Here is a 72089-nt window from a genome sequence, read left to right as displayed (position 1 = left end):
GTTCTTACACCAGGGCTGCTTACGGCCCAATCCTCAAAGAAATCAATGGCAGATTAGTGCAACCATAGAATTGGGCCCTAAGCCTTTTTTCCAGTGTATGCTACTCGAAGGACTTCCATTGTGAATGACAGAATTCTGATGAACCATTCCTCCCTGAGTATGTTTTCCAGTTAGATAAATATGTAGCCATCCACACAGTTGGCTGCTTCCTGTTTATTAAAAAACTCTGAAAAGACTTTCTATCCATATTGTTGTACAAGCGAGAATAAAATGGGACAACTGCCAATGATTCTGACACATTCAGATTCCAGCTCTAACCTATTGTGCAGCAGATTATCACTAACTACATTCCCTTTAAGCATGGGTGACAGACTACTCTTTTTCATGAATATGTTGATTTTTAATATAAACAACAAAAATAAGAATAAGATGAAATAAGTAGGTTGGTATGGAATTGGAGTTACATTTGTGACTAGATAATCCCTCCTTCAGAACCACTCCATCTCTATTTGTCTTTTGATTTTCAGTTTAGAAGGTGGATTTATTATATTATAGTGATATTTATATTGTCTTTGGAATGTTTGACTGCATATATTCTTGTATACTGTCCTATATAACATACCTGGGGCAGTAAGGGAGTCCTTCACAAATACAATCACTATTTTTATTTATTTATTTGAAACTTTGTATTAAGGCAAAATTACAATAAAATTATAACTTACTACATCATACATTACTTATTATTTATTCAGGATCAGTTTAATACTCAAAGAACATGGCTAAAGATTCTGGTTTGTTGGCTGGGGAGCTCTGACCCTGAGTATGGTAGAAAGGGTGACCACATTTCTAAATACCTATCCTCTTTTGGGCACTCGCTTGTGTATGTGCTTGATGTGAAAGCTTTTGCATCACAAGGACAGTCCAAGTTTTACTATACCACAGTTCCATAGGAGAAGTCACATTTTTCCAGTAATGTGCAATACAAAGTCTTGCTGCTAACAATACAAAATAAATTAATTTGTCCTTCTATTTAAATGTAGCTCCTTTACTGGAGCATTAAGGAAGCAGGTATGGGGTTCTCTGGGAAGCTGACATTTTGTTGCAAGGTGACTCTTTTTAATAGTTTCCTCCCCAGACTGCCTAATTTCTGGATACAATCACATGTGCAAGTATGTTTCCCTTTCCCCACAACCCCTCCAACAGAGTGCCTCCCTAGTAACAAAATATGGTGGTATTGTTATAATGAAATGATTATAGACAATTGGAAGAAAACTCTTTTGAGCTGTAAGATGAAATAAAGGGACTGTAAAGAGAAGGGAATGTGATCTAATTGTTAGAGCAGAGGAGTGGGAATCAGACTCTCAGATTCTAGCCCTGGCTTTACCACTGTTTGCCTTCAGGCAAGTCATGAGACCTCTCTGCCTCAATTTGCCAATCTATAAAATAGTTATAAAAACCCTTACCTACCTCACAGGGCTAGGGAGGGTATTCATTAAAGGTTAATCAATGTTTTTTATAAGTGATTGCAGTGTTGTTTTGCCAAGTTGGTCCCAGGATACTAGAGATACAAGGTGGGTAAGGTAATGTCTTTTATTTGATCAACTGCTGTTGGTGAGAGAGACAAACTTTTAAGCTACACAGGTTCTTCTTCTTCAGAACTCTGTGTAGCTCGAAAACTTATCTTTTTCACCAGTAGAAGTTGATCCAATAAAAAGATATTACCTCACCCACATTATCTCTTTTATAAGTGAGTCATATCCATAGTATTAAGCCCCCCACTCAAAGATTGTGACAGTCATTACATCTTTACAAAGGGAAATGTATCATCATTTTTAACTCAAGCATCACTACACATATTTAATTAATTCTGCATCAACAACATTAATATTTATGTAAGTGTAACCCTTCTGCCAGACAGAGTCAGCAGCAGCAAGGGCCAGGTTCTATATCTAGGGGTCCCTGTCAATGATACCACACCAAACTGTCTCAAGCCCCCACCCAGTTACCTGGGGAATCACACACTATCCCCTGGGAGCCCCAAAGGGCAATATTTCCCCTCTTGCAAGCACAGAGTCTGAATGTAGAAAATAAACCTTTTAATAACAGAAGGGAAGTAACACAGCCTGGTTTGGGAAACAGTGCAAACAGAATTCATGAACTCAATGAGCCAAACCCATCCCAGAGTACTGGGGCATGTCCTTCACCTCTCCCTTCTTGCTTTCCCCTGTACTGACCATCATAGTTGCAATGTCCACCTCTCAGTTGAGGCTCAGCCAGTCCACCTCTGCAGGCTCCTGCCGTACAGAAGCTTGACCAGGCCTCCTCCGCTGCTGCCTTCTGCCACCTCTGGGCCTCATTGAGTCCCCGCTGCCGGCTCTCACCATCTGCCGGGGCCAACCGCTCCTGGTTCCCACCATCTGCTAGCCCCCCTCTGTCTACAGATGCTAACCGATCCTGACATCTGCAGGCACTGACCAATCCTGGCTCCCGCCGTCTGCTGGCACTGACCAATCCCACCATCTGCTGGCACTGACCAATCCCACCATCTGCTGACATTGACCGCTGTTGCTCCTGCCATCTACTGGCGCTTACCCATCCCGCCGCTAGCAGGTGCTGCTTACAGCTGGCACCTCTCTGGTGGTTGTCAGTCAAGGTTTCCCACCCTCTCTAGTGATTCAGCTCTTAGTGAATTTCATCTCATAGGAAAACCTTCTGCTGACACAGAAGCAATGTCCCTGCTTTTAATAAACAAAAGACTCTATGAGGAACCATTAATTCTACCATTTAACAGTGGGAAAAGATTATCAAACCATACCTGAGGGTAGCCCTTTGCTACAACTAGTGCAATCTCAACAAGAGACTTCTCACTCCTCCCTCTTCCCCTTGCAATGCTGAAACATCCGTCCACCACCCTTTTTTGGCTCTGTTTGGGTGAGAGTGAATTTTTTATCAGAACAGGCTAAACACAGATCTGATGCCATTTGTTCATACAATCGAAGGACAACATTTCATTACCCCTGCAGTTAACACAAAAGTGACTTGTAACACAATACCAGACACATTGACCATTTCCCATCATGCTCAACACCCAGTGTGCTTATGCAATATGCTGAATACTTAATTGTACTCATGCAAATACATGCCCCCCTTTCAGCTGCTGAGCAGGGAGAGTGCCACTCAGACCTTGCTTACATAAGCAGGATCTGAATGAGCTCTCCCCTGCTGAACTAGTTGGGGGGGGGTAGAGGAGGCTTCAGGACCCGACTGTATTTGCATGAGTGCACCCACCCTGCCCAGGTGTTCACCATGATGGGTCTGCTTTATCCAAATGATCATTTGGCTGGTGTTGGGTTACAAATCACTTCAGTGTTAATTGCAGGGGTAATTAAATGTTGTCTTCCTTATTGTATGAGCAAAGGGCTGCAGAACTGTGCTTAGCCTGTCCTGATGGAGGGACCCTCAACTGATTGGCTAAGCAAGGGGCTTGGATGCCAGAGCCCTGTGAAGGTTGATGGGGGAGGGAGCATGAATTCCTGTCTGGATGTGTGGGTGCTGTCTAAGAGCTCTGGGTGGTTTAACTTCTTTCTTCCACTGTTCCAAGATAGAGCTAATTAAGATTCTCTTGGGAGTCTTCTGTTTGTTAAGTGCTCGCCAGAGCTGACATCATCTACTGTGAGACAGCATGTCTGCCTGCTTCGACATTGAGGTTTCCCTACTAAGAACTGAGAATCACTGAGAGCTGGATGGAACCGTGAGAGACCGACCCACAGAGGTCCTAGTAGAAGCAGATGGTAGCAGAAGATGGCAGTGTGCAACAAAGCGGCCGGTGGAACATGAGCAGCCAGTAAAGCGGCAGATGGTGTGGCTGCCGGAGTGACGAAGGGTGCCACAGTGATGGCTGGTGAGGCAAGCAAGGTGCTCTTTTCTCCCCCTTTTCCTCCCGCCCAGCACGGAGGTGAACTCATTCAGATTGTGCCTCTGAACTCTAGGTCATTCATTGACCAAGGACAACTACTGTGAGGGGGGGTGTGGGGAAGCAAGAAGAAGAGGCAAAGGACAACATGCTCTGAGGTGGGGTTTTGCTCATGGTTTTTGTTTTTATGAATCCTGCTTGCGCTGTTTTCCCAAATTAATGCTGAGTTACTTCCTTCCTTTTATTAACACGTCTTCTTTCTACACTCAGACTCTGGTTGCGAAAGGGGATGTATCGCTTTTGGAGGTGCCCAGGGGGTGGCATGTAATTTCCCAGGTGACTGGGTGGGGGCTCGAGCCACGTCTGTTGCACTGTTGAACAGGAACCCCTAGGTATTGGACCCGGCCCTGATTTCTGCCAACTTCACCTGGCAGAAGGGTTACATTTACATTGACATGTTCAAAAATTCAGAAACACCAGATATTTTTGTAATTCCATTTCTTACTGGACATTTCAGAGCTGACCCTGATTTTTATCTATCTTTGTACACGGCACTGCCAGCAGCGTCCCACAGTATTTTAATAACTTTTAGTGTAGTCGTTCATTTTTCTTACAATCCATATGATCTGAACCTTCCCTAGCAATCCTTGTAGTATTAGGAACCTTCTTTCCTCCTTTAGCATCAATGTAAGAGGGTCAGGTGAATATTTCCTGTTCCTCTTGTAACTGGGCAGGGTAATTACATCTGTCCACTTTACCTGTTGCACAATTTAGGATCCACGACTGGACACTGGAGGCTCTGTTCTCTTCTCAGACAATGAGCCCTTTCCCTCTTTATGTGCCATGGCTTAGATTTGGGGCAGTGGGGATGAGTCATGAGTGTGCTTAAGTTGGAGACATTTGTGCAGGACATGGACTAACTGGTCCAAATTTGCTGTGATACACAGTATCCCTCCATTTCTTCTTCTGCATGACACAGTGGCTATGGCAAGACAATGTAAAAGCAACCTATAATTATTTAACATAACTAAAGAACATGACTAGGAGCCTGCTCCTGCTCCCATTAAAATCAATGGGAGTTTTGCCATTGACTTCAGAGAGAGAAGGATTGGACCATTGACACTAGATAGTATTAATCATCCTTATGTGCCAATCTATTGCTGAAATCTTCCAAAATCTGTGTACTTAAAATGTTTAGGCCTGATCCTGCAAGGTGCCGAGCACTTTATCCAAGGTAGTGAATGCCCTCAACTTCCACTGAAACCAGTGGGAGTTGATAGTGCTCGACACCTCATAGGGAATGCTCAGTAATCGCAAGTTCAGGCTCTGCATTATATGCAGTCAACGCAGTCCTGCTCCAACTGAAGTCCAGTGGGAATTAAGCTGGGTCAGCCGGAACTCATATATACATAAACAAACACTGTTATGGCAAATGTCACCAGGTGTCGCTGTAGCCTTCTAAGTTCTTTTTTTTGGAGTGAAAACACACATTCCATCTCAGGAAGAGATGCTGTGTATTGCTGTCAGCTTTGTTTATGCAAGGCTCCCTGTAAAGGCAGAGAGGGAACTGTGTGAGCAGTGGGAAAATTTGTTTTCTGCCCTGGTCACAGATTCGCATCAGTTCTTGAGGCAGAGTTGCTCCCTGAAAACCAGGCATTGCATTCGGCTGAGATTCCTGAAAGAAGGGCTTTCCTGGCATGCTCTTTGTGACCATTTCATTCCAGGACTGGTGTGTATATGTAAATAAAGGCAAATTAGTCTTAGAATACATCCAGAGATCACATCGCTGATTTTTCCTTCTGAGGAAAGGCAGCTTGCAAAGCCCTGGATGTTTGCTTCTCCTCGGCAGAGGGGCAATGATACAAAATACATTGACTGCAGAATGAATTCCCTTAGCTAAATGCCTTTTTAAAAAAAAACATGATGTGGGGGAATCATGGACCTCCAACCCAGGCCCGCAGGAGGTACTCAGCCCACACCCACCACCCAGCAGTTTGCCTGAGCCACTAGCGAAGGGAACCAGTGAAATGCTAACTTGGAAAGGGCCCCACTCCTGATTGGGGGAAACATCCAACACTCCCAATTGGCTGGGAAGCTCTTTTTAAACCAGAAAAAAAGCACAGGAAGTTGTTTGAGCAACTACCAGAATCCGTGGCTGGCTGCTACTATGGACCCCTTCTGCTTTCCTGGCTCCTGCTTCCCTGCGGGCTCTTGGTCCCTGTTCTCATCCCAGACCCCTGCTTTCCTGCCTCACTCTAGGGCCCTGCTCCTGTGCCTGATGCTACCCCTGGCTCTGGCCTTCATCTTGGCAACTGATACTGGCTCCGGCTCTGACCTTTGGCTTGGCACCTGACTCCATCCATCAGGCCTGACTGCCCACACCCTGGTCATTACATCTAGGCATCTTAAAACAAATATGCACTGTACATCTTGTACACAACCAAGGAGGCAATTTTTTTAAGGGATACAAAACATTTTTAAACACGTGGAGCCCGTTTCTCATTTACGCTATGGCCTACACTTTAAGGCCCTTTACAGTGCCAGAGTTGTGTGAAGTGGCCTTAGCACAAATGAGAATCAGGCCCTTAATTTTTGGAGCAGAATGAGCACTCAGTTGCATTAACAGTTCCATTCCATGGTATTAATTAGCAGATTCCAAATCCAGTAACTGAACTTACTTTGAGTATTAAATAGTGGTGGTAACAATTCCATAATGGAGTTAAAGCTGTAAATTCTAATGAGAGCCAAGTGGTCTCTCTCTTGCTTAGCTTTGCCTTAATTGTCTCATTACTTTTTGTAGTTGAGCACAGCAGTTAACAACCTCGGCAATAAATCCAGCAAAGTGAGGTTTTAAATCACTGAGGTAGATCTAGTCTACTGGTTTGTCTTGCTTTTTCCATGTTGGTCTCTGCTACTATTATTTAGGTCATGCTCCTACAATTTTCCCACTCCAGTCCCAGGATCTAAGAAGTAATAGTGAAATAACATTAACCCTTTCACTACGTATGTATCAGACAATGTAACCGCTTCAGGGCAGAGAATGTCTCTGTGCTCTGTGTATGTGGAGTGTTGCCAACAGGTTCAAAAATCATGAGTGAGTCCCCTCCTGCCATCTACCTCCTCCCAAATCATGAGACTGGCTTAAAAAAGCCTAAGGAGATTTTTGAAAAAATACATTGTTTTTTTATTGGCCATCTGGATTATTTTTATTGGCCATCTGAGGTTTGAGCCTTTATGGTTCAAGTTTTTAAGCTTTTCTCACCAGGTATACGGGCTAGAGATCAACTGGTTTTTTAAAAGAATGCCAATATTCTCATGTAATCATATGACTCCAAGAGCGGGGGCTTTAATAAAAATAACAAATATCACAGGACTTGTGATAAAAATCGCAAAAGCTGGCAACAACTAACACAATTGGGTCCTGATCCATGAGCACACCTAGACACTACAATAATAATAATAAAGGACTTTGGTGTTCAAGACCACTGCAAGTTATATTCCCTTTCTTCCTCACTTTACAGATTTTGAGCCTGATTCACTATTTTACCCATAGATTGCAATAGGGTCAAACTGGTGTAAAACTGAAGTAACCCAGTGCATCAGGTCCTGAATGTGCTACTTATTAGAACCACTAAAGCTTTATAATGCCGGCTAAAAATCCAAAAGGATTCAAAGTGTTCACAGCGTGGACACTTTATTTCATTTTTATTAATTCTGGCTGTAAGCCCAAACCTTTAGCATTTTAAACAGTGGATTTCAACTGCAATATATTCCCTTATTCTGAATATTTGTAATCTCTATTGATCTGCTCAGGTAGAAGCACAGAACAAAAAGTCTTTCTGATTGATTTGGAAAAGACCACTTCTCCATGGTGTTCAGTCCACAAATGTCCATCACTTTTCCTGATGGCATGCCATAAATCTTCCCTTTTTCTATGCCTGGAAAAACCCATGTATATTCAGTTGGTACAATACTGGGGTTTTCCATATAGTTTAATTACAGCTGAGACTTCCAGCACTGTCAGCATTTCCAGCAGCCGACTATAACAGTGTTGCTTTAATGGGGCTCACTGTGTTCACCTACCCTCTTGGAACCCCACTATGTTTTCATACAAACTCTTGGGGTCACATCAACCCGTCCACATCCAGACACAGAGGGGATGGGACTAGCACAAATATATTTGGCCAGTAAGCACAGAAAAGCACAGAGTCTATGGGGCATCTTTCCTCCTTCCTGTGGGCTTGATTTTGCCACCATTACTCCCATTGAAGAGTGCCCCATTATACAAGCCATTCCATTGATTTCAGGGGGACTATTTGTGGAGCGTTGTACTACTCAGTGTGAGTAAGGATGGTAGACTATGGCTCCCCAAGATGATGGAAGCTCCACCGTGTGACCATCCAGACACAGAAGAACCAAGTGGGGGAGCTGCTCTATTATCCCATCCCATACAGGCACATTTTCCATTGGAAAAATCTATTGGACGCAAGTGTTGCTCAGAGCAGCACTAATTCCCATTTTTATCATAGAACCATAGAAGATAGGGTTGGAAGGGACCTCAGGAGCTCATCTAGTCCAACCCCCTGCTCAAAGCAGGACCAACCCTACCCCAACTAAATCATCCCAGGCAGGGCTTTGTCAAGCTGCACCTTAAAAATCTCTAAGGATGGAGATTCCACCATCTCCCTAGGTAACCCATTCCGGTGCTTCGCCATCCTCCTAGTAAAAAAGTGTTTCCTAATATCCAACCTAGACCTCCCCCACTGCAACTTGAGACCATTGCTCCCTATTCTGTCATCTGCCACCACTGAGAACAGCCTAGCTCCATCCTCCCTGGAGCCCCCTTTCAGGTAGTTAAAGGCTGTTATCAAATCCCCCCTCATTCTTCTCTTCTGCAGACTAAACAAACCTAGTTCCCTCAGCCTCTCCTCATAAGTCATGTGCTCTAAGCCCCTAATCATTTTTGTTGCCCTCTGATGGACTCTCTCTAATTTGTCCACATCCTTTTTGTAGTGGCGGGCTCAAAACTGGACACAATACTCCAAATGTGGCCTCACCAGTGCCAAATAGAGGGGGATAATCATTTCCTTCGATCCGCTGTCAATGTTCCTACTAATGCAGCCCAATATGCCTATGCCTCTCTTAGAGTGGGGGATACATGCTCAGCTGCAGCTGGGCTTCCACTGGACACAGAGTCAGTCATGCTGCCTGGGGATAGGGTCTTTGGGGAGCAGCATGGAGGAGATGGATCTCTGCACACATGGCCCAAGATCTGTGAGTTTAACAATACGGTTATAAGGTTTCCCATTATATCTTCCATCTGATACTTGAGCCCTTTGCTCTGCGTGTCTGACAGTGTAGTAAGTAACAGTTTTCAAACAACGCAAACACCGTGACCTAGCAATGGCCCAGAAAAGTTTGCACATTGCCTTCACTTATCCAAAAGCTATAATTCGAGTGGCCTTTGTACTCTTCTGACTTATGAGGCAGAACAAGCTTTCCAAGTTTTTCGGTCAGTGCATGGCTGTCATGTTTCATTTCAGCTTCTACACATCAAGGTGACATCTTCTGCAATTGCACTTTACTATGCCATTTGTTTACTTCTGCTTTCTAATTCCACCTGCTGGGACCCAGCTATATTAGTCACTGAGCTACAGAGAATTTAACGGGCTGTTCTCTATGTCCCAGTTAGGACAACTGTTTTTTTTGAAAGTCATCATTTTATATCTTATTATTTTTTGTCTTTGTATTTTCTCTGTGTGAGTGTGAGATTGCAGGTTAATATTATTTATTCTTGTATGTACAGTGTGTCTGTGTGTCCATATGAATGTTAATATTTCTGATCAACCTGCCATTTGAATCACAGACACTTAAGGGGCAATAATGTTTCCTAACATAGAAAATATATTTTAGATGTCCAGTTTCCGAAATTAATTTAAGACAACGTCTCAGCAAGGAGAGAGAGACAATTGTTTTGTCAAGCTCTGTGTTTAGTCAAGTTTAGAAGAATGTCATGTTTAGCGCTCTAGAATCTTCAGCAGCTTCTGGGCACTGAGTATACAGGGACCATACAGAATAACAGCTCGAGGGTCCGAGATGTTTGCACCTCAGAAAGAGGTGGGGGTTGCTGAAGTTAACTTCCTCCTTCTTCCTTGGCTGATAAAATGAGGACTCACAAGGCAGGGCATGTGAAGTCAGAAAAGCAAGCGATACTGAGCTGTTGCCAGCATTCTGCTCCATGCCATGCCGCAGAATCACACGATTTCCCCTGCAATCAGGGCTCGCCAAGACAGGGTTTGTCCTCCCTGCCCCTGTCAAGCTGTCTGAAGTGGCTCACGAACATGAGGGCAGACTGTTAAAAACCAGGGCACAAACCCCAAACGGGCTGTGAGTTCTACTATTAGATTTTACCACCCAAGTATCACGGGTGAACTCCTCAAGCATTATAACAGCCTTAATATGGAGTCACAGACAGTTCCCTATGGATCTCGGTCTATCTTGCTACCCAGGCGAACTTGCCTTTGTGATAGATGGTCCCTTCCACCAATAATCACATCAATATTCAGGTTACTCCCAGTCCCAAAGGACCAGTCACTTACCCCAGGTCAATTCGTACCTTAGATCTCTCACTAAAGACAACACTTGTAGCCAATCTTATAATTAACCAAAGGTTAAGAAAAATAAATGAGTTATTTACAAGGCTAACGCAGCTAAACATACACACACAAATGAGTTACAGACTTAAGTTCCAAAAGATGACCGTTGCTGCTATATATGCAAGCTCTAGATGTCCATTAGGGCTAACGCAAGCTAAACAGCGGCGGACTTCTTGCTTATGCTCAGAAATATTTGCCCCCCAGAGTTCAAGCAGCACAGGGATATCCATTTCTCCTTGACAGGGATTTTTATTCCCTTCCTCCAACATTCAAGCAGTGAGGTGATAAGAGCTTGTGGACACACCCTCTTCAGCGTTGCAGGGAAACAATCAACAAAGTTTTTTGTCCACTGACGTTCCACAATGGCTTGTCTGGTGACTATAAGCCTTCTTTTGTTGGGCAGGAGATAACACTAAATATTTCACACTTGGTAATGCTTCTCCCAAACTGTAGGGGTGTAGAGTCTGAGGTCAGGACTACAATACAGACCTATATTAGTGTAACTACTTTGTCCAGGGGTGTGAAAAATCTAACTAACTGTGTAGATAGTGCTGTGTTGACAGGAGAGCTCCTCCCACCATCTTTCAGGGAGGTGGTTTAATTATGCCGATGGCAAAAGCTCTCCTATCAGCATAGGAGCGTCTTCACTAAAGCGCCAGTGCAGCATTTTAAGTGTAGCCCTGCACTTAGTAAATATTTTGATAGTTACAGAGCAAACACTTAAACATTACCTTGTAACGCAGGATGTTAGAAGTAGGATGAATACATGCAGCATCCAACAAACATGTCAAAGTCTAAACACAGGCTTGTAACTCAATTATCTATTTTAACAATGCTAACACACAAGCAAGCCAGACTGATTCCAGCCATGCATGCCAGTGTTCAGTGAGGCCCAGTGGCCTTGGCATGAGCTGGCACCTGGTCTGCCTGTGTCACAGCCCCTTGAAGGGAGTGATTTAGAAAGAAGTGAAGTCCAAATAGCACTTGCATTTGTCAGTATAGGCCTTAATTGGCAGTTTGAACAGAGAAGCTGAGGGCATAGCGCTTGATCCAAAGTCAGTGGAAAGATTCCTGTTTACTCAGTGAGCTCTGACACAGCTCCTGCATGAGAATGAAAAGATATTTTGTGAGCTAAAATGGAGCTCTTTCCCTCACAAGTTTTGGGCCAATACATGGTGGGGGGAGAGCTGAAGATGCTATTTATTTAGGCTTGGCAGGATTTGATTTAAATCGGTCGTGGTCTGTAAATATCCATTTCATCTGACACAGAAATTGTGGATAAAAAATATCCATCAATAGCATTCGGGAACCTCAGCCTTCCCCACACCTAGTGCCTGCAGGGATGTGGTGTTACCAGCCCTGCAGCAGCACAGCATACGCCCTGCAGCCCAGCTCTGAAACTGTGCAAATGTATTCATATTGATCAAAATCGGGGAAAAAGTTTAAAAATAAACATTGATATTAATCCTGAATTTACAAAAAAAAAAAAAAAAAAAAACCCACAAAAACCTACCAGGTTTCTGCCACTCCTGTTTATATTGCAGTTAATGTATAATACTTTCTAAAAAGGGGCATCTCTAAATGAAAACACACACTCTATATATCAGATTAGTTTGGACACGTGATCAACAAAGATAAGGATTATTTTGCGACATTGTGTTGAAAAGCAGTGAAAATGGAAATTAAATGAAAACCAGAGACTATAATTGGCTGGATAAGAGATGCAAAGCAACCATAGACTGTATAACTGGCCGGATAAACTGTTTATAGCTGCTTTGCAAAACTAGAGAAGCACAAAACAGCCAGAAGCTACCGACCAGAGAATCTGGATCAAAGTCTCCCCCCTCCTACTACCCCAACCACTCTAGCTCTTCAGCAAAGATTGAGCTGCCTAGGGATTTTTGTCCTCAGAATTATTCCTTAAGGTTCTTGCTCAAAAGACACGGCTTCCCAAACAAAGCTATTCTTGCAGAGTATCAGCAATTAATTTTTAAAACAATTATCACAAGAAAAAACAATCTTTTCTTTTAGGATCGTTCATTACAACTCCCTTAATGCCACTTCAGTCAGAGAACTGCAGGTATACAAAGCAGTTCAGTTATGGGTTAGCTGTTCAGTTATGATTGCTTTACAGCTGCTATGCATGGCCAGAGCTCTTCAGTCATCCTGATCCAAAATATGATTTTAAAAGAAAACCTGCAGGAAGAATCTCCTATCCAGGGGAATATAGCCTTCCCTTGATTCTCTACCCAATCAGTGTGCAGATAGGAGCTCTGCTTTCCTATGTGTATTTCATGCTTTCTTTATTTTCTTGCTGGCTGCCCCTTTCCAAGGGTGCAAGCTCTGAGTATGGGTACATTCCTCTCACAGTAATAGAGGACTTTCTAAAATCCTTTTATTAGAATGAAAGCAGAGGGCACACTTCCATTGGTAGTGTGGCTCACAAATATTTGGTTCACTAAATGAAATGCAAACTCTCTTGTGAAGCTGGCTGTTTTCCGACAGTCAACATGTCACTGTATGTTCATAAGCAGCCTTAATTCAGGAAATCTCTTATGCGTGTGCACATCTTAAAGTGATTGCTTAATCCCACTGAAGTCTAGGGGAGTTAGCACATAGGAAGATCCTAAGTAATTTCCTGTATTGGTACCTATATGACTATGTTCTAACTCTTTGTATTATCTGTACTATAAATGTTGCAATACAATTTATAAATACACATTTATTTTTTAGCTCTTACTCTAAAGTGTTGCTGTTCTCTGCCTCTAACCAGTTGATCAGCTGGGCTGTTATTGTTATTTGGATTATGAGCAGCCAGTAGATGGCAGCGTCAGCATTAAAATTCAATAGGAGTCTTTAAAAGAAAAAAAACACACCCAAAAAGAGCTTGAGTTTTGTTTTGTTTTGTTTTGTCAGCTCCTGGAACATCACAGCTACAGTTCATTTAACAGAGTTATAGATGCATTGGAAGCTCCCTTTCAATTGCAATTTTGCTAAGAGACCTTTATTTTTACACTACAGAACATTAAAATAAAAGCTATCATGATTCTTCCACTGTAGTATATTTACTATGATGATTTTAAGGAACAAAATAATAATTGAAAGTGCTCTATTATATAAGGTGATCTATCATTCTGTCACCACTAGCTGTGAGCCTTATAATCCCAGAGAGTGATTTCCTCAAACCTCATTTCAGACCACAAGGAAAAAACAGACCTATTGCTTGAAACCAGTTAAGCTGCATGAGCCTGATTCTGTTCACACTTACGTTGCTGTAAATCAGGAGTTACTCCATTTTAACCAATGGAATCATGCTGAAATAAAAATTATGTAACAGGTCTTATTTATTGCCTCGAGTTTGGACACTAAGGGCTACAACTTTGGCTGGTGTAACTCCTGAATCTTAGAACAGGGCCAATTGTGCAAATCAGGGGAGACATGATGTGGCAAATCCTGATTGCCTTACTCACAACAGTAACATCTTTAAATGATTCTACTGAGGTCAGTAAAGTGTGCAAGATTTGGTCCAATTACTAGTTTTGGGGTCTGATTTTCCACAGTCAATAGTAAAACTCCTTTGACTTCAGTGGGAGCAGAATCAAGCCAACCTTTGCATTTTTGAAACACGCACTGTGACCCGTCTGTGCCTAGGGTAGACCACCTGAAAATGCCAAGGTCAGGCTGCAAAAGGAGAGCAGATTCTCCCAGCACTGGTGGGTGACACTGAAGTCAGACTTCCCAACCAGCCACAAACAATGCTTCTGATTCCCCACACTGGTTATCAAGAAGCTAAAACAAAATATACATAGCGCCCTTTACTGCATTTCAGTCTCTGGTTCCCAGTAAGCCACTAGGTCCAGTAAAGAGATAGTTATTTAACTCTATGCTCTTTACCAAAAAGGTTCTCCTGACCTCAAAGGGTCAGCCACATTATCAGATCAGTATAAGTTTGGATCTTACCCAAAATAACACGCTGCCAGCCAATCCTTTAGTAACTAAAACTAAAGATTTATTATAAAAGGAAAGAAACAAACTATAGAGAAATGTTAAATGATTAAAGCAATCACATACATACAAATGATTGGAAAGTCCATCTATATCAGGTTTCTAGTAGAATTGTGGCGTTTACAGGCCTGTATAGTCCCTCTGGTGTACATCCAGTACCTGGTCTCAGTTCTTTGTTTCACAGCTTCAGTTGTAGATGAGTAGTTGATCCAGAGATAGGTGAAGGCTGACGACCGACTGAAGGCTGAAGACAAAATGGATGTGGTGCAACTGCCTTTTATGTCCCTTGGCCTTTGCCATGCTGCTTGTGGAAATTTACAGGAATAAGATGGAGTCCACGGTCACATGAGTAAGTCCTGGTGCAGCCAGGTGTAGTAAGTCATAAGGTGTAGTCCCTGGGTTCTTTTTATGGGTTTATGGTACCTTTGAGTTCCTTTAACGGGCCATCAAGCAGCTAGTGCTGCAGCCATCCTGTCTGGAGTGTCACCCAGAAACACAGCACAAGTTAAAATAGAGAGACATCAAACATGTTAGTCCTGCTTTGAGCAGGGGGTTGGACTAGATGACCTCCTGAGGTCCCTTCCAACTCTAATATTCTATGATTCTATGATTCTATATCCATAACTTCCAATACAAATATGATGCATACACAAAAACATAATCATACTTAGCCAATTATAACCTTTCTAACGGTACCTGACATGGCCTATCTCATATGAATTATTGTAATGTTGACATATTGATTTTAAATCAAATTATAAATGGTCCTCCTAATCCAGCTAGTGCCAGACCCACCATCGATGTACAAGGTACAGATACCTCTGAAATGTTTCTCACTTTGCAGGACATCAATCATTTGAGTCCCAAAGTTCTCTTTGTTTCACAAAAATTTGGTGTCCCATCACTTTTGCTACTGAAAGTACAGAAGGCACAAGTTCATGGTTTTATGTTTATGAATCCTACTTGTGCTGTTTTCCCAAATTAATGCTGAGTTACTTCCCTCCTTTTATTAAACAGTCTTCTTTCTACACTCAGACTCTGTGCTTGCGAGAGGGCAAATATCACCTTTGGGGTGGTGTATAATTTTCCAGGTGACAGGGTGGGGGCTTAAGCCAGTTATGTGTTGTATTGTTGAAAGGAACCCCTAGATGTTGAACCCAGCCCTTGCTGTGGCTGACTCCAACTGGCAGAAGGGTTACATTTTTTAAAACAGCACAAGCAGGATTCATAAACATAAAACCATGAGCAAAACCCCCACCCCAGAGTACATTGGGCAGTGTCCTTTGCCTCTCCTTTCTTTCTCCCTCACTCAGTTACAGTAGTTGTCCTTGGTCAATGATGACCCAGAGTTCAGGGGTGCATCTGAGTGAATTTACCTCTTACCATGGCTGGGAAGGGAAGAAGGCACCTTCCTTGACCCCACCTGCCACCACCGCCTCACAGTGGTGGCCCCACCAGCCTCACCACGCCACTGGCTGCTTTTTGCTCTGCCGGCTGCCTCGCTAGCCACTCTGCTGCATACCATCACATTCTGCTACCACCTGCTTCTCCACTCTGACCTCGGCAGGTCAGTATCTTAAGGTTCCACCTAATTCTCAGTGATTGTCAGCTCTGATGAACCTCAGTGCTGATGATTTATCTGTTGCAGCAACGTGGTTCACAGGATGCCGTCTTACAGCATTTGTTGAAGAGTCTCTGTCTGCCACCTCTCTATTCTCCGCTTCATCAAACGAAAGATCATCTTCATCTGCTTCTTGCTCTTTATCCATTTTTTTTCAAGAGATGGGCTGATTCTGATGTTAATTCTTTTTGATAGGGGTAATGCTGTGGTCTGCGCCTTTTGGATGGACAGAGACAGTCTGCTAAAAATTCTATGATAAATCCAAGTATCAGTCTTGAAATTTACAGAGTTGCCAATGCAAAAATAGCATATGACCCCCCAAACTGGTATATGTTTTCTGCAAAATAATTGTGGCAATGCCTGATCCACATTGACAACTGAAATGGAGCAGACACACTGCTCATCAGGAAAGAGCAAGGACCAAACCAAGAAGAAACTGGTTCAATAGATTTCCTTTCTTGATCACTGATGAAATTTATGAAGTCATTTTTTGTCCTTGGGCCCTGTTAACTCCTAAACACTTCATCTTTACAATGATAGATAGTGGGAAGTGCTGTTATGACAAATCGCCCTCTCAGTCCTGGCTGTTCTGTGACATCCACTTTTGCAATGTTAACTTCGAGATCTTCCCCTCCATTCAGAAAACTTTTTCCCATTCAGGCTGCAGGTTCTGACAGGCTGGACACCATGGAGCAGAACCTGCAGCAGCTTCCGCCACGTCCCGTCTGTCAGTGCCTTCACCTCGCTCCACCTCCCCGGTGCCCCGCGGGCAGCTGCAGCGCCTCACGGAATCTGGGCAGGAGCACTGTCCCACAGTGGATGATTTCAGCTCTGGCAAGCATTTAACAGAACAACAGACTCCTAATGGAATTTTAATTGGCTCTCTCTTTGACCAGTGGCAGGGGGAGGTTAAAATATGCCTGGGTCTCTTAAGCAGCATCTACATTTCCAAGTAAGCATGCATGTCTCTCTCTCTCCCCACCCCGCCAGCCGCTGGCATCTGAGCCCCACGTTTAACCAGTTCTGTTCAGAACTGCTCAGAGTGACCCTTCCATCAGGACAGGCTAAGCACAGTTCTGCTGCCCTTTGCTCATACAATAAGGGGAACCACATTTCATTACCCCTGCATTTAACACTAGAGTGATTTGTAACCCAGCAGCAGCCAAAGGGATCATTTGGGCAAAGCATCCCATTACGCTGCACACCTAGGCAGGGTGGGTGTGCTCATGCAAATACAGTCTGGCCCTGCTGCCCTTTCCCTTTGATACCCCATCCCCCGCCCGCCAGCTCCGCAGGGGAAAGTCCATTCAGACCCTGCTTACGTAAATATGGTTATAGGTTTACACTCCAATTTTTTGCCCATTACTCAGATTAAGGCATGGTGTGTTTCATCTACCTCCTCCCTTTCTACTGTTGTACATCTCTTTCCAGACAGAATTTACTCATGTTTAAGGCTAAAGCGTTTTTAATTAAATCTCACAGATCACCATTTATACTAAAAAGATTATAATTCAGTGTCTACCTTCTTTCCAAAGAGTGGAGTTGAGAAGTGTATCAAAAACAACCAGCATTAAAAATGAGAGGGACATTTAGGTTTATTTATAAGGCTCCATGTTACAGCTTCTGATATTGCCATTGCATTGACTTCTAGTTGTATGGATCACCACCGTTTTCATATCAGAACCTCCCAAATATTGGATAACAACATAGTGGAACATGTTCTTGTTATTTTAAAATAAATCAGGCTGTATATTTTCAGCAACAAGAAGCCTCAGAAGGAAAATGTTATAATTATATAAAAGTACAGAAGGCACAGGTTCTCATGGGAGCAAGAAACATACATCATATAATGATCCCACATTTTACAAGGAGACTTGGCTAGAAGACTGAATTGACCATAGGAAGCAGTAGGAGCCTGATTTGATACTTTGGACTAGGCCCGAATTGTCTTAATAACATTTTGTTCAGTATTTTTTAAAATGTATTTAACATGCCCTGTAGTAGCGCTGTTCATAAGACATTCATCTGTGTAGATGTAAGATTTACTTTAATGGGAATTCTACTTTCATTCAGAATTATTTATGGTACCATTAAAATACAGTGACCAATGGTTGATAGGACTTGAGCCCATTTTCATCAAGGTACTTATGCATGTGCCTAAATTCAAGCATGTGAGTAATCCTAGTGAACTCAAAGAGACTACTCATGCATTTAAAGTAGGACATATTCTTAAGTACCTTGCTGAATCAGCACATTTGTAGGGAAATGATTGGATAGCTGACAACTGATCTCTTTGCATTTTACAATTTCTGAATGAATTTGTGGCAACAGAGTATTTCTATAAGATACCAAGAACAGGACTTATTCTTATAAAAAAAAATGTACATATGTTAACTTAGATGGTTTAGTAGATTGGTATTAGATACAGGTGGTCCAAATTTTTTAGTTGAACACTTCTTTCAATGAAAACATTGCCTGTTTTGGAAAATAATTGTTTCTAAAAGCAAAAAATGATTTCCATTTTCAAAAGCCCCAAATTGAATTATTTTTTTTCCATTTTTAGAATGTTTTTGTTAACAACCAGAGCATTTCTATGAACATTTTCGCTTCTAGGTACCTGCTTTAAATCCACGCCAGATTCATGAGGAACAAAAGACATTACTTGTCTAACTGCTGTTTAATGGCCCGTGTGAAATGGATTTGTGATCTCAGTCTAATAGTTCTTAGTGACCAGAAATCCACACATCACAGAAATCAGTGCCGCCAACACTATGAACTTTCATTGGCGCTGCTGAAACTGACAACTAGGAAGCTAAGAACTGAATGTCCATGGAATTACCTCTCGCCCTTTAGGCTACTGTCTCCAGGACAGAAATTAGATACTTTTGCAGGGCAGTATGGGGAAAATTGCATCTCTGCTGCCTCACCTGAACCATAGTTGTTCTGGAAACGGAGGACTTATTCTCAAAGAGCTTGTAAGGTCTGAGGCCTTGTTTTTCAGCTAAGCTTAGGCCTTGTTCTTGGGCTAAGAAGGAACAGCCATATTAGGGAAAAACAGCAGCCATAAGCTAAGTAGAAGGTAGTCTCATCTTCACATTCCTAAAATTACTTCAAAACATTGCAATACTGGGCTGTTAAGAAGGTAATAGTGTCCTAATAGTACCTATCACCACCAGATACAATAAACAGATCTTAAAATGTCTAAAGCAAACTTTGTTTAATAGCATTCTGCCTCGAAAGGAATCCCTTATCAACACTGTAAGCCAATAGCAACTCTCCCATTGACTCCACTGGTACAAAGTCAGACCTCTGAGGCTGCTCCAGCAGAGGTGGGGTAGCATCATGCTGACAGCTAAATTATGTTTCTCCACATCCACCAAAGATACCATGAGGGTGGGTGTTCTGATTATTCATATAGCTATTGTGTTGATTTATTGTTGTGTTTTCCCAAGCTGATTTTGTATTCTCTTGTTTTATACACCAACTCATTGCTTGCAAGTGGGGAATGTTGCCTGTTACGGTGCCCAGGGCAGGTTTTTAGTTTTTTCCAGCTTTCTGGGGGCTCAAGTGGCTGGTGTTTGATAATTTTAAGAAAAACCTCTGGACGTTTGAACCCAGCCCTTGTTACTGTGTCAGTCCCTGGCATCAGGATTACAAGTGCTATGATATGACTTCTCACAAGACCCATGAGTCAAGAGGTCATATATAAAATTTAAAAGGCATTTTTTCTTATTTTGGTCTGCTGGGAGTACCATCCACTGACATGGCCACAATTTTCTAGCTCTGAATTCAAGCTTTTGGAATAGAGGATAATTTCAAATATAATAGTTCCAGCCCCTACAATCCCGAAAGGAATGAACTGGTGCAGCGAGCAGTATAGATTGCTAGGAGAATTCTACAAGAAGATCCCATAATAGCTATGCTGAACTCTAGGGAACCCACCAGGTCAGTTCTGGTGAAAGCCTCACTCAGCTGCTTATGGGTCAGAGGGTCAGAACAATCAACTAAAGAGGTAAATCCATATCTTAAGTGGCCCAGCTTACAGGATGGAAGGTGGAGAGATGTCAAACCTGAAAGGTCTAAGGCTTTCGTCTTCAGCCAATGGAATGAAGGCCCAAATTTACCCAACCTTAGATACAGAGACCCAGTCCTGCTAAAACTTGATGCAGACAAATATGCCAAATCTTGCTTGTGTTACTAGTCATATCTATGATTCTGCATGGCTAAGACTGATCAAGGTACTCAGGACTGAAGAAACAGGAGGCATCTTCAGCTAGTTTCAATCCCAGTTTAATTATTGCGTGACCCTACTTGTAACAAGATTCACAGCACAATATGAGTGAAAGGAGAATTCTGTTGAGAAGAATCCTAAAGCTATTGAACAGGAATTTACCTCTGGGATTTAATAATCCAAATGAACTGAATGGAGAAAACTTTTCAGTAGGCCAGTAACTCATCTGAATCTATAATAATTTGTTCTTTGTTCTACAACCATGGCCTATTCCATTCTCAGTTCCTGTTACCAGAATCTTTGTCACATGCTGAACATATGGTACAGTGGAGGATTTTTGCTGGCTGATAGGGATCTTGGATTTAGTTATTTCACTGGGCTCACAGGTCAGCCTGTGCTGCTCCTGGTCTCACTGGCAGCAGTGATTTACAGTAAGCTTGGATAACATGCATGTATATAGCTCACACCTTGGAAAGTCCATGTGTGTACATGCTTGGTCCTTGCTTTAGTTAGGCGTCTTGCACCAGTGGGATGTTTAAAGGAAACTTTGCTTTGCTAACATACACACTTGCCTTTCCCACAAGATGGGTTTGCTTGATTTAGTTGGGAGCTGCTGCATGTCATTGCTTTGCTTCCACTGCTACAGTAGGTTGAGCATTCAGGGCTACCCTCTGTTGGCAGTTCAGTAACCTATGCTGGACATTTCTAAACTGGATTTTGGTCTGTAGGTGGGAGGAAGGAGAGAACCTTGTATGGCTGTCCCACAGCTTCATTACAAAATGGTAATACTAGCACTTCACATTTTCAAAATGTGGTGTAGCACAGGGTCTGGTCTGGCCCCGTGGTTGTGGCCCTTCTTCGGGCCCCAGCTTGGAGGAACGCCACTGCACCTTCCTACAAGGGGAATGTTAGCTGTGGCTATGAGTCAATGGCGCTGGCCCTGAGGCAGGGCGGGCGAGCAAGCAGTCAATGGTGCCGGCCCTGAGGCAGGGCGGGCGAGCAAGCAGTGTCCTCGAGTCAGGAGTGCAGAGGACGGAACTCACTCTCTGGGTGGCAAGGATAAGGGGAGGGGAGGGGGATGCAGGCCCACCCAACTCCACTGCATCCCAGCCCAGGGCCCTAGCAGTGGCAAAGGCATTGTCACTCAGTCGGCGGGGCTCCTGCCGCTACACGCCAACGGGGCTTGCCCCTGTCTCAGTCACGGCTATGGCTGCCCATGGGCTACTTCCTCCCCGTATCCCCAGGTACCTGTATCTGTAGGATCCTCAGTGTCACTGGGGTAGACCGCCCGTGGCAGGCTCACCAGTCCCTCGGCATCCACAGGCGGCAAGGCAGGAAGCTCCTCTGTGAGGGGCAGCTCCTCCAGGTCCCAGTGCTCAGGGAATGACTCGGCCTCAGGCAGCTTCTCCAGGTCAGGCCCGGCCTCGGGGGGATCTCCCAGCCCTCTGGCTCAGGGGGCTTGGTCCAGTCACTAGGCCCTACGGGCTTGGCCCAGTCCTGGGGGCCTGTAGGCCTTGGCTAGTCTAGGGGGCCCAGGGGCCCTATCCAACCTCTAGTGGGTGGTCGCTTGGGCTGCTCCCAGGGTCTTTGCCCCGGGGGGTGCTCGCTCGTAGCAGCGGCCCAGCCCGGTTCAGGCCTTGGCTGTAGCCGGCAGGGCCGCACGTTTGCCTCCAGCGGCAGTTTCTCCCAGTCTGAGTGTGGGGCCTGCTTCTTATAGTCTCAGCCTTGGCCGAGGCTCTGCCCCTTTGGTGCTGGATTGGTCATCCGGCAGGACCTATCCCTAGCCGGCCTCCCGGTTGCCGGGCAGACTGGGCGGCAAGCCCTTTTTCTGTCCAACACCGCGGTTGTGGCCCTTCTTTGGGTCCCAGCTCGGAGGAAGGCCACTGCACCTTCCTACATGTGGTATAAATGTAAGACCCATTTTACATGTTACCAATTAGCTTCCTTTGTTGCCCTTTACTCATTGAATTTCTGTTCCACATAGGAATGTGTATGTGATGTTAAAGAGGATCCATAACCCTGGATATTTTTGCCTGTGGTTACTTTGCTAATTTTTGTCAGGCTTTCAGCTATTGCGGTGATAAATCACTTGGTAGATTAGATAAAATAGATCCAGGCTGTTTTATTGACATGTACTAGTGTTATTCAGATGCTGCTCATGGTGTCTTTTCAACCTGACATCACCATCAGGAAAGATGGAGCAGCTCCAGTGGCAGCAAAAGAAGAAAGGACTCAGGAAGCAAAGTTGAATTCTTTAGTGGTTACCAAGGGAAATGGAAAAATTGCACAATGTATGCGATGCACCTAATGGATTTGGTCTGGTAAAGTACAAGACTGGCAAACACAGCATGATTTCTACAAAAAGTGGGAAAGAACTACAGAATTATGGCAAGTATTCTGTTACTTGCTAATTGAACCAGATCTTCCCTGGCCTCTGAATGGCAAAGTCAGAGGAAGGGTGCAAACAATCTTCCCTCACATTGCATAACCTGTGCAAGGGCCAATGACAATCAGAGTCTCTGAGCAGAGCCCCCAGGTTTTCTCTGCACTGCTCTGTGGGGCTGGGCACAAATGGGAGTGTATGGGGTGGGTGGGAAGCGGGGTACAACAGTGCAGTTTGTACACTCCTTCCATGAGCCAGGGCCTTCACTCAAGGTCCAGCTAGGGTGCTCCATTATGATTTGTGCCTGTCACTTGTAATTATCTTGCGAAGAGGGATTGGGAGAGGTAGTGAGCGAGAGAGAGCATGCACAAAATTGCCTCACCGTGTCTTGGGGTAAGTAGGCAGGCCCCGGAATGTTTGTGGATTTGGGTTTTCTCTCTTTGAGAGGAGTTCAGATGCTAAAATGATTAGAAGAACTAGATGAAAATTGGAGTTTTGTGCGATAATCTGCAATTTAAAAATATGTTCTGGTGTGAAACGGAATGAAACTTTAAAAAATCAGCATTTCCCATGAACTAAATTTAAAAAAAAAATCCATTCAGTTGAAATGTGTGGTTTAGATAAAATCAAAACATTTCATTCTTATTTTGGCTTTTAAAATATATTTCAACCTATAACATTTTTAAATGGAAAAATCATTTCAAAATGAAGAATCAAAACATTCCATGCTGAAAAAGAGTGTTTTGCCCCTGTTGAAATGCTTTTTAACTTTTTTTAAAGAAGAGTTTGTTGATATCAACACATTTCAAGAAAATATTTTGATTTTGGAAAAAATATTGGCATTTTCTGAAGGAAAAACATTCGGAATGAAAATTTCCAACCAGCTCTAATGATGAGTGTCATATAATTATGGATTGATGTATACCCATGGCCTGTAAGGTGAATCCTGTCCCCTTAAAGTCGGTCCTCCGTGCTCTTAAACACAAAGAACATGACACTAATTTTAACTTTTTGACAAAGGCTATAATTGCCTGAACAATATAAGAGGATGACTAGCTGCTTTATATGTTTGCAGTGTTGTTGTAGCTGTATTGGTCCCAGGATATTAGAGGCTGTGTGTCTCTATGTGCTTTATAGTTCTTTGACTGGCTTGAAGTCATAATTTCCCATTCTTTTACATTGATACTATGGACCTCAAGGTATTGCTAAATGGTACAAGATCCCTCCCTTCTGAAGCATTTAGTTATAAATATTGGCTTACTCCATATTTGTGCCATTTTCAATGGGAGTTTTGCCTGCAAATGGAGTATGGGCTTCTGTCCTTGAAGGTGCAAGATGCTGCCTTTGCATTCTACAGACTCAGCTTCTGGGATCTGAGGATAATTGTTATTTGTATGACCGTAGCCCCTAGGAACCACACTCATTGAACCAGGACTCATAGTGCAGGAGCTATTCAAACACAGAACAAAAATATGGTTCCTGACCCAAAGGCCTTGTGATCAGATATCATCTTTGCAATAACTTGATACGGTGAGAGTTGGAAGACCCTGTGCAACATGTTGTTACTGATATTTTTATCTGTTGTTTTAACTATATCCATTATCAGCACCAGTGGCTGGGAAGGATCTTTGCTTGGAAATTTTAGCTAATTGTCCATCTTTGCTTTCAACAAAAAAGGAGCGTACAGCAGGAATGACATACTGGGAGCTTCTCCAAGGGTCCCATCGGTTTCTGCAAAGTACAGTTTCTATAGGGTGTTATGCTAGCAAAGAAAACCTTCCAAATGTGAATTGGATGTAATCCTGTCTTACCAACTCTGGGACTGACTGAAATAACAGCTCTAGGAGAAGTCTGATCTGCCCGTCGTTTCAGTAGGATGTTGATTCTGAAGCCTAATTATAATCATTTAAATGTCAACATTGTGAACTGTTTCGCTCCTGATCATTTGAGCACATTTGTCCATGTCATTGGCTGGCCCCTGGTTGGGGCAGCCTCCTACAGCAGGCCACAGCACAGCTTAGTTTCCTCTTTCCTTCTCCTATAAAAGGAGGGTAGTCTCTCAGTACGAGCCCTGTCCTTTTGCCCCTGATCCAGGGCCCCACTTTGCCATAGAGAGAGACTAGTCTTCCCCCAACCCACCGCTCAGGTCTGCATCACAATAGCTCCCCTTCCAGCAATGTTCCACTCCTCCAGGTCTCCCTACCGGGGATCCTGCCCCTACTCAGAGAATCCACTCTCCTACAACAACCCTCTTGCTTTCAGGCTCAGCTTCACATGACCTCACTGGCCTGGCCTTCTTCTCATCAGGGGTGCCAGGGATTGGCCATTTATCACCAACAGCAGACACCAGTCTCAACCCGGATCAAGAAGTCGTGGACGAGGAGGTTGAGTTGGAGGATGATGCAGAGCAGGGCACCGTGTTGACCCTGGAGGGTTTGAGCCAGTCCCAGCCCTCCAGCTCTGGTGTGCAGGATGCAGGAGAGGAGAGCTTGGGTAAGTGATTTTTTTGAGCTGAGGCTGCTCAGTTACATGAGGTACAGCTGTCCTTTGGTTTGGTGTGTGATTGTCCCAGGTTATTGGGTGGGAGCTCAAGCTGGCTTTATGTTGTGTTGTTGAAAGGAACCCCTTGGTATTGAACCTGGCCCTTGTTGCTGCCAACTCCAACTGGCAGAAGAGTTGCACCTGTATAATTCAATTGCAGTTTATGACTTCCCTTTAAATTACACACTGACTCTTCAGAATATGTCTGTCCTGTGCAATATGCCATTTGGTTTTGATTTTCTGGGCTAACCCTTTTTATGTTTAGTTGCTGAATCTCCTTTTTTCATCTGGGGTTTCCTGCCAGTGGGAGTTCTGGCAATGTGCGCACCTGGCGCTCCGGTTATTGAAGGTGGGGAAGATGAGTGTTTTGATAGGTAATATTCTATGTTCTGCCAATTGCCAGAAGGTTTTACACACCCACATCTTTTGGTTCATCAAGGCTGTGTGTGCTGCTCCTTGGGTGTGCAGCAGTCTTACAGGCCAAAGAAGGGTTCTTCTTGCATAGAGCTGGTGAAGGGCTGCCTCCACTTCTGGTTCAGGGAAATGACCAAAAAAAATGTTAATGGTTCTGGCAGTCCTGTACCTGGCTGTCCCAGGCTGCCAGAGCAGGACCTAAGGGCAGTTGGCAGCTTGCATAAAATAGAGCAGGTTACAGTCAGCTTTATTTTATGCTGGAGACCTACAGCCACCTTTATCCTCAGCCCCACTGACCACAGCTTGTTGGACCAGAGAAGCTGGGATCTGAGTCTATAGGGCAGTTTGACCCTTAGCAATCTAGCAATTTAAGGCCTTGCCTACACTACAAATACAGCCGTGGCAGGCAATCTTCTTACACCACAGTTATAAACATGGTTCCAATTTGTAGTTTAGAATGGACCTTAATCATATTTCATAACCAGGCTAAATCACTATCATCACTCTTCTGTACCATTATTCAACAGCCTGGCTGGGACCCTGTTCTGCAGCAAGAGCCTCATCTAGCATGGCAATCTAGTTCTCCTTGCTTACCCTATAAACTCTAGCTAGTGAGTTGCTATGGATGGAAAATGAAGTCAGATCCCGTGTTCCTTGAAGCCTGTTGGTGACGTGCCATTGTCAGACGGACAAGTTGGATGGATGTTTTTGTTTCAAATAGATCAGGACCTTTTCAAAGGAAAAATAACACTGCATTTAAGGCGTTTTAAATATTGATATCCTGTTTTCTGTGCAAGCTATTCATATAGTCATCTGCTCCATTTCCACACTTCATGCTTTAATTTATTTTTAAAATCTTCTCTTTTTTAAAATCTCTTTTCATTCACAGCGCAGGGAAATTAAATGCATTGCTTCCTATATTATCATCGACTATACAGTCCTGAGAGTGCAGAATGTACAAGAACTTACCTTGTGCTAATGTTTGTGATTTGTGCTTTAAAGGATAGCTAATAGATGTCTGGGCCCAATCTGTGATGTCCTAATTTGTTGCATGTTTTTATATTAGGGTCAGAGGGTGGGAGATAACCTGAAGGAAAGAGTTAGCCTGTCATATGTTATGAGTGCTCAGGACTGGACAAGATATGCAATACATAGTATAGTGCTACAATACAAAAAATGGTTATGATAAACAGTCGTACTTGTAGGACCAGTCCTGTTCCCATTTAAGTCAATGGTAGAACTCTCAATGAGTTCAAGTGCGACAGGATCAGGCACAATGTCTTTTATGTAAAATGAAATATATAATACTACCTAGCTTTGACATAGTGCTTTTCATCCATACAGCTCCAAAGCACTTTACAGGTATCCTTAGCCTGATACCTGAGGAACAGGAAGATGAAGGTCACCCAGTAGCAGAGCTACATCTCCTGAGTCCCAGAGCAGTGCATTATCTACTAGCTAAATAATGCTAATGTGTAACTGCGAGGGAAACATAATTTTCTATTGTGAAAACCTACTCATATCAAGCACCACGTCACCACCCAAGGTTTATTTACAGGATCCGTCTCAAGAATCATTACATGATTTATTTGACTTTTATTCATGAAATGTTTGGTCTTGCTTCTTAAGGATTTGTGAAAATGGCTTTTTAGGTAAAGAATAATTCAGACTGGAACTACCATTAAACATTGTTTATTGTGCAGATTGTAGCCTCTGCAGTACATGCAAAATTAAAAAAAAAAAAAGTGTCAGTTAAATCTGTAAGCATATAATAGCAATGTAAATGTCTTGGATGAGCAATGTATTTGGTTTAGGGACTAATAAGTATGTGAACAGACATCTTTCAGGATACACAGTTTACATGATAAATCAAGGAGGCCTTTTCAAAGTGATTTTTCTCATATAAGATAAAATATTTCTTTTTTGCAATCTAGCTTGTTTTTAGTACTGCAAAATCTCTATAATAATAGTACACTCTCGTTTATGTACATGGTAAAAACATAAAACTATACCCATACCAGTGTCTGTTTTAAATGCAAAACAAAAGTAGTTAGTACATTTGTAATTTATGTGCCTATAAAAAAAAAAAAAAGAGAGAGAGAGAAAAGAAGCAGCAGCTGCATCCTCTAAACAAATTTTAAATGCATTTGTGGCAGAAATAGTATGGAAGGAACCCCTGACTCTCATAAAGCAATAGCAAAAGCAGAATCTCAGCACTAGGCATAAAGCTTTGACTGTACCAGGCAGCTTTATGCACATTTTTGGTTTTAATGGTTCAAATGCTTCATGCAAACCTTATGAGGATATCCTCTGTACACAGTAACATTGTTGTGGGGTCAAAAGCTCCCGTGGGTCACAGCATAATAATATGTTGCAAATGCATTATTTTCAAGGGCTCATGCTTTGCAACATTTGACAGTTTCACACAATGCCCTCCAGTAAGACTTCCTGATGGCAGCAGCTCAGCTAAAAAAGTGGAACACAATGTGGAGTTTCTAAACCATCTCTTGTGATGGATTAATTTGGACTCAGCAAAGCGTGAATTCTCCTGAAACTAATCTGTGAGCTAACAGCATACTGACCCCAGCTGACAGGAAGATTTTTTAAAGCTGGCTTCTCTCAGAGACAGCTCATAGTTGGCATGACACAGCATGAGTTTGGCACACCTGGGTCATTTGTTTTTTAACTCAGGGTCATCTCAGACAGAGTTGTGATAGTTACTGGCGTGATAAACACCTACATATTAGTTAAAGAGACACATCATAAGTCACTGCCAGAAAAACATTTTAATTACAATAATTTTTAGCTTTGATCTTCAGTTTGCTTCTGCAATTATAGTGAACGGTTGACAAACAGTTGGCAGCAAACTTTCAGGAGAGATACTATGACACAGGAAGGCATTGACTATAGCTTTTTATGGACATTCAGAATTCAGACATGGAAAGTTTTATGTGTCAAAGTCTCTGCCCTGATAAGGCATTCGATTTTCAGAACATCTATTAGTTAAGTAATTTGTTTATATCTGTCTTTTCATAGTAGACCATATCTGACCATTACAGTAAAAGGCTGTAGTCAACTGACTATACAATTGAAAAAGGAACATTCTTTTAAAACCTGCCAACTTGTCAGGTTCATTCTGCTGCAATAGCTTTATGCTGTTTGCCCACAATAAAATGAATGGCATTACAGTGTTGAAAAGCATTTTTGCAGTTCTTTATTATATCATTGTAAATGTATCTTGCAAGGAATAAATCGAGGGATAAACCCTCCCACCCAAACAAAATCACATCAATCTGTTTATCAAATGGTCAGCAAAATGATATGCAGCTGGAATGGGAGAGTAGCAATTCAAGATCGGTTTGAAAAAAAAATCCAGTAGGGATAAATATCAGTAATGAAAACTAAACAAAGGATTCTTTGTTTTGAGCCAGTATATTCACCAGCAATTACTGCAGACTGATTTAGGAGCCTTGAAATTGGCACCCCAAAAAACCCCAAACAAAAACTCTCCAGACAGAGAGCTGTCCTTGAAACACCACTTATATTTCTTTTCGTACTGTTGCCCGGATGGTGCTGAACATTTTGCCGATGGCCTCAAATAGCGGGTCACAGAATGTGTGGATGCAGATAGAATAGACGCGGCTGATACACTGGATCTCAATCAAGTAGCTCCTTATGCATGGCACCACTGCCCAGATGTGCAGGAATGACAAAATGGCAAAGTAAATACCCCAGATGAGAGCCATAGGAATGCCAAAGATTGCTGACAATAAGCGATAAAACCAGTATTTTGTCACAGTGAAGGTCGTGAAGCTGGCCTTCCAAATCCCATCGAAACTATGTGTTCCCTCAGGTTCAGCTATGACATCTTCAAAGTCAATCTGCAGGCAAAGAGGACACGAAAGCAGGTTAGACAGATATTCACAACTAGACATGTGGATTTCAAAAGCCGTTTCCCTTAATAGTGATCTACTTGCTACGGCCTTGATTCAACAAAGCACTTAAGCATGTGCTTAACTTCGAGCATGCAAGTCTCATTGACTTAGAGACTTATGCACGTGCTTACATTAAGTATGTACTTAAGTTTTTGCTGAAGAAGGCTAGTGTTATTCATGTCATTAAAGCTAAGCACATGCTTAAGTAATTTATTGAATCAAAACCTTCATCTTTGAATTGCATGGAACAGTCTTGCAGGCTGTGTGAAGCATTTGCATGTAACTATGACTAAAATCTAAAATGAGCCTCTGCTAGCTGAAGCTAGAGGAGCTGTTCATGTAGCTGGAATGGAAGCTCAGATTCCTGACCTGGAGTTTCCCCTGGACACAGGGTCATGGACCTTAAGGGAAGGAGCAAAAAGAAGAACACATGGGGACAGCATTCCTACTCTCAGGAGATTTGCACTGTAGAGAAATGCTGCTGATGTCTAATTGTGAACCTATCCTTGTAGGATACAAGAAGATACACTGGACAAAGAATCTGCTTTCCACTTACAACAGTGACACTTCATAGATTTAACTGGGGTTATTCCCAATTTACATGAGCAGCGGAGGTGAGATCAAGATTTGGGTCCATATATTCTAATGTAAATATGGAATACTCTGGAAGAGAAAACTAGTATTAAAACGAAGAGCAGCAGTTCTGCATTGCAAAATCACAATATGCAATACAGTAGAATGAATGGCTTATAAACAGTAGTAAAGATTTCCATGCAAAGCCTTCCATTTTGCAAAAGCATTTAGAATATTTCAATAATTTTCAACTTAATCATGCTGAATTATTGTCCTTTCTCTTGAGGCCTCTCTTAATAGTGAAACAAATTATTGTTGGGTTTATGAAAGTGACAAAGTATTGATTTTAAAGAGTTATGATACATTTATGTTTTGTGTAATTCTAATGAAAAACAGCATTTGATACTGGGATCATCAGGCTGTAAAAGAGTAAAATAATTTTCTTAGAATGAGAAACTGAATACTATGCATTTAAACGTCTAAATTTTTGTAACAAAATAGTTGCTTTCTTAAAGCATTGTAAATGGAGTACGATGTGGATATGTGAAATGGTTTATTGCAAGTCATTTATTTAGACAATTTTAGACAGTGCATTTGGGAAATTTATTTTAATTTAATAGAATGAGGTTTAAAAACCAAATAAAAGCTTTTCAAATAAGAGTGCATCTATTAAGTACATTATAGAGAAGCAAAAATTGAGGGAAACAAATTTAAGCTATTAAAAATCAACCCAATAATTTCATACCTCCTGATCATGTAAGGGCTCTTGCAAGGTGTTGATTGCCTTCAATTCCTACTGCACTCAACAGAACCATGGTGCATGTTCTGCATCTTGAATGACTGGACCTTTACATTTCAGTCACTTAACATCGTGATAGACATGTTACCATGAAACCAAGGTCCAGCTTTCAACAGAGCAATAATGACTTCTACTGGTTCGTTTGAATCAGGCAGTCATTTTCACGTCCCAAGGTGACAGCAATTTAATAGTTCATAAAATATTGACAGCTTAATGTACATTTAAAATCAGAAACCCTAGATATAAATTATTATTTTATGAGCTGTATTTGAGGAGTCCAGAATCTAGACACATTTTATAGAGCTTTAATCAAGGGCAAACAACATTTCCCTGATCATGTGAAGCACACACATCATCACCCCCATGGTAACCAAGCCAACTTCTTGAAATGTGGAGAATATCAATCCATCGACTACATATCAGGGGATTCTAGAACCTGTAGTTTGTGGAGGAACTGACTAATGAGATACGTCTTACATCATGTTCTAAAAGTGGCCAGGCTCCAGCTCATTTCTGGCAGGAGTGAATTCTAGAAATGAGGAATATCTGCTGTGAACATTCAGCTCCAGGGCCTATTCACCCTTGAGAGGCAGGAAAAGCATTTCTGTTAAATGTGGGCAATGTGATGGGGAATAGAGGGACAGATGGCCTTTGTGATAAATGGGCTCTAGAACTTTTAGGGCTTTATAGATAGTAACCAGCACCTTACGTTTCACCCAGCAGAGAAATGGCAGATAGGATGGACCACAGATGCAATATGCTCTCACAAGTCTGCTCTGCTCAGAAGCTGGGAAACCACATTTTGCACTAGTAGAAGCTTCTAAGTGGCCTTCTGACTATCCCCTGACTGTATTACAACGGTCCACCCTTAAAATGATAAAGGTACGAACAATTATAGTGAGGTTTGCATCTGAAGGGAAAGGATGAAGTGCCTCAGTCAGCTGAGGATGGCAATGATTTTATGACCATCTGGGAACAGAGGGATCTACTAAAGGCCCTGAGATTGCAAAAGCCTTGTGACAATAGGGGGGCAGATGCCTTCATTCGAGATAGCAGCCACAGTCTATGCAAATTCTATAAAATGTTTCCCACTCCAACAAGCATAATCTTTTTCTTATCCAAAGTGAGCCTAAGAGATCTATCTGGCTGTCATTCAGATACCTGTCTCTTCACCAGACTTTAAAGAACTGATCCAGTGAATTTCTAGTGAAGAAAATTGGAGGATCTGGATCAAAACCTAGGAGGGCAGGAAAATGATTTTGTCTGGGCCTGATGGAAAGGAGACATAGAGCTGAATATAACTGCTCCTTCCTCCCAAGGTCTACGGGCATGGAGTCCCACATCTGAGTCTCTTCTTGCTCAAAGTATCTGAGAGGGGAAAATTGTGAGACATGCTATGGAATCTTCAGAGTGTTGATTGCCCAACACAATCTTCTGGGAGCTCTCCTAAAGAAATAAGTGTTGCCGTTTAAAGCCATTTACATCCATTCGTGCCACATCATGCAGTCCTCTAACTTTAAGACGTGCACTCTTGGCTGAATTTTCTAATACCTCCCTGAATACTCTTAACAGTCAGTGTGTAGGGAAGGCAGTTCTTTAAACTTGTGCTTTCAAACCAAACATAAATAGTTGTTAATGTATTGTGAAAATTAAATGTGCCATATTTATATCAGAGTCTGAGGATGCATCTCTTTCATTTGGGAAGTATCAAGGGGTTTCTAGTTTGTGTTAATCATTAGGAACATCTTTTCATTATAGCCCCTTGGTTCCTGCCCAGATGGTTCATGGGTTGACACTCTGTTGGTAAGAGACACGGGCAGGTTAATATATTAATATTTAGAAGAAATATCCTTTAGTACATATTTCATAGTTTGACTATTATGGCCAACCTATGCAAAAACTCACCTGAAGGAAGTGCTACACTAAAGGATGCACATTTTACAGGTCTCTGTTGAAATGCCAAAATATCCAGGAAGCTTAATTGTCATAACATTTCCATTAGAATATCAACAAAAACATGGTGAGATATAATAGTTCAGCCCCATGTCACACAAGCTAAACTTGCGTTTGATATAATCCACAGCACAGGATATTTAGTGTGGCCAACATAACCAAACAGAGCAGGTCAACAGGAAAAATTAACATCACAATAGTATTCCACTACAAGAAATTAAAACAATGATATCAATTGGGGGAAAAAACAATACACTCACAGGAACTGATCCAAACGAGACTGCTGCCAAGAGTATGGATTACTGGATCAGGCTCAATATACCACAGTCTGAGCAACAGCAGCAATAGTTCTTTAATGTGTTTTTCTAAGGCTCAGCACATTTGTTAATGACATTATTTTCAGCGGCATCTTACTCTACCCAATTGTTACAGGGGCTGATATTTTTCACACCGTGAGGGATAGGGACTGTAATCATTCTTTTCACCTCTTCCATAATACCAGTAAAGATGACAAATTGTGTACATACTCCTCATGGATAAGTAGCTAAAATTGTCTTCTTCACCTTTCCATGGAGGCCACCCTTATTGCCATATTGGGAATGTGTTAGTCTTGAAAGTGCATAGCTGTGATTTCTGAAACTGGATGTAAATCCCTGTCGATTAGTGGAGTCTCCACCCAGCTCCAGACACAAGCTACAGACTCACTGTAGAATCATTAGTTGCCACGTCACCACTATGGGGGATCTGGTTTTATTAACAAAAAGAAAATTCCAAAACAATGCTGTCTAACCCTCAGATCAACAGCTGGTCTACACGCAGATGGTGAAATCTTTTCCCCATTGAAATCAATGTGAGTTTTGCCACTCACTTGAATGGAGCCAGGATTTCACCCAGAAATACCAACAGTTTAACTACATTGGTTTCTAAACTGATTTGTTTAAATGGATACAATTTCCTGGCGTGGTGTAGTGTAAGAATGGACAATATCATGTTAGCTTAATTTGGTGTGTTATTAAACCTAAAACTTTTCCTCACCCCTGGCTCTTTTTAGGCTTCCACTCCCAGCCTAATACGTCTCCCTGGTTCTTACAAATAGCAAGCTATAAAGATACTTCTTTGATCATCTGCCATTTAATCTAACAGCACAAAAGTGATATTTAGTATGTCTCTAAAAGAATTATTTCACCAAATGAAAACAAGTTTTCTAAAAAATACAACAGCATATAGGGTGAAATCCATGGCAAAACTCCTACTGACTTCAAAGAGACTAGGATTTTATCATTCCTCCATAAGGAAAACATGTTATACATATGCATGCAATGGAGACACAATTTCTTTTTTATAGAAGATGTGCAGAGACAAAAATGTATAAGGAGTTTGTAAAATGTAATGCGACCTAATTTAAAACATCATAATAAATAAATAATAATATCAACTTTAAAAGGTTGGATGGGCAAAGGAGGGTGGTAGAAGGGCGCTACGTTAGCCCAAGAATGATCAAAGCCCTGTTCCCCTAGCAGCTGCCCAAGGCTCCCTCGCTAATCAGGGTCAGCTGAGGCCAGAGCCAGCTGGGATCAATTAGGGTCAGCTGAGGCCAGAGCCAGCTGGTTCCCATTAAGCACTGCCAGGGAGCAGATATGAGGTCCCTGCCAGCCAGGCAGGGTGCTCTGGGAGTGGGAGTTTGGAGAAGGAGCAGGAACTTGGAGTTTGGAGAAGGAGAAGGAGAAGGAGAAGGGAGAGGAGAAGGAGCAGGAGAAGGAGAAGGAGAAGGAGTTTTTGGAGTTTGGAGAGAAGGAGAAGGAGCTTTGGAGAAGGAGAGAAGGAGAAGGAGTTTGGAGTTTGGAGAAGGAGCTTTGGGGAAGGAGAAGGAGAACCGTGAGTGGCAGAAGCCAGAAGAAAGCAGAGGGGCCACTTAGCCCCGACGGGGTCCCGGGTAGGGAAGCAGCCCAGAGAAAAGACTTATAGTTTCCTTAGAGCAGCAGCCACCCACTGCTGTCAGCCAGGGACTCTGGGCTGGTGTCCGAAGGAGAGGGCGGGCTCGGACACCCCCTACCCCCAAACCCTAGACCCCAAGGTCCCAAGGACAATACTCGGCCTGCGAAGACCTGTGGGAAGGCCGGTCCGTAGAGAGACGGCCGCCATCTTGAGGCTGGTGGGAGCCCCGGGCGGCCATTTTGTGTCCTGCCCCAGTAAAAAGCGCTCGGCCCAGGGGAGCACGGAGGCCACCCCATCACAACTGGTGTCAGGAGTGGGATTCACCTCTTTCCTCCTGCCGAGGTGAGAGCGCACTGGGCACAAGGCCCTTGTACCCCGGCCCTGCCAAGATGGATGACGTTGTCCGTGCACTAGTGCAGGCCACTGCGGCCCAGCAAGAGTCGCTCAGGGTCCAGCAGGAAACCAACCAACTGCTGATTAGCCAGGCGGCCCAGGACCGAGCCCTCCTGCGGGAGGTGGTGACCCAACTAAGGGCCCTCCCAAGCCCCGGGCAAGGAGGAGGCGCCCCCCAGATGCGGAAGGCCACCCATTGGCTGCAGAAGATGACTGCGGGGGACGACATTGAGGCTTATCTCCTCACCTTCGAGAGGACCGCGGAGCGAGAAGCCTGGCCCCGGGACCAGTGGGCTGGAATCCTGGCCCCCTTCCTGAGTGGGGAGGCTCAGAAGGCCTATTCTGACATGTCCTCTGCCGCGGCAGCCGATTACCCCCAGCTAAAAGCAGAAATATTGGCTCGGGCGGGGGTGACGCAGGCTGTCCGGGCCCAGAGGTACCACGCATGGCGATACCGGGAGGACAAGGCACCCCGAGCGCAATTGTTCGACCTCGTCCACCTTGCCCGGAAGTGGCTATGCCCAGAGGCCAACAGCTCGGAGGCAATCCTAGAACTCCTGGTCCTGGACCGGTATACGAGGGGGCTACCCCCCGATCTTCGCACGTGGGTAGGACAACACGACCCTGCCTCGTACGACGAAGCGGTCACCTTGGTAGAGAGAAGGTTGACGGCCCGAGAGCTCTCCCGTCCCCGACCCGGGTCCCTCCCAGCGGCGCCCATGACGGGGACACCCGGTAGAACGGAGAGAAGGAAAAGGGAGCCTGAGGGCCCGACAGGGACTCCAAGGGAGCCAAGGGGAGCCCCTTTGTGGCCCGCAAGCCCCAAAACCCCATCTGCAACCAGGACCGCATATCGATGCTACGCCTGTGGGGAGTGGGGACACCTAGCGGCCCAATGTCCGAACGCTGAGGAACCCATGCAGTGCAACCTGGGGAATTGGACGGATCCCTGTGCCCTGGTCTACCTAGCGGGGCTTGCAGATACCCCGCACCGATACCTGCGTCCAGTAAGACTGAATGGGCTCGACACCCAGGCGCTCATTGACTCCGGGAGCGCCGTCACGCTCGTTTCTGGCCACCTGGTGGACCCGACCCACCAGGCTCAGCCCCACCGCACCGGTGTAACTTGCGTCCATGGCGAAGTCGCCTACTACCCCACCATCCCAGTGGAAATTGAGGTGCAGGGGGCCCTTACCAAGGTGACGGCAGGGGTGGTCCCGAAACTCCCATACCCCGTGGTCATTGGCCGAGACTTCCCCCAGTTCGGGGCCTTACTCCCAGCAGAGGGACTGGAGGAGCCCGAGGCCCCAAGAGGAGAAGCGCCATCCGAGGATGGGGGTCAGCGCCAATATTCCCGGAACTCACCCCCGACCTGTTCTCCGAGCCAGGGAAAGGACGGAAGTCAAAGCAGGAAAGGAGAGCAGCCAAGGCCCTGGGGACTCAAATCCTACGCCAGGGCCTGAGGGCCACACTCGTGGGGAAAAGGACCCAAGCGGCCACCGCTGACCCCCGCCCCAGAGAAAACCCGGCCGAGGCGGGTCCCCGTCAGGTGGTCACCGAGCGGGACCCGGAGGGGATATCCGAACCCCTTGAAATAGGGCCCCTCGGGCAGCAACGGGAGAACTTTGGGCGAGACCAAGCCGAGGATCCGCGGTACGAGACCGCCAGAAAGGAGGTAGCAAGGGTAGAAGGGGTACCCGTAGAAGGGAAGACGGCCGGGCCTGGACCCTATTTCATAATAGAGAAAGATCTTCTCTATCGGGTAGCGCCTGACCGGGACCAGGAAGTGCGCCAACTCCTAGTCCCCGCAAAGCACCAGAAGGCCGTGTTAAGCCTGGCCCACAGCCACCTTTTTGGGGGACACCTGGGAGCAGAGAAAACCCTCGCCCGAATCCTGCGGAGGTTTTTCTGGCCAGGTGTACACGAGTCTGTCCGGCGCTACTGCGCCTCGTGTCCTGAATGCCAGCTACACAGCCCCCGACCCCGGCTGAGGGCACCCTTAGTGCCATTACCAATCATCGAGGTCCCATTCGAACGTATAGCGATGGACCTGGTGGGGCCCCTCGAGAAGTCGACCCGAGGACACCAGCACGTACTCGTAATCCTGGACTACGCCACCCGCTACCCAGAAGCCATTCCCCTGCGGAGTGCAACCTCCAAGGTGATTGCCACCAAGTTACTGGAGGTATTTGCCCGAGTGGGAATTCCTAAGGAGATACTGACGGACCAAGGGACCCCGTTCATGTCGAGGTTAATGAAGGACCTGTGTGATCTCCTTCATGTGCGGACCCTACGGACCTCGGTGTATCACCCCCAAACTGACGGCCTGGTGGAAAGATTCAACCGGACCCTTAAGTCAATGATCCGGAAGGTGGTGAGTCACGATGGGAGGGACTGGGACGACCTACTACCATACCTTATGTTCGCAATCCGGGAAGTGCCCCAGGCCTCAACTGGATTCTCCCCTTTTGAACTGCTATACGGAAGGCACCCCCGGGGGATCCTAGATATAGCCCGAGAGGTCTGGGAGGCAGAGCGAACCCCTGGGAGGAACATAATAACCCACGTGCTCCAGATGAGGGACCGGATAGCCCGCGTCACCCCTATTGTCCGGGAGCATTTGGAGAAGGCCCAAGAGGCTCAGCGCACCTCTTACAACCGGCTAGCGAGGGTTAGGCGATTCCAGCCCGGCGAGCGGGTGATGGTCCTAGTCCCCACGGCGGAGAGCAAGCTTCTGGCCCAGTGGCAGGGCCCTTATGAAGTACTCGAGCCAGTAGGAGAGGTGAACTACAAGGTGCGGCAGCCAGATCGACGAAAGGGGGAGCAGATCTACCATATTAACCTCCTGAAAGCCTGGCAGGACCCGGAAGCAGGCATGGTCGCCCTCAACGTCCCGCCTCAGGGAGACGACCCCCGGGACCAGGTGACAATGTCCTCCGATCTGACGCCGGCGCAAAAAGCCGAAGCACGGGACATGGTAAGCCGAAATAGGGATGTATTCTCGACCAGGCCGGGCCGCACGACCGAGACATACCACCACATCCGCACGAGCCCCGGCGCCAAGGTCACAATGCGACCCTACCGAATCCCGGAGGCTAAGAGGGAGGAAATCCGGGCCGAAGTAAAAAAGATGCTGGAACTGGGAGTAATCGAGGAGTCTCACAGTCAGTGGTCGAGTCCAATCGTGCTCGTGCCAAAGCCGGACGGCTCCACACGATTTTGCAACGACTTTCGACGATTGAATGAGGTTTCCCAGTTCGACGCATACCCCATCCCCCGAATAGACGAACTGGTGGACCGGCTGGGCAAGGCCAGGTTCTTGACCACATTGGACCTAACGAAGGGCTATTGGCAAATCCCCCTGGCGGACGAGGCGAAAGAAAAGACCGCCTTTTCGACCCCAGACGGGCTGTTTCAGTATACGGTCCTCCCATTTGGGCTACACGGGGCGCCCGCCACCTTCCAGCGGCTCATGGACAAGTTATTGCGACCCCATGGCCGCTATGCCGCCGCCTATCTCGACGATATAGTCATCCACTCCCCCGACTGGGAGACCCACCTTAGAAAAGTGGAGGCGGTGCTAGAAACCTTAAGGCGAGCCGGCCTCACCGCGAACCCCGCCAAGTGCGCTATTGGGCTAGCGGAGGCTAAATACCTGGGACACATCGTGGGGAGGGGTGTAGTGAGACCCCAGGTCAGTAAAATAGAGGCAATTCAGTCCTGGCCCCGACCGAATCGGAAAAAGCAGGTACGGGCATTCCTGGGCGTGGTTGGCTACTACCGGCGTTTCATCCCACACTTCGCCACCAGGGCGAGCCCCCTGACAGAACTGATCAAGGCTCGCGGGCCCGATATGATAAAGTGGAGCGAGGCGGCAGAAGCAGCCTTCAAGGACCTGCGTCTGGCCCTCTGCAGCGACCCAGTGTTGATCGCCCCAGATTTTCAAGAACAATTCATTTTACAGACTGATGCCTCAGAAGTCGGGTTAGGGGCAGTCCTCTCCCAGATGGTCCAGGGTGAAGAACACCCGATCCTATATCTAAGCCGGAAACTCCTCCCCCGGGAACAGAAGTACGCGGTGGTTGAGAGGGAGTGCCTCGCCGTAAAGTGGGCCGTGGAGACCCTACGATACTACCTTCTGGGGCGCGAGTTCTCCCTTGTCACCGACCATGCTCCATTGCTGTGGATGCACCGGAACAAAGAAAAGAATGCCAGGGTAACCCGCTGGTTCCTGTCCCTACAACCGTTTCGGTTCACGATTCAGCACCGAGCGGGCCACCGGCACGGCAATGCAGACGGCCTTTCGAGGGTCCACTGCCTCACGACCCAAGTAGCCCAACCCCTGGGTGTTGAGCAGGGGGGGGGGATATGTGACAGGGGCTACCGGAGGGTGGTAGAAGGGCGCTACGTTAGCCCAAGAATGATCAAAGCCCTGTTCCCCTAGCAGCTGCCCAAGGCTCCCTCCAGGCTAATCAGGGTCAGCTGAGGCCAGAGCCAGCTGGGATCAATTAGGGTCAGCTGAGGCCAGAGCCAGCTGGTTCCCATTAAGCACTGCCAGGGAGCAGATATGAGGTCCCTGCCAGCCAGGCAGGGTGCTCTGGGAGTTTGGAGTTTGGAGAAGGAGCAGGAACTTTGGAGTTTGGAGAAGGAGAAGGAGAAGGAGAAGGAGTTTTTGGAGTTTGGAGAAGGAGAAGGAGAAGGAGCTTTGGAGAAGGAGAAGGAGTTTTGGAATTTGGAGAAGGAGCTTTGGAGAAGGAGAAGGAGAAGGAGAACCGTGAGTGGCAGAAGCCAGAAGAAAGCAGAGGGGCCACTTAGCCCCGACGGGGTCCCGGGTAGGGAAGCAGCCCAGAGAAAAGACTTATAGTTTCCTTAGAGCAGCAGCCACCCACTGCTGTCAGCCAGGGACTCTGGGCTGGTGTCCGAAGGAGAGGGCGGGCTCGGACACCCCCTACCCCCCAAACCCTAGACCCCAAGGTCCCAAGGACAATACTCGGCCTGCGAAGACCTGTGGGAAGGCCGGTCCGTAGAGAGACGGCCGCCATCTTGAGGCTGGTGGGAGCCCCGGGCGGCCATTTTGTGTCCTGCCCCAGTAAAAAGCGCTCGGCCCAGGGGAGCACGGAGGCCACCCTCAGTAACTATTCCTCTTACAACAGTAGCCTAACTGTACTGACTTCTGTGGAATTACTCCCGAGGAGAGGAGAATCAGGTCATATTTCCTTTCTTGGCAGATATGCCTGTTCTGAGTGTAAGAGACTAAGATGATGTCATGGAGTCATGGTATCTTATTTGCCATGATGCAGTGCTCAAGTCACACACAAATGTCCTAAAATTACACAGGGACCATTATGTTAGGGTGACCAGATAGCAAGTGTGAAAAATCGGGATGGGAGGGTGGGGGGTAATAGGCACCTATATAAGACAAAGCCCCAAATATCGGGACTGTCCCTATAAGATCAGGACATCTGGTCACCCTATATTATGTTTATAAGAGACTAATCGGTGATTAGTTCATACTTCCAACAACCAGGGAGGAAATTCTGTTTCAAACTAACTTTAACAACCTGGGAACTTTTATATCAACTTTAGATTAATACTTCACAATACCGAATAGACAATCTCATCTGAACCATAATCAATGTGCCATTGCCACAGCTTCCCATTTCACTTTCCCACCTGCCATAAGTGCCACACTGCTCCACGATGATTAAGTGGTGATGTGAACCTGACTCTAGAGAGTGAAAACACTAATACACAGTATGGCAAAAGAGAAGACTTTCAGTCATGTATGGTATTAATAAATGTAGCCATCAGTCTGCTCAGGGCCTCAAGTGGTATCATTAATGAAATTACAGAATTGATTTGAGTCCTCAGCTTAGACTGGGGCACCACTGTGTTAGTTGCTGTTCAAACACATAGTATGAGACAGTTCTTGCAGATTATGGTCTAAACAGACAAGACAGACAAGGTGTGGGAGAAAGGCAGTATTATTATTGAGGGAGCACAGCTGGGCTCCACCAATTCTCCGCTGCTCTATGTTCACTTAGGAGTTATTCAGTGGCCTAAGATGGAGCAGCCCCAAGGGTGCTCTAACTCAGTCTGGAGCCAGTGCAGATCTGCCAACAGGATCAGGGAGTGGGTCATAACTATCACCCTGACCTGTCCTGTGAGGAGCAGATTCTGTCCATAGTATGCACAAGACAACCTATGCGTTTTGTTATCCTCATTTCTAGGTTCCATTGTCATTTCCATTGTTCTGACCTCACTCCTCCTGCCTCTCCCGCAGCATGTTCATGTCTCTTTTATCTTGCCCCTGTGGTTATCAGTCCTGTAACACTCTCTGATGGTGAGTGTCATCAGACTGCTTACATTGCTTGGTTCACTTTAGCTCTTGTTAATATAGGAATGAAGTGGCCAGAAATATAGATATTAGGGCAGTGAGATAAAGCACAGCTTCCCATTACCTTTTAGTAGAGAAACACAGTGGCTCAGAAGGATAAGATAAACTTTACTGGGTAGCTTTTGGGTTCCACTTTTATCAAATATGCAAAACATATGTTACTCTGAAAAGAACATATTGCAGATTTATGCAGTCAGGCACAAATTTAGGCAGAGACCTCTTTCACTGCATTACATGTGCACCGGGGAACTTGTTATTCTACAGCCTCCAGGCTGTGTTGTGACATGACCATGACTTGTTTGAAATGCTAATGAAAATATAGGCTTGTTAATTTATGACAAGGACACAAGGTAAAGAAATTGGCTTTGACCAATTAAAGGATGCTGTAGCCGGGAGGGGTGGTTCCCCTCTGAGGAGGACCCAGAGAGGGAGCCAGACCCACCCTGGCTGATAGAACCCTCCCCCAGGGGAAGCCCTGACCAGAAGCAGGTGGGCGGGTCCAGGCCTTTAAAGGCCCCAGTGTCCCCACCTGACCGGAAGCAGAGGGGGCGGAGCTAGGCCTTTAAAAGCCAGACCGGTGAGCTCAGTTAGAGAGGGACGGCTGAAGGGGAAGAATGCGTCTCCTCCTGAGCTCCTAGCTAAAGCTGGGCCGGCGAGCCGCGCTGAAAGGGAGCGGCAGGCCTTAACCCCAGCCTGGGGATCAGCGGAGGCCTCCCCCAAGTACCCCATGGCCTGGGAGTTGGAGGAGGGCCCACCAGAGTACCCCACGGCCTGGGAGCCGGAAGAAGGCCCAACAGGGTTCCCTGCTGACTACGAGCCTGAGAAGAACCCCCCTGAGACATCCGTGGCCTGGGAGCCGGAAGCGGACCTGCCAGAGCAGTACAGAGCCTGGGACCCCGAGAACTTACGGGCCCTGCCCGAGGCCTGGGGGCCATAGGACCTGGCAGAGCTGCCCTCCAAAGATGAGCCCATGGAGCTGCCCGAGCTGCCGCCCGTGGATGAGGAGGGCCTAGTGGGCCTACCACGCCCCAGCGACCCAGAGGAGGCAGGTACCAGGGGTTTCGGGGAGGAAGAAGCCCAGGGATAGCCGCAAGTTCTTGGCCGAGTCAGGGGCAACTCAGGCGGCGTGTTGCGGCCGGAGCCCCGCCAACCCTGTGGCAAATGCCTTTGCCACTGCCAGGGCCCTGGGCTGGGACGCAGTGGAGACGGGCGGGCCTGCATCCCCCTCCCCCCTTCCCTACCCACCTTGAGAGAGCCTTCCCCGCCATACCGCTCTAGAGAGTGGCCTGCTTACTTGGCCAGCCCTGCCTGAGGGCCTGGTGATAACTGCTTACTTGGCCAGCCCTGCCTAAGGGCCCAGCATTAGACGGCTGGCCCGGAAGGAGGGCACCAGACTGCTCCCGGTGGGAGATAGCCGGGAGGGGTGGACCCTCTCTGAGGGGGACCCAGAGAGGGAAAAGCCCAGACATTGCTCCCTGCTTCCAGGGGCACGTCCACAGATGCTAATAGCTCAACATAACCTTCTGTTTAGGCCAAAGATTTTTAAACATTACCAACTTCTGTTCTATGTCTACAATAAATGTCCTGACCTCAGCGGTTCTTTGTTTCCTACCATTCAGTTTGGTAAAAAGCCAGTTGTTGCACTGCTTGTAACTTTTGTTTGGTTTTGCTATGAAAAATACTTCAGCTTCTTTTGCCCTGGATGTGTTTATTAAACTATTTTATCAGTGCGTTAAGTAAACCCTCTGTACATTTGAACAGAGATTTATTTGCAAGGGGGCAAATGATATGAAGAACTTGCCTTGTCTTTCAAGGTCTGTTTAAAGAAAACTTCTATTAATTATGGTGTTTGAGATAACAGTTATTGTTTGGAGGCAGCAACTTGCTCAAAAAAGATATGTGAACTCTTTATATGTGAAAATAGAGACAGGTGCAAGAGTGAAATATAAATCAAAATCTGTTGTGCTGGGGGCTGTTTCCTACAAATTCCAATCCCAAATCTCCAGCTAACGTTGCCACTTTTAAAAGTTTGTTCTTCGAGAAAGCAAAGCAAACTTTACCGTGTTGTGTTGACTAGGAAGATAACTGAGGATACTGAAAGGCCACATTTTCAGAGGTTCCAATCCGGCCAACATTTCTGCAGGTATAACTATGCATGCCCAAAAAAACACTGCCATGTTTTTGGTGCACTGTTGCTTGTGACCACAAAAGATCCAATTTACGTACAGCACTGATGCTCAGCTTGGGTGTGAATTAGCAAGGTGCTGAGTGCCATGGTGAAGTGTTGCTGAGGGCCCTCAAAGTTAATGGGAGGGTGTTCAGCTCCTTATGGAAGCACTCAGCCCCTTTCAGGATTTGAGCCCTTAAGGTCCCAATCTCCCGAAGTTAAGTATGTGCTTAACTTCAAGCACATGAATGGTCTCTTTGAAATCATGTGCTTAAGTGCTCTGCTGGGTTGCAGGGCCTGATCCAAAGCCAGGTGCTTAATGAGTAATTTACATGCATGAATATATTTCTACATAAGCCATAAAAAGGGATTTATTTATATTTTTTAAGCATGTCTAATGTGAAATGTTGAGGCTGATTTTAATGCCAGCACTGTATTGTTTTAGGGCAAGTTTTTTAAATATAACCCAATATTTCTGCGAGATTATATTGTGTTTCTACAAAACCAGTAACAGGCATATAGCAGGAAGCAGATAAGATCTTTCCCTATTGTGATCAGCTTAGCATTTAAATTTTTCTATTGTGCTCAACTTCCTTTAAAAATAATTCAGTTGAAGCAAAGATGTATGTGGTCACAAAATGACCACAGCCACCCAGCATTATGAGCCACATTTCGGAGGGGAGGGAAGGTTCCAGGATAGATGCAATTCTGCCAAAAGTAGTTAAGGCTGGTGAGTAAGTTATTAAAAAATGGGAGGTCCAGAGGATTTTGGTTTTAGCTTTTTGTACTTTCATTTACTTTTTGGATATTGAAAATACACAGTCACAAAATTTGGAGAACACTGTGCGGTGATCTGAACTAGGTAAAGGTTATGCAAACAGCTCGCAGTAGTTGCAGCTAAAATACAGATAAGTATCCAAACTTTTAAATGCTTCCCTGACTCAAACCTTCCCAATTCCTTTGCAATATACATGCTTCCACACACAGAACCAACTGCCTTCCTGACAGTCGTTTCAGTTTACCACAGGAACCGAGAAGCCGAAAAAGCATATTATATTGTCCCTGCAGAATGTGAGGAGAGAGGATAAGAGTAGGAGAGGGATTTGGGGTTGAAGCACTTGTGGGAGGGGGTGGGAGATGATGGTTTGTGTGTTATTGAGCTATTCTTTCCCTCCTTTGCCTGGGCGCCTAGCAACCATGTGATTTGACTGATTTTGATTTTGAGAAACTGGAGCACTGACATCACATAGCACTTCAGAGCTTCAAAGCTTTTATGAGAAGGAAACAGGCATGGTGACCTGCTGTCCATATTAAAAGAGGCTCCAACAGATATTTCCCTCCTGGACCTGTGATACAGCCCCCTGCCCTGGGTTGCATGTACCTGGAGGGGAGGACCTGAGGAATTTCTTCACTTGTTTTCCACTTTAAACATATCTCACACCAGAACCAAGGATGGCAGTAGCACCGTCTGGCAAACAAACATATTCACCGGCATTGCTGGGGACATGTCTGAAAACATAGCATGCTGAGACCCTGGTGTTCTGCTTCCCACTAATAACCATTTTAAATACTGCCATTTGGTGCAGTCTGGTATCTGACAAAGGCAAGAACCTTCCTATTCAACAGTACAGATCTTCAGGGTTTGACAAGGATGTTTTAGGGATTAGAAATCTTTAGCAATATCCAGAGATGGTATGATTTCCATCAGAAACAGGGAAATCACCTTGCTTGAGTTGTCGTCAGGTGGAAGAAACATGGCCCCCACATGGGGGGGAAAGAGGGTACACTTTAATGGGGCCCAGAGGCCCTGTGGGGTCCAGCCCAGGCTGTAACCCCAATGGGTATGTGTGTGGGAGGGGGCCCGTGTTACAAGTTTGTACTGGGCCCGAAAAAATTATGCTTGGGCCCTGGGAAGAAATTTAACAAGAGTCTCTCTTCCAGCACATGAGACAAAGGCTATGTCTACACTGCCGCGGGAAGTTGACTTTGTTTAATTCGACTTTCAGCAGGCGATTTTTTTGAAATTGCAGCAGAGTGTACACACTATGGTGTTTGCACTGATCTCTTGTGTTCAGCCTTAATTCGAATTAGAAAGCAGTGTAATGTGGGTAGCTATCCCACAGTGCAACTAGCCACGGTGGCTGTTGGGACGAGTGTCTTCGTCCCAGGATGCAATGCTGCTTCCTGCACCCTTCCCCCGCCCCCCCCACGCAAACAAACAGGAAAAGTGTTTTCGCACCGTTTTTTTACTCCCCGCAATCGCCATTGCTGCAGAGACATGGAGCCAGCTCAACTCTGCACTATAATTGCGAGTGTGATAAATACATCGCGGCTTATCATTGATTATTTTGGAAATAGAGCAAGAAGGTGAAGCAGAGACAACACCGATACCACCGAGGCTGCCCTACTAGAAGACATCGAGCAGAACAATTCCCGGTTGCTGCAGGCTGTAACGAGTCATCTGCAGTCCGTGGAGCGCAGGTTCTAGTGCAGGGAAACAAGCACAGACTAGTGGGACTGCATCGTTATGCAACTGTGGGATGATGATCAGTGGCTGCAATCTTTTGTATGCAAAAGGAAACTTTCCTGGACCTGTGCTCGGAGCTGGCACCGTCCCTGAAGCACGTGAACAGTCTCTTGAGACAAGCTATGACAGTGGAGAAGAGTCGCCATCGCTCTCTGGAAGCTGGCAATCCCCCGACTGTTACCGCTCGGTTGGGAATCAATTCGGAGTCGGTAAATCTACAGTGGGAGCTGCCGTGATTCAAGAGTGCAGTGTCATAAATAGACTTCTGCTACGTGGGCTAGTAACTTTGGGAAATGTGCAGGACATAGTGGAGGGGTTTGCCGCGATGGGCTTCCCAAACTGGGGGAGGGGGGCATTTATTGGATGCACATCCCCATCTTAGCACCTGCACACCTAGCGACTGAGTACATAAACCACCAGGGGTAACTTTTCCATGGTCTTGCAGGGGCTTGTGGATCACAGGGGTCGTTTCACAGATATCGATGTGGGGTGGTCTGGGAAGGTGCATGGCGCTCGTGTATTTCATAACTTGGGGTTGTTCTCTAAGATGCAGGCGGGAATTTTCTTCCCAGACCAAAAAATTCAGATTGGGGGTGTGGAAATGCCCATAGTGATCCTGGGGGAGCCGCCTTACCCCTGCTCCCTTGGCTAATGAAGCCGTACACCGGTCACCTTGACAGTGACAAGGAGTGTTTTAATAAGAGGTTAAGTAGTTGCAGAATGGTTGTAGAATGTGCCTTTGGGTGTTTAAAGGGCAGATGGAGGAGTCTCCTCACTAGGCTGGACATGAGTGAGAAGTACTTCCCTTCTGTGGTATCTGCGTGCTGTGTTCTTCATAATGTGTGTGAAGCGAAGGGTGAGAGGTTCCCCCAGGGTTGGGCTGTGGAGGCAGAAAGACTGGCCGCTGATTATGAGCAGCCAGATGCCAGCACTGTGCTGAGAGCTAACCGTGGAGCGCTTTGCATTAGGGAAGTTTTGAAAACCAGCTTCTGCAATGAGATGCAGGAGTGATTTCTATTCCTGTATGTTTGTCTTTGGTGTACCCCTCCTCCCCCCAGCGATATCTGCCCACCAAATCCCTCCTGAACAAGATATGATTTAATAAAGAAAGGTGTTGAAATGATGCAAAACTTTATTTCTGAACATTCAAGTCATTGGGGGGGGGAGGGGGGAGCGTTCATTCACTGTATCAAGGGGTAGGGTGTAGTTTGCTGGACAGCTATCAGTGTGGCCACCGCTGCTTTCTGCTCACCTCCACCAGGATGGAGGAGAGCATGTACTGCATTCTGGGCAATCTCCTCCGAGACCTCTTGGGGACAGGGGAGGGGAAGAGTGGCAAAGCCCTGGGTTGAGGAGTATTATGGAGGGACTGCAGCGGGACTCTGTCCTGCCTCTGCTCCTTCTGAATCTCCACAAGCCGGCGGAGCATGTCTGCCTAGTCCCACATGATTCGCAGCATTTCCTGCGCGATGCTGCGATCATGCTCCATCATTTCTCGGTGACTCTCCCTGTCCATGTCCATGTTCTGTGACAAGGTCAGCCTCCACGCTCTGTGCTCTGTCTCTGCAGCTGCTGAGGCGTTCATGAGCTCCGCAAACATGTCGTCTCTGCCTTTTTTTTTCCTTTTCCTAATCTGAGACAGTCTGCCTGCAGCACTTCTTAAGAGTCAGTCCAGTGCCCAGGTGTCTACAGAATGAAAGAAAAGTAACAAGGTAGCCACAGTTAGCATAGTGAAGAAAATGAAAGGAATGTAACAATTTAGATAATGATCCCCGGAAAAAATATAGCAAATGATTACAGTGAAACAATGTACACAATGTTTCCATTAAAATGTTGCAAATGGTTCCCTTGATACAATGTAGCACATGATTCACTCTCTCTGCTTGTATTTTAAACCATTACAGAGAGGAACTGTGGACAGCGTGGTGGTGGGGATCGGGGGGCTCTGCTTAAAACACATGAAGCCATGATGCTGGCTACCTTGATTGCAGAGAAGAATCCTACCATGGAGGGAGGAACAAGGCATCCCTCCACTGAAAAGTTTTTTTTTTTTTTAGGGATAACAGATTACATACATTAAATTTGACATGAGATATCAACTGATGATAGACGTAACATTTCTCATCACATAAAAAAACGGATCCCTGGGTAACCACCCAGTACAGTCAACGAAACTCCTGAAATCCCCTTCATGCCCCTCCCCCCCCCAAATGTACAAGGACAGAAATGATAATAAGAAAGACAACTCACCAGATGTGCCTTCCCCGGGATCATCTGTGCTGTCCTGTGTGCTGCTGGACTGCTCCGGGGTCAGGAATAAGTCTTGACTTTTGGGGAGAACGGACACCCCGCTCTCCTGCACTCTGCTCTCATCAGCTTACTCCTGCTCCTTGTCCACAGAGTCCTCATCACTGATCATGGACTGTGACCTAGCGGAGGTATCAATGGTGCGTGGAGGCACTGTGGTGGGATCCCCACCAAGAATTACGTGCACCTCACCATAGAACGTACATTTTTTTGGGCAAGCAGCTACAGCGGCTGTTAGCTTCCCTGGCTTTCTGATACGACTGACGCAGCTCCTTAATCTTCATGCGGCACTGCTGAGCGTCCCTCTGGTGTCCCTTCTCCAGCATGCCCTGGGATATCTTCCCATATTCCTTTTGCTGGCTCTGAGCTGAGCCAGAACGGACTCCTCGCCCCTCAGCCCAATGAGGTCTAAGACCTCTGGTCGACTCCATGCTGGAGAGCGTTTGGGCTTTGCAGTAGCCATGCGGAGAACAGTGACAAAGCTCTCTCCATGCTGGCAGCACAGGAAATGAAAATTCAAATCTTCCTGGGGCTTGAGGGGAGGGGACTTTTCCTGCTAGCATGACCATTGAGCAGCACAGCGCAACTGCCCAGAGCAGTCAAAACGGGGCATTGTGGGATACATTCCAGAGGTCAATTAATTTGAATAAAGTTCCGTTGCATCTACACTAACACTAAATCGACTTAACAAATTCAAATTAGGCACTATGCCACTTGAGGAGGTGGTCTTATTAAGTCGATTTTACAGGCACCTTAATTCGAATTAAGAGTGGTGCCAGTGTAGACGCAGGTATAAATAAGTTGACTTAAGTGACTTTAAGTTGACCTAAATCACCAGTGTAGACCAGGCCAAAGAGGTAACTTGCCTCAGACTACACAACCAATGAATAATAGAGTCAAGATCAGACCTTGGCTTCCACCCCTGAAATCAGTCCATCAGAGCACACTGCCTTCATAGAAGCCAGCCAGGTTCCCCAAGGATGACACTCCTCCTTTACACAAAAATTAAAATAAAATAAAAAATACTAGGACCACAAATAGCCTGGGCTTGGTTTTATGTAAAACTGGCCCAATGCTGCAAATAATTAAATTAATAAAAATATTCCACATCTATCTGCTCAAACTTTTAAATGAGTTTGCTTTGATTTTATTTCCTTCCCTTTTTGTTTTCACTTTCTGTACAATAAGTCTAGTAAATTTGTTTACTGGCAAGAATGTTCAGGAAAACAGTGGATCTTCGGAGAGTACTTGAGAGCATTCACAGAAAGCAAATGACGAATTTAGAAATGAGAATCCTGATTATAAAGCTGACACTCCTCCAGTCAGTGAAGAGAAATATTCCAAGTGTCCAATCAAAACTAACCAATACCACTCAAATATTCACCATTCCAATGGTCTGCTTGTAAACAATCCACAAATATATTCAGTCAATAATTTTAAATAATAAATAAATCTGAGAAAATCATGATTTGCTTGTGAGCATTTCAAATACATTTGCTACTAATTCACCTATCTCCAGTTTTATGTCTTGCCAAGTAGACAGCATCTTGTTCCCTGATGCTATGTGAGGTTATTGATTTAGTACCAATCAAGGCCCGCATACACTTCTCAGCAATGCTTAACCTGATCAGGTGAGTGGTCCCACTGAAGCACTGTAACTACTCGTGTGAGCAAAGTTATGCATGTGTTTTCAGGAAGACTTCCACCTGCTTTTACCTGCATAATTTCTTGCAACAACTAAGCTTTCTTTAGAGGTCTCTTACCCAAGTTCTCACCTGGCTTGTCTTAATATAGTTTGTGAGATTGGATGAAATATCCACCTAAGGAGGCTTCTCAACCTATCTGAAGTACTGCTATATTTCCTGTGCAGGTGGTGCATTCTTACCAGCCATTTCCCTAGGAAAATTACTTCCATGTTGCCAGAATAAATTTGTCATAGAGGAAACAAAGCTGCTGTTTCCCACCCTAGAAACTGGTGTTCTGAAAGCTAGGTTAGGTCACTACATTTTTCCCATACTGAAACTTTTCTCAACTAACTTTACCATTTTTGTGTCATTTTGTTTCAAAGTCCACAACTTGTTACAGCTGATTCAACCACCCATACCAAACATATTTGAAAATGTTTCCTGCTTAGAAAAAATATAGTTATGGGGTGAAATTTGGGCAACACTGAAGTCAATGAGAAATCTGCTATTGATTTCAGGATTTCACCCTAGAATGCTTTATGAGAAATAAAGATTTTGGTAAACAGATTTTTAAAAAAGACTCCACTATTTAAAACAATGCAAATGTCTTGGTTTTTTTTAGGACTCTGACGCTGTTAATATTTCCATTAACTACAATGGGCATTGGATCAGGTTCTAGGTGAGATGCTTTCTGCTCTATTACCACTTTATGCTGTATCTCTAGCCTCTCTCTCATTAACATAAATCTCCCCACTTACAAACACAATCTCCTTAATAACAAAATAAGTAATCAGTATAGATTTTATTAAACAAATGTAATTAAAATTTGTATAAAGGCACCAACACATCATTGGGATGAGAATAAGTATAGTTTCCCAACACCCAGTTTCCACTACACACTACATCAACTGAAATAAAAATGTTCCCTTGATTGCCATAATTATATGTAACAATTCTCTATCTCTTCTTCCTCTCACATGCCCCCCTTGTTTCTACTTGTCCATGCCTAGAACTGAAGGTAGCATTAATACAAGGTGCATAAAGCTGTATAAAGTCTGTTCTAATTAACTTTTCTGATCCTTTTAAAGTATATTTGTCTCTGCATTTCTTCTATTAGAATTTTCTCCTTTTTATGATAGGCCTTGAATTACAGAATTTCAAACAACAGTGTTAAAAGAATTAAATGTTAAATATCACTATAATTCACAAAGAGAGGACCCTGCGAGTCTAGGGCCTCCCTCCTGCAATGAGCTCTGCACAGGAACAGACGTCTGTCCACGTGGTGCTCATAAAAGGATTGGGAGCAGAGAAATGGGGCCAATAGGAAATAGTAATTGTGTGTGGTGTGCAAACAGGGTGTGCTGCTTGTTATTTATTGGGAGTGAGGGCAGGGATTTTGAAAGAGCCTGTGGGAAGTAGGTGCTCAACTCCACTGACGTTTCCTCGGGCTCTTTTGAAAATCCCAGTTTGAATTCAGCACAGCAGCAATCTGAATCGGGAATGTGATGCTTTCACCTTAAGCTGTGATGGCATTTTCTTGCTTCCTATTTGAGAAGCCGAATTTATCAGTTCCCACTTATCTGAAAAAATAGCATGTGTGCCAGATAAGCATAAGGCTACAAACCAAAGTCATCCTACGTACAACTTCCCTGAAGTCAGAGAGTTACACCATGCGTGAAATTGCCCCCTGTATGTATAATAAGGGCTACCATTTAAAGTTATTAAGCGGGCCATTGGAGGGTACAGAGAAATACAGGGATTAATTTAATTTCCAGAGATTTTCTCTTCGGTTAGCAGGCACCCCTAGTTCTATAGCCTGATCCATGCCAGTTTAGTTTGGTTTTTTGTTTCTTATTGCTTGAAAAATGTCAAAGTGCAAAATTCTCTTTTTGGACCTGATGTGCAGATCTCTTTATTGCATACTCCTTACATGTTCATGGCACAGAACTCCCAGTTTCCTTAATGAAGAATTGTGAGCTAAAGAGTTCAATGCTATGCATCATAGAGGAAATTCTGCCCCAAAATGATACATTTACCCACTGAAAATTCTAACTTGAGCTTGTCAAAGTGTTTCTAAAGTTTGCTTGTTACGTGCAATCTGTCAAATTATGCTGGCTATAACATCTGCCTTCTATGAAGCATCTGGTATATGTTGGGGCAGTGTAAAAATACTAATTCAGTAAGCATCAGTACTGAATAGTTAGTTCTGTCACCATAGCAAACAAATAAACATTTTCCAATTGAGTTATGAATCATATTAATTGGTGTTAAACAGGAAGCCAAAGCATAAGTGTTTAACTATGGTCAGAGCTTAAGTACACACAAAATATTTTAAAAAGCAGCTTTGTTCCAAAGAAATACAATTATTGGTTAACCACTGTGATCCTTATGAATGATTAAACTTCCAAGTTCACCAAAAGAGTACCCAGTACTTCCTTGCCTTCCATGTAAAGGAAGACTGTTGTTTCAAAACAGCTGTGCTCTGCCTCATTTCCCTAACTGCATAACTCCAGTTCCAAACCAATATACACTGATGTAACACTGGAGTATTGCAGTGGTGAATCAGTCCCTTAACCTCTGAATCCAAAACTAGTTATGGAAGAGGCATTTGCAGAAGGCCACTTAAGTGTACAGGTAGGCAAAGGTTGTCCAAACTTCTGGGCGTAAGTGCAATTAAGGCATCAAATAAACACTGCAAGTTAATATTTGACATTAATAAACTATCAGCACTGTGCAGAAACAAAGGAAAGAGATTGTATATTAAATCTCATCCATTTCTGATGTAAGAAAGGTCCTGGCTGAGTTCTGGATTTTCTCTTATTTCATCTAGTTCGACACCTGGATTCTGTTCCTGGCTCTGACTCTGGACAAGCCACAATTTTTCTGTGCCTTAGCATTCCAATCTGTAAAATGTGGATGCCAATAGTCTTTCCTCACAGAAGGTTTGTGAACTAAGATATTAATTCATTCATTCATTACATGGAAGATGCTCTGTCTGTCTAGACATCTATCTCTGCATTTCTGCTGCACTCAACACAAAGGTGTCTGAGTGCCTAGGTGTAAAGTATTAGATGAAGAAGTTAATCTGACTTAAAATTGCCTTCAGCACTGCCTTTCTTCTTCTTTTTTTTTTTTTTTTTTTTTTTTTAAAGCAATTGATGGGAGTCATAAATTGATTTAAGTAGGCTTGGAAGAATTAGATTTTTATCAGTAAATGTCAGTAAACATCATTTCACCGTACACATACAAACCGATGAAAAAATATTTCCATTGATAGTAACAGAAATTTACAGATAGGCAAAGTAAGTAAAATGCTGACCAAAAACTTAGTAGAGTTTGATTTAAAGATATTGACTTTGTATATTTTGATGTGATGTTGACAATTTTAAATCTTTAACTTTTAAAAATCAATGTCTACCATTATTAAATGATTATTGTCCAACCTATCCTGTTGTCTGACTTCCCCCCTGACATAATTTCCTATGACTGTGAAAATTTAAATAAACAAAAATTTTAAAAAATTGCTTACAAATAAACATAGATATCTGTCAAAATTATTTTAAAAAATCAAATTCTGCCAAGCCTAATTTTATAATACATAAAAGGAGAGTGTCAGGCATGGCTCATCAGACAGACAGACTGAATAATAGTGCCCTCCCTGCTATCAGTGTAAATGGTGTATGTGATGTTTGTTCACAGCTGATCAAAGTTTCTGAATTATATTTGATCCTGTCGTGAGCTACACTGGACCCAGCCGAATAAGCTGCTGAAGTGGAAGGACTGACTACTTAACTACATTTGAGCAACAATGATAAAAGCTTTTCTAAATTAAACTAGGTGCAAAAACTCTGTCGTTTTTATCTGTAGTAAAGCCAGGAGATGTTTCCCAGAAAGAAAAGTCTCTCAGGCAGTAAGTAGTTGGTGGTGATTGCTTTTTAAAAACAAAATAAGAACCAAGTTGTGTATAACCTTGGATTCACCAAAGACAAGTCATGCCTAACCAACCTGATTGCCTTCTATGATGAGATGACTGGCTCCGTGGATGTGGGGAAAGTGGTGGACGTGATATACCTTGACTTTAGCCAAGCTTTTGATATGGTCTCCCACAGTATTTTTATCAGCAAGTTAAAGAAGTATGGGTTGGATAAATGGACTATAAGATGGATAGAAAGCTGGCTAGATCATCAGGCTCAAAGGGTAGTGGTCAATGGCTCGATGTCTAGTTGGCAGCCGGTAACAAGAGGAGTGCCACAGGGGTCAGTGCTGGGGCTAGTTTTGTTCAACATCTTCATTAATGATCTGGAGGATTGCACCCTCAGCAAGTTTGCAGATGACACTAAACTGGGGGGAGTGGTAGATACGCTGAAGGGTAGGGATAGGATACAGAGTGATCTAGACAAATTGGAGGATTGAGCCAAAAAAAATCTGAGATTCAACAAGGCCAAGTGCAGAGTCCTGCACTTAAATTGGAAGAATCCCATGCACTGCTACAGACTGGGGACCAACTGGACAAGCAGCAGTTCTGCAGAAAAGGACCTGGAGGTTACAGTGGACAAGAAGCTGGATATGAGTCAACAGTGTGCCCTTATTGCCAAGAAAGCTAGCGGCATATTGGGCTGCATTAGTAGGAGCATTGCCAGGAGATCAAGGGAAGTGATTATTCCCCTCTATTCGGCTCTGGAGAGGCCACATTTGGAGTATTGTGTCCAGTTTTGGATCCACTATAGAAAGGATGTGGACAAATTGGAGAGAGTCCAGCGGAGGGCAACAAAAATGATTAGGGGGCTGGAGCACATGACTTGTGAGGAGAGGTTGAGGGAACAAGGCTTGTTTAGTCTGCAGAAGAGAAGAACGAGGGGGGGATTTGATAGCAGCCTTTAACTACCTGAAAGGCGATTCCAGGGAGGATGGAGCTAGGCTGTTCTCAGTGGTAGTAGATGACAGAAGTAGGAGCAATGGTATCAAGTTGCAGCAGGGGAAGTCTAGGTTGGATATTAGGAAAACATTTTCACTAGGAGGGTGGTGAAGCACTGGAATGGGTTACCTAAGAAGGTGGTGGAATTTCTATCCTTAGAGATTTTTAAGGTGTGGCTTGACAAAGCCCTGGCTGGGATGATTTAGTTGGGGTGGGGTTGGTCCTGTTTTGAACAGAGGGTTGGACTAGATGACTTCTTGAGGTCCCTTCCAACCCTATCTTCTATGATTCTGTGATCTTGCATGGATTTTCCAAAGGGTGCAATGGAAACTTCCTCTCTAGCACACCCTTAGGAGACTGTCATATCTGCCTGGCTGTGCTCAAGACTACAAGGAGTGGGAACTAGATAGCTGTATCGTGACTGGAAGTGCTTCTTGGTGCTGAGGGGGCATGGCTGACCGAGCTGGGAGGTTGAACATAGCCCACCCACCTTGTGTAAGAAACAAGGAAGAACTGGAGGAGCATAGGTCACATATTTCTAAAGGTGCAGCAAAACTTGGTCCTCACTGTGCTTTTCCTATCACCAGTGAAGACATTATGCCTAATGCAGGCAGAACGTCTCCCTCCACCACTGCTGGAGTGCTAGAAGTGTTCCCCAGGCCACAGCATTCCATAATTCGGCCCTAAGATGGAAAAATTCAAAGTGTGTCATGGGGCACAATTTTAGGAAGTGCAGAGGATGAAGAAGTCTTGATGGAGAAAGCCCATCCCTGTCAGCCAACCACAGGTGAATATTGGCCCCTAGGGGAATGCTAAAAGGCAGATAAAAACAAATAAGGGTTTGTGATAAAGGCCACTATTGTGATAAAGACACTAATGATTGTGTCATCTCACAGAGGTGAAGAATGTGGCATAGAAAGCACGGAATACAGCACAGCAGTCAGTAATGATATAGGAGCCATATAGCTACAAGGCTGTTCTATGTACTGCAGAATGCCCTGGGGATCTCCTACGTGGCATGCCTGATGCTAGAACCCATTACTATCCTCTATCTGGCTGGCCAACTCCACTGTCGGGTATGTGGAGCCATTGCCCCATCTCAGGGCCGTATTATCCATTAGGCACAGTGCCTAGGGCCTACGAATTTTTTTTATATATATAATTTTTTTTATTTAAAAAAACTATTTATTAATAGCTTAAAATCAAATTAGTTATTTCGGTCAGGGGGCCTACGAAGACAAGTGTGCCTAGGGATTACGAAGGTCTTAAAATGGCCCTGCCCCATCTTCTCTGAGATGAAGTGGAGGGGAGCAAGAAAACTGAGAGGGAGCATTCTCTGTCCTCCCTCTGAGTGCCAAGACTACAATTTTGCCTGGACTCCTGTGGGTGTCACAAGGGGCTGAGGTTACACTCTACCTCTCCTTCTCATATCTGTACCCCAAATGATTTGTGACTGAAGAAATTAAGTATAGACTTTAACTCTCAGAAAGTGTGTTCTTGTAGATGTAAAGTCTGGCTTGAGCTGAACATGATTTAGATGGCCGATAAGTAGAGCCCCAGAGAATCTCTGTGTATTCATGAGATGCCAGCATATCTTCATACCTCTCTCTTTATATCACAATGGTGCACCAAACATCCACTTTAAATTCGTTATGCAAATTGAGAAAAGTTTTTAAAAGAAAGCTTACACAAAGACAAGCCAAATTCTGTTCTCCTCCATGTGTATGACTCCATTAACTTCAACGGGGTTGCACACATGTAACTAACAGAGTTTTGCCTCATTTTTCTAAATGGATACAAAACATCCTCTCAGGAAAACTGTAACTATAATAGAACTGTTACAGATCTGCACTATGGAAGAAGAATTTAATACAGATAATACCAAAGGCCTACATTTTAAAAATGTTTTTGGTATCTCCATTTTGGTGTTCAACCTGAGACACCAAGGCATAGTTTTTTGAGGCACCGAGAACCCTCAACTTAAAATAGGAGGTGCAGGTGCTCAGTACTCAAATTAGAGCCTGCAGGTCTCATGTTGGGCACCCAGTGACTGGACACAAAATTAGCGGTCACTTTTGAAAATTTAGACCATACAGCAAATAAAACAGGAAAATCTGGCACTCAGTGACAAGCAAACACAATTACTTTTATTTTCTCCATCTCTACAAACTTATGACTTTCATCAACCGAGTATCTGAGTGCACAAGAAAAAGAAAATTTCAGAGGTGCTGACTGTTTTATTTGTAAGGGACTGTTCCTTCAAAGAGTAACATGAGACAACAATATTCAATCTGGAACTGAGTAAAAAGTTTGGAACAAAAAATATTTGATAAATGTAGCAGATATTTTTCTGCTCATGAAATATCCACAAACAGTTTTCTTAGATTTATTTGTTATTTGAAAATATTTTATTAATTTTCTGGCAATGTTTTTAACTCCATGGACATCAAACCATTGCCTATGAGTATAATTGAGCTCCGTTGGTTAGTGGAGACTGGGCAGGCCTTAAAGGCCATTCTGGCATTGAAGTCTACGAGTCTATGAAATAAGTTGCGTAGTATTATTTCTCTTCCCTGACTGGACAAATGTGGAAGCAAATCAGTATTTCTGCATGCCTGGTTTCAAATTCAATTTGGGCAAATACTCATGCATGCAACTATGAAATTAATGTCCTGTGAACTTTCATGCCAGTCAAGTTTGATCACATGATTGTTCGCAGAACGCTGACATGAGAATTGAGCACATGGCTGAAGCTAATTCATTGAAAACATTGAGTGAATAGCTATGGAAAAGTTTTGCAGTATTCATCCCATGCTAGTTCAGTCCAAACGGTGTGGTTGCTGAACTTAGGCAACTCATGGCACTGCTTGAAGCAAGTTGGGTTTCTCTCACACAGCCTCATGAATACACAGTGTTGTACACTCAACAAGCAATTTGAGAGTATCAGTTAATTTAGAACCTCATCCTGCACCATGCTGACCAGCTAGGGGCACTCGGCATCTTGTAGAATGAGGCCTTTTGTGAGCATGAGGAAATGTCAGATCTGCAAGATTCTTTCTCCTCCTACTCCCACTGCACAGTCAGAGATTGGGCAGGGGTAATGCTAACTATTGAAGGTACTTACGTGGGGGACATCACTGTAGGATCTGAGGCTCAAATCTACAATGGGATGTAGGCGTTTCAACGCCTCCTCCCCACCTCCAGCTGTTTTGCTTGCAGCTGGGTGTGCTTTTAAAATGCCTACCGGATCTGGCCCACAGATAAGATAGGCAGGGCCTGGAGCAACACCAATCTTCCTCTGGTTTGAGGATCACCCTGGGGCTCAGGCATGAGATAGGTGCCCAGGCACCTACACTAAGGCGCTGTGCACATGGCCAGCAGCAGAAACTTAGGCACCTTAGTGACTTTTACAATGAAAATGTAAGTGTCAAGAGATTGTAGGAGTCTCCAGGGTGAGGTGGCAGCTCAGCAAGGGTTTTGAGGATCTCACTTGGGTCTAAATTTTGGACTTGGTGCCTATGTCTGTCTGTGGATCTCGGCCTGCGTCCTTTACCAGCTTTAAAGTATTTACCTTTAGAATACACCTATGAGATAGGGAAGCACTATTATTATCTATTTGATAGGGAACTGAGGCACAGAGAGACTAAGTAACTTGCCACGGAGCAAGCACTGTGGCACAAAAGGCCATTGAATACACAGGGGCTAACGGCTCACTTTCTCTAGATCCCAACCACTACACCAGCCTTCCTCCCACAGAAAACCCTGCACCCTGCTGCCTTTTCACCTTAAATGGGGAGGGCCTTAGGTACAGTGAGTTCTAATATTCACCCCACTGCTAAAATAAAGCAGGTCATTTAGTCAGCTTTTCAGAAATTAGCATGGCACTTAGCTTCCATTTCACAGATCTTTTAAAGACATCTAGTGACTGAAGCTGAGGTCACCAATATGTTTAGCTTTGGCGTCAAACTCCTACAATCCTCCAGCTTCAATACAGACCAGGAGCAGGTGTGCATCCTTTTCTTGATTCCTACCCATCTGACATCACCTTCCTTTACTATCATGCTCAATACAGCTCATTTATCTGGTGCAGAGGACACAGCAAATGCAGTGAACTATGTGGCTCGATGTGATGTACATCAGGGGAAGGCATCCCCTGCTTCTCACAAGCTAGGGTTATTTTTAAAACTTGTTATGAGATTTTTTTGAGTGCAGGCAACACTGAGGCCTTTTAAAGAGCTGCTTACAGAGCAGATTCCTTGTTCTCTGTCTAATCGTTTATCTTTCATGGTGGATTTACTTGCCCCCAGTTTCCATGTTACTGCCTGACTCTCATAGGAGACTGGCAAGCAATGCATGGATAGTGAATAAAAGGCTGAAAGTTACGAATCAGGTGAAACACAATTATTGTAAATGATAGGCCTGGACCACACCTCTGGCTCCAAACACCCCTGAACTTGTACTATTTGTTTATTACTTGTATTATGGGAACACCCAGAGATCCCAGCTGAGATTGGGCCCTATTTTGCTAGATACTGTACAAACACATTTGCTGCCCTGAGATGCTCTCTGCCCTGAACAGCTTACTTTCCAAGTAGCTGAGATGGACAAATGGCAAAGGGGAATAGAAGCAAAATAACTTGCTCAAGGTGATACAGCCAGCTAGTAGCTGAGACAGGGACAGAACCCAGGTCTTCTGACTCCTAGTCAAGTCCTGTCCTCTAAACTTCACTGCCTCTCCAAGAGCTTTCAGGAAGCTCTTATTTGGCTCGGATACTGGATCTGAATTTTATAGCTTTCCCCTAATGAGTTGAACTTAAAAGCGGTATCCAAAGAACCCTGAAATTTGGATCTGAAGTTTGAAAATTGGACCTATCCGTGAAATAAAGTATAAACAGCAAGATAAACTGTTGCCCGTCTTGTAACTAGGCAGGAAAATGTTGCTTTTCAATTGCCCTATGACTTTTGCAAATGCTGCTGTGAGTTTAAAAAAAAAAAAAAAAAAAAGTTGGATACCCTGTGTAGCTTGAAAGCTTGTCTCTCTCACTAACAGAAGTTGGGCCAATAAAAGATATTACCTCACCCACCTTGCCTCTCTAAAAGTGGGATACATTTCTGTATTTGAATGCTGAATGCTGAAAAATATCTAAGTCAGTCTAATGTATTCCTGTGTCTTGCTATGATACTTACTCACATTCCCTGTTACTCATTCTCTGAGATGGGCATACACGGAAAGCAATACCAGTTTTCTGATTGTTTGCTTGGTAGGGTTTTTTAGAGTTTTGTTTGTTTGTTTGCTTGTTTGTTGTCCCTTTGGGAGGGCGAAAGGGATGTGTTTCGTAAATTTCAGATTCCTTTAAGACAGCTATGTTTTTTTTACATCAGTGATCTGCTTTTTTTCCCAGAAGGATCTTTCTCTGTTTAGTTCTGTTCTGTGGATAGCCCTCAGGCAGGCTGGAATCTGGGTATGACTCATAGTCAGAAAGTTTTGTTGCTTTGGAGACTTCTACTACCACCACCGCAGCACACAGTGAGCACTAATGTATGCTCCTCTCTGAACTCTCACATATCCCTCACCCTACATCTCCTCAACTAAAAGGAAAACAAAATTCTCTGTTTATAAAAACAAGTTGTTGGTTTGTAAATTAAGATTCACACCATTCTGTATCCTTTATGGACCATTTTTCAGCCTGTATAGAATTTAACTACTTTTGTTTCTAGATCGTAAAGTCAACAGTACGGAAATAACTCTATAAATATATAGTCTGCCTGCAACAGCTTTTAGGTCTTGATCCAGCAAGGCGGCGAGCCCATGCTGTGGTGAGAGCCTTCAAATCTTGTTGTAGTCAATGAGATTTAAGAGTGCTCTGTACCTTTCAGCATTAGGCCATATTAGATCTAAATCATTTCACCAACCTACACTGAAAATGCACAAAAGTGCAGTTGTTCTGATACACAAAGAATAAAATGTTTCCTTGAAAGTACCAGCAAAGACAGGCTTTACCTCCCATTCTAGAGGCAGGATGGACTAGGATTGCATGATATGACTGCTGGATCTTAAACAGGTTAGCGTTGAATGGATATCTGCTGTTTTCCCAGATTCCAACAAACTTAAATGACATTGCCCATGGCCTTCACATGTGCAGTATAAAATTCCTCTGCTAAAGCGGGAGCAATTCCATGGTTTCTCTGACTCAGATGGGCCCACGCAACAATTTCCATTGACCCAGATTTGCTGAAATGAACAAAATTGGAATAAAAAAATCTGACCAGAGAGCCAGAGACAGTCACATTGAGTTTTTGCTTGGTTGTTGCCTATTTTTATCATTTCAGCATGGGGAAATCACCAAGATCTAGGGTTCTGCAAACAATTGGTTTAGGAAAAGTGAGCTGCAAGCATCTGGATCAGAGAAAAACTGTTCCACAGGAAAGTAGTTTAGAGAAATCCTGGTCAACATCTTTAACAATGTAATCTGAGTTCCACCTGATTTTTTTTTTTCCTATTCCTTTATAGGGTTCTTACAGCAATCATTCCTGGCCAGTAAAATCTCCCTTCCTGTGTTAAATATGGTAATAATGTTCCTTCAGTGTCTCATCCACCACACCCTACTACCACCAGGCAGGACCGAAGCAGAATTTTTTCCGGCCCAGTACAAACTTGTAACATGGTCCCCACCCACACACATACCCATGGGGATTGCAGCCTGGGCGGCCCCCCAGGGCCTCCAGGCCCCGGTAAAGTGTACCTCCCCCCCCATGTGGGGGCCCTGCCACCAGGCATTTGCAGCCAGCTTGACTCCAGCAGAAGAAAATATGGGCACGTCTTTCAGTTCACACAGCCTGGGGCTTCTGTATTTGGGCTCCCCAGTTACAGCTGCCTTCTGTTCAGCTTTCACTGTTGGCTTGAAAGCTACAGCAGCGTCAGCAGCGGATTGGTTACGGGGCGGAGGGATGCCCACAAAACCTAGGCGCCGAGCAGCAGCAGCAGCCCCTGCGCCTGGTGCTGATGAGCACCACGTTTCCCTCGCACTCGGGCAACAAGTTCCGCGGCCAGTGGCTAAGGTGCGAAACGCCTAGCGCCGGTTCAGCCCCGCAGCGGCGGCTGCTCCCCTCCGCCGGGCGGCCTGCGAGATGCCAACTCCCCGCACAGCCCAGCTGCTCTGGGATCACAAACAGATGCCGCCAGGGCTGTGCCTGTGTACAGGAGGCGATCTGTGCACGCCGCTGAATTAGCCTGCCTCCCCCCCCACACACACACCGCCTCCTTACGTCTGCCCGGGCGGGAGGTGGGTGGAAGGGAAGCAGTTCATGGACTGTCACAAGTGTGATGAGCTGCCGGCGTCTCTGCACCCGCTGTGCCCGCTGGCCTTGGGCGCTGCTGCTCCAAAACAAACCCCCCCTCAAGAACAAAGCAGCCCCAGCCTGTCTGCCCCCGATCTCCCGTGTGTCCTGGCTTGCAGATCTTACCTTGACCACGTCGTCGTTGAGACGCTTGGGGTCCCGATCCACCAGGTCGATCTCCTTGGTGTGCACGTCGTGCATCGCCTTCTCGCTCAGCTCCTCGGCCATGCTCTTGTTGTGGGGTTTGTAGATGTTCCCCTGCTCGCGGGCGGGCGCGGCGTACAGGAACCCCTGGGGGGCGGGCGGGCGAGGGGCAGAGGTGAGGCGCTCGCTCCCCGGAGCTGGGCGGTGGGGACCGGGGGTAGGTTCACCCGCTCATCCAGCGGCGTGTGCGGAGCGGGGGACCCTGGGCGCCCAGACTGAGTCCGGCTGGCGTTTTTAAACGGATACAAACAGCCCACACCACACCCCTCGCCGCTCGGTACCAGGCAGAGCACCGGCTCCCACCGCCAGGGGTCCCCTGGCAGCGCACGCCGGGAGGGAGCCCTGCGCGCTTCGCCAGCCCCCGCCCCGCCCCGCCCCGCCGCGCCCCAGCCCAGGGGAATGGGCCCAGCCCCGCTGCATTCCGCCCCGCTCCAGTCCCCCCCCGAGCACCCCGCAATCCCAGCCGCTGATCTCTGAGCCGGGCCGTTCCCAGCCCCCAGCCCCAGTCCTCCCCACCTCAGGCCGATCTCCAGCCCCCTCACTTCAGAGGCACGTCTCCGACCCTCGCTCGCTCTGCGCCCAGCCCCGATCTCTGCCAGGACCGGCTCCCATCTCCAGCCCAGCCGCCTGCAGCGCCGAGTCCCCGATCTCATCCCGCAGCCCCGCTGCGGGTCCCACCTCCCACCGCGTCCTCGGGGAACCTGCCGCTGCCTTGTTCAACAGGGGCGCCCCAGGAGACCTGCGAGCGGGGGGCAGAGCGAACCCCCTCCCCCTCAGCTGGGGCTGGCTGCCTCTTGCTCTTTGCGCCGCATCATACCTGTCACTAGTGCTGGGGCGGGGGAGGGGGGGGGCCGAGAAAAACAACCTGCGGCTTCATTAACACAACCCACGAAAAAAGCGGGCAGCGCTTCACCTGGCCCCTTGCGCTTTGCGGACCGGTCCCTCCCGAGCCAGGCGGTTCCCTACAGCCGCACTGGCAAGCTAAAGAGCGGCACGGAAGCAAAGCGATCGGCTCTGGCCGGGGAAAGTAACTTCTCCAGCGGTGCCGAAGAGATCAGATTTCCAGCAACAGGGAGACATAAACCCCGCTTGCCCTCCCTGTCCATAACCACCATGCCCCCCCTCCCCCCGCGCGCAGCCTATCTCCTTTGCTGGAAGGGGCCGCGGTCAAGAGCGAGCTCGGTCAATAAAAGTGCCAAGAGCGCGCAGAGAAGGCAGCGGGAGCTGAAGCAGGTACTTGGCGCCCGGGAGGAAGCCGGAGCGAGAAGGAGCTGAAGCGGACGTTCGAAAGGATCCCAAGGCAAAATCCTACCTCTGATTCTACGTATTTGCTACCAGACATGCTGTCCTGGGCTGGATGGAGAGTCTGAGAGAGGTTCCACTGAGATTTAATTTAGCTGAGCTGAGAAAGGAAGATCCTGTATTGTAAAAAAGCAAGGGAGGGGGAGGTAGCTAGAAGTGAGACAGCTGGCTGCCGGCCAGGGTTTGTTCTGCTTGCTTTTGGCTGGGATGACAGCAATGGTGGGTCTAGGCACATCCCCAAAGCTCTGGGAGCAGCCGGGGGTGGAAAGGGGGGGGGGGAACCCCCCCCCCCCGAAACTGGACTTTCCCAACCGTGCTCTGCCTGTGCAGATTTTGAAACCTGGGACAAGATTGCTTTGCCAGTCATGCAACAATATTTCCACTCGAACAGCGATCCAAGCTGCTGGCTTCGAAAAGGAAAATAGATGTATTTCACTTTGCATTGCGAGGGCGGTGGTGGGAAGGAACCAAATTTTAGCCCAAAGACCACAAGCTCCTCGGAGCTGTCTCTGTGCTCTTTTATCGAAGGCAGAAGCCCCCATTCCCTTCATAACTTCTGCCTCTGATCACCCGCCCCGTCATTCGCGTGCACTAAGACGGCTGCCTGAATGTTTCAAAGCGGAAAGCAAAGAGAGTAGTTGTATTTCACATCTAAACCAAAGTGACGAGTCTGTATTTTTCTTTGACAATAGTTTACATACAAGAGCAATTGTGGAAAAGTGGACTCCTTTTAGGTTGCAAGAGGGAGACTGTCCCGATTGATTCATTTCACAGCTATGCAAATATTTAACCGTTCCTCGCTTTAACTGTCCTATTTTTTTCTGGGAAGAGAATGATCCATGCCAATATACTGTACCATGTTTGCAACGCATATTATCTTCCGGGATTTAAAAAAAAGAGAAAGAAGTATTGAAGAAAACGCTGCAATATTTTCAGCATGGGGTTGCTATATAATCTAAACCCCATGGTAACTCAGAATTCGGTTTTTATTAATAATAAATAAAAGCTTAGCACGCTGTGTGTCTAAAGAGATTTTGATTAGGGTTACAGAGGCACAGCACTGCTAAAAACTAATTCATTATTTTGCTATATAACTTTTTTCTGTGTTGGAACTGTCAGTTATTTTCTGTTATAAGAACTGTACCTTTGCAGAGATAATCTGACCTTTCAGAACATGTACTTTAGAAGAGTATTGCACCAAGATATAAACTTTGAACCTCGAAACTTTGATTGAATGTTGTAAAATAGACCATAAAGTTCATCATCTTAAAAATGAAAAGAAGGTTCAAACATATTATAGTGATGGTAATAAGTGAGGGTCATCAGTTAATGGTGAATTATCCCTCCTTTCACCTCCTCTTTTTCTATTGGTCCTAACTTTATCAAGCAAATTCTTTCAGGGCTGATATTTTCCATTCTTCACATTGGTTCTCATTTAAAATATGAACTTTTTAAAACATTAGCAAAATTAGTTCAGTCATTAACTTAAATCAGCATATCAGCCCCCACTTTATAAGGGTTTCTGCGAGACAGCTTGTGCTTGCATAAATCGAAAATGGCTTAAGTTAGAAATTTGGCCTAAGCTTTTTAAAACCAATCAGAGTTTGAAGAAGAACATTTCATTGTTTTAAAAGTTAGGCATGTTTAAATTAGTCAGTTTCACACATGTGCAGCAGAAGATTTGGGAGCATTATTCAGCATTGTTGCATGCCTTAATGATGACTAAATTAAAGATACATTTGTTAATTCCAAAGTCTAAATGGATCCAGAGTTTTTAAATTATGCAGAAGAAATCTGTTTCTAAGAAGCTGCTAAGTCATGTAGGACTGCAGCACCTCACTGCAGTTCAAAACATTTTCAAACTTGGTAGAGCTTATACACATTACAAGATGAACTCCAGATCAAGGAACTTATGGGTTGTAATGAACTATGGCATCTAGTAAGAATACAAGTTACTGCTTAAAGTTAAATGCCAAGAGAGAATAAATCATAAACAGAAAATTACATTGATACTAACAATTTCTGTGTGTGGGGCATATCTGTAGGGATGGGGAGGGTCAAAGGATAGTGTCCATCTCCAATAACACCACTACCTTCATAAGAATCAGCCAAACCAACCAACCAACCAACACAAATGTAGGTCCAGAGGCACAACATGACTGAGCACAAGAACAACCAGAATGGTTTATATTGTTCATCAGATGGTACAATCTGTTGTTGAAAAACTATCTGAAGATATAAAAAGCATTTCAGAAACCTCCCTAAAGTTTGAAAGTTAAGTTTTTTTGGCATTTGTGTAACTGCCCGCTGGGAGTCTGATTCTGATCTCATTTTACACCTGTTTTACGCCTGTGTAATTCCAATGACATAATTCAAAGTATTCCTAATATATTCTGGTGTGATTGAGATCAGAATCAGCCCCTGGAGATGTCTTTCTTTTAAATTTATTTTTTACAGGAGCCAGCCAGTTTTTTTCATTTCTAAAACAGTTTCCATCAGCAAGCAACCCTCAACATGTGCAGTACTAAAATAATTGAACACTTGGAGAGGATTCATAAGACCATCATAAGACCAATCACCTAAGTAATTTAGGGTGGGATTCACAAAGGTACTTAAGTGCCTAACTCCCCTGAATCCTTTGTGAATGTCTAATGTCTTCAGTGAGACTATTCGTGTGCTTAAAGTTATGTACATGCTTAAGTGTTTTGCAGGATCAGAACTCAGTCACTGATACCTTCTCTGTGGGGTCTTTATCTCTGATATTGGGCTCAAGCTGGTGTGTGGCATGAAGCATGGGGATTTTATTACGATATAGTCTCATATCTCTGATACAAAGATGTTAAGGCCTGAAGGAATCATTGTGATCATCTTGTCTGACCTCCTGCATAACACAGGTCACAGAATTTCACCCAGTAATTCCTGCATCAAGGCCATAACTTCAGATTGAGCTAGAGCATATCTTTTAGAAAGACATCCATTCTTATTTGAAGACTTCAGGTGATGGAGAAGCCACCACATCAATGGTAAATTGTTTCAACGTTTAATTACACTCAGTTAAAAATTTGCACCTTATTTCCAATTTGAATTTGTCTAGTGTCAGCTTCCAGGCATTGGAACTTGTTATGCCTTTGCTATATTAACATGTCCTCTATTATCAAATCTCTCTGTGAAGGTACTCATAGACGCTGATCAACTCACCTCTTTGATAAGCTAACAAGACTGAGCTTCTTAAGTATCCCAAGGCATGTTCGCTATACCTTGAATCATTCTAGTTGCTCTGTTCTTAACCCTTTCCAGTTTGTCAAAATATGGACACCAGAACTAGCACTGTATTCCAGTAATGGTCTCCCTCATGCTGTATTTACACTTCCCCTACTCCTGTTAAATATATTATCATCCAAGATTTCTTATGAAAATATAAGAATGTAGAACCACTGTCCTCGAAGGCTGTAGTCATAGACTCATAGACTTTAAGTCAGAAGGGACTATCATGATCATCTATTCTGACCTCCTGCACATTGCAGGCCACAGAACATCACCCACCCACTCCTGTAATAGACCCCCCAATCTCTGGCTGAGTTACCAAAGTCCTCAAAACATTGTTTAAAGACTTCAAGTTACAGAGATTCCATCATTTACACTAGTTTAAACCTACAAGTGATCCATGACCCATACTGCAGAGGAAGGGGAAAAATCCCCAGGGTCTCTGCCAATCTGACTCGGGAAAATTCCTTCCTGACCCCAAATATGGCGATCAGTTAGACCCTGAGCATGTGGGCAAGACCCACAAGCCTGACACCTGGAAAAGAATTCTCTGTAGTAACTCAGAGCCCGCCCCATCTAAAATCCCATCACCATCCATTGGAGATATTTGCTGCTAGCAGTCACAGAATGGCTGCATGCCATGGGAGGCAGTCTCATCATACCATCCCCCTCCATAAACTTATCAAGCTCAGACTTGAAGCCAGCTAGGTTTTTTGCCCCCACTGCTCCCCTTGGAAGGCTGTTTCAGAGCTTCGCTTCTCTGATGCTTAGAAATCTTTGTTTAATTTCAAGCCTAAATTTATTGATGGCCAGTTTATATCCATTTGTTCTTGTGTCAACATTGGCGCTTAACTTAAACTCTCTTGCATTTATCCCTCTGATGTATTTACAGAGAGCAATCATATCTCCCCTCAGCCTTCTTTTGGTTAGACTAAATAATCCAAGGTCTTTGAATCTCCGTTCATAAGGCAGGTTTTCCATTCTTCTGATCATCCTAGTATCCCCTTTCAGCACCTGTTCCAGTTTTAATTTATCTTTCTTAAACCTGGGAGACCAGAATTGCACACAGTATTCCAGATGAGGTCTCACCAGTGCCTTGTATAATGGTACTAACATTTCCCTTTCTCTACTGGAAATACCTCATCTGATGCATTAGCCTTTTTCACGGTGTATCACATTGGCAGCTCATAGTCATCCTATGATCAACCAATACGCCCAGGTCCTTCTCCTCCTCTGTCACTTCCAACTGATACGTCCCCAGTTTATAGCAAAATTTCTTGTTGTTAGTCCCTAAATACATGATCTTGCACTTTTCACTATTAAATTTCATCCCATTTCTATTACTCCAGTTTATCAAGTTGTCCAGATCATATTGTATGATATTCCAGTCTCCTCTGTATTGGCAATATCTCCCAATTTTGAGTCATCCACAAATTTTATTAGCACACTCCCACTTTTTGTGCCAAGACCAATCTCTGAGGAACTCCACTAGTAACCTCCCTCCAGCCTGACAGTTCACCTTTCAGTATGACCTGTTGTAGTCTTCACTTTAACCAGTTCCTTATCCACCTTTCAATTCTCATATTATTCCACATCTTCTCCAATTTAACTAAAAATTTCCCATATGGAACTGTATCAAATGCCTTACTGAAGTCCAGGTAGATTAGATCTATTGCATTTCCTTTGTCTAAAAAATCAGTTATCTTCTCAAAGAAGGAGATCAGGTTGGTCTGGCACAATTTACCTTTTCTAAAACCAAGTTGTGTTTTATCCCAATTACCATTCACGTCTATGTTCTTAATTACTTTCTCTTTCAAAATTTGTTCCAAGACTTTGCATACAATTGAAGTCAAACTAACAGGCCTGTAGTTACCTGGATCACTTCCCCCCTTTCTTAAAAATAGGAACTATGTTAGCAATTTTCTGATCATAAGGTATGATCCCTGAGTTTACAGATTCATTAAAAGTCCTTGGTATTAGGATTGCAATTTCATGTGCCAGTTCCTTTAATATTCTTGGATGAAGGTTATCTGGGCCCCCTGATTTAGTCCTGTTAAGCAGTTTGAGTTTGATTTACACTTTGGATGTGGTAATTTCTATCTCCATATCCTTATTCCCATTAGCCACCCTGCCACTACCTCTAAGCTCTTTATTAGCCATATTAAAAACTGAGGCAAAGTATTTGTTTAAGTGTTGGGCCATGCCTAGAGAATCTTTAATCTCCATCCCATCCTCAATGTTTAGCAGTCCCACTTTTTCTCTCCTTGTTTTCTTTTTATTTATATGGCTATAGAACCTTGTACTATTAGTTTTAATTCACTTTGCAAAACTCTGCTTGAGTTTTGGCAGTTCTCACTTTATCCCTACACTTTCTGACTTCCAGGAGGTAGCTTTCCTTGATGATCCATCCCATCTTCCATTCCTTGTAGGCTTTCTGCTTCTCTTACTCACCTATTTGAGATGCATGCTCATCCAGGTTGGTTTGCAACCCTTCCCTATGATTTTTTTTTGCTTAGGATGCAGCCTTCAGATAGCTTCTGCAACTTTGACTTCCAAATTCCAAGCCTCCGCCACATTCAGATCCTTGAGTTCTTGGTCCAGTCCACTTCCCTAACTAAATCCCATAATTTTTTAAAGTTTGCCCTTTTGAAATCAAGGACCCTCATTGCAGATCTATTTTTGTTTATCTTTCCATTAAGTGTAAACTGAATTAGCTCATGATCACTCAAATCAAGGTTGTCCCTTACAACCAATTCTTCTAGGAGGTCCTCAGTACTCACCAATACTAAATCTAAAACGGCATCACATCTTGTTGATTCAGTGACTATTTGGTGAGGAAATCCATCAGCTATTATATCCAGGAAATTCTGGGTCCTACTATTATTAGTAGCACTTGTCATCCCATCTATATCTGCAAAGTTAAAGTCTCCCATAATCACACAATTCCCAGTAGTATTTATTTCATTAAAATATTAAAGAGGTCTCTCTATCCATATCCAAATTGGATCCTGGGGATTTGTAGCATACTGCAAGCACTATCCCAGAGGAACCCTGAGTAGCTTTCTTCCCCAAAGTGATTTTGGCTCAAACAAACTCTGTCTTAACCATTCCATCACTTCTAATTTCTTTACAGTCTACCTCATCATTAATATACAAAGCAACTCCACCACCTTTGCCTTTATTTTTGTCTTTCCTGCACATACCCTTCAATACCTGAACTCCAGTCATGACTACTATTTCACCACGTTTCTGTTATCCCTATAATATCTGATTACATTTCCAGCACCAGTAGTTCTAGTTCCTCTATTTTATTATCCAGGCTCCTTGACTGGTGTACAAATATCTTAAATTGTTGCTTGGTTTCACCCACATTTCTTGCCTGATTGGGTACAGTTCTACTGCCAGTATTGTGTACCTGACTGTTAGCTTCATTGGTATCAGCACCATCTTTCCTGTTAACATCCATTCTCCTACCCACTGTTGTTCTTTTCTCCATTGCTGTATCCTTTCTTACTTGATTTTCTCCCTCTCAATGTTAAAACCAGGCATGTAGATTACATGAGCATCTCCCAACTGTCTCCCCCAAGTTTCTAATTTAAAGCTCTTTTAATGAGTTGTGCCATCTTCCATTCCAGAAGTCTATTTCCCTCCATACTCAGATGGAGTCCATCCCATGAGAACAGTCCTTTGTCCATGAATGGCTCCCAGTGGTCAAACATCACAAAGCCCTCTTTATAGCACCTCTACCTGGGTCATCTGTTGATCATCACAATCTTATCTTGTCTTCATTCTCCTCTAGAGACAGACAGAATCGCACTGAAGATCACCTGAGCCTCTATTTCCTCAAATGTCTTCCCCAGCCTGGCATAATCTCCCTTGATATGGTCCAGTGAGAACCTAGCTGTATCATTTGTTCCCACATGAAGGACAATCAATGGATTCTTTCTTGCTCCCATTCCTATCCTCTTTAGCCTCAAGTCCACATCCCATAGCTTAACTCTTGGCAGACACCACAACCTTCTATTCTCTGGATCAGCTCTGGTAACAGGCCTGTCTGTTTTTCTTAGTCAGTTCAGCTGTTCCTTTACTGTTAGTCACAGTTTCTGAGAGCTGCAAATATAATAGAGCCTGACTCTACTAAGTGAAATTCTAGCTGCTTCTGTAGACCTGGACAATTTCCTGAGCAAATGTGACTTTGTAATGTGGCAAATAGAAGATGGCAGGCAAAGCATTTTGTATTGGTTGCTTACTCACTGGGAAATATGACAAAACAAAAACTGTGTACTGTCCTATGTACTGCTGTGGAGATGAGAATATTATAAATGCCCAGACAGACAGATACAGTAACTAAAATATATAGCACCTTCCTCTTGCTTGCAGAAATTCTCCAAAATTCAGCCTGATCTGATAGTATGATTGCTTCCATCTTCCTTTTGCTTACCTCTTTGACATTACCTCAAGAGTTACAGCTGAGTCATAGGCAGTTAAAGGAGGAATTGGATGCGGGCACAATGGACAGAGATGATGCGATTCATACCATGACTGCTCCTGCCTTTTGTTCTGTTCCTTTTCCAGGGGAATTTACAGGCTTTACTACGGGCAAACTCATCCACCCATTTTTCAACTCTCTG

The 72089-nt window shown here is 44.6% G+C and overlaps 1 protein-coding gene and 1 pseudogene across 1 annotated transcript; both read right to left on the bottom strand.

Moving 5' to 3' along the window:
* Positions 1-16169: 16169 nt before the first annotated feature.
* On the bottom strand, positions 16170-17913 carry LOC137163829 (thioredoxin-related transmembrane protein 1 pseudogene; annotated as a pseudogene).
* Positions 17914-27440: 9527 nt separating this feature from the next.
* CAV1 (caveolin 1) lies at positions 27441-64337 on the bottom strand. Its single transcript, XM_067564242.1, has 3 exons — positions 64205-64337; positions 62815-62979; positions 27441-29645 (listed from the first exon to the last, which is right to left on the bottom strand). The coding sequence occupies exons 1-3, from the start codon at positions 64232-64234 to the stop codon at positions 29304-29306; spliced, it is 537 nt and encodes a 178-aa protein (XP_067420343.1). The 5' UTR covers positions 64235-64337; the 3' UTR covers positions 27441-29303.
* Positions 64338-72089: the final 7752 nt, after the last annotated feature.

Source organism: Emydura macquarii, unplaced genomic scaffold (assembly GCF_026122565.2).
Source record: "Emydura macquarii macquarii isolate MOO-44397 ecotype Brisbane River unplaced genomic scaffold, CSIRO-AGI_Emac_v2 contig_2636, whole genome shotgun sequence".
NCBI classification, from domain to species: Eukaryota; Metazoa; Chordata; order Testudines; family Chelidae; genus Emydura; species Emydura macquarii.
This window is presented reverse-complemented; position numbering and strand designations above follow the sequence as displayed.

Bases quoted from the DNA above. Each gene is read 5' to 3' on its own strand.
- CAV1 (XM_067564242.1), bottom strand. From the start codon at position 64,234: ATGTCTGGTAGCAAATACGTAGAATCAGAG. The intron at 62,980-64,204 runs GTAGGATTTTGC...CCCGCCCCCCAG, and splicing joins GCAAATACGTAGAATCAGAG to GGGTTCCTGTACGCCGCGCC. The intron at 29,646-62,814 runs GTAAGATCTGCA...CTTTGCCTGCAG, and splicing joins TCAACGACGACGTGGTCAAG to ATTGACTTTGAAGATGTCAT.